The sequence below is a fragment of the Chrysemys picta genome, chromosome 3 (assembly GCF_011386835.1).
Source record: "Chrysemys picta bellii isolate R12L10 chromosome 3, ASM1138683v2, whole genome shotgun sequence".
Lineage (NCBI taxonomy): Eukaryota > Metazoa > Chordata > Testudines > Emydidae > Chrysemys > Chrysemys picta.
In genome coordinates, this window is record NC_088793.1 from 192,101,837 (window position 1) to 192,173,925 (window position 72,089).

Below are 72,089 nucleotides of genomic sequence, written 5' to 3' on the forward strand. Positions count from 1 at the left end.
ACTAGGGGTATGTGGTTAGTGCAGGTCTTTTTTTCTGTATTGAAACAGTTTCTTTCAGGGGAATTAGCATGGCTCATTCCATGATGCAATCCACTTCTCTGCTGGAGTGTCCTTGTCTGGTGAAGGCAATTTTAAGCAGGTTCAGGTGTGCATCTCAGACTTGCTTCTCAGAGCATATTCTGTGGTGTTTGAGTGCCAGGTTGTTGATAACAGATTTCTTGGTATGTCTGGGGTGGGTGCTGGATCTGTGGAACTAAGTGTGGTGATCTATGGGTTTTTGGTATATAGTTATCTGTATGGTTCCATTGTTGAAACCAATAGTTGTGTCCAGGAAGTTGATGCTGGTGTGGGAGTATTCTATAGAGAATTTGACAGATGGGTGGTGGTTGTTGAAGTTGGGATGGAAATCTGTGAGAGAGTTTAGGTTGTCTGTCCAGAGGATGAAATTATCATTGATGTATCTCAGGTATATCATTGGTTTCATGTTGCATTTTTCCAGAAACTCTTCCTCAAGGTGACGGTGAAGAACAGGTGTAGAGAAGGGATACTAGGATGATCAGAGGAATGGAGAACCTAGAAATGGATGAGTTTGGTAATGTATTTGGGGTGGATAGCTGAGTGTTGTCCATTGTCTTGTAGATATTTGAGGCAAGCAGCAATGCTGTCATGGTAAGGGATGTTGATGTATAGGGAAGTGACATATATGGTGGCAAGTATGGTGTTCTGAGGTGGGTTGTTGATGTTTTGGAGTTTCTGGAGGAAGTCGGTTTTGTCCTGGAGGAAACTTGCCCTTTGTGTGGTGAGTGATCTGAGGATGTTTTTTATGAGTCCTTATATTCCTTCAGTCAGAGTGCTATGGTCAGATATGATGGGTCAGTGTGGGATCCTTTGATTTTGTATGTTGGGAAACATGTAGAAGGTCCCTGGTGTGGGTTTGTGGGGGATGAGGTTGTAGAGTTTTTCCTGGAGTTGTTTGGAGAAGGATTTGATGGTATCCTAAAATTCCTGTGTGACTTGTGGTATGGGGTCTTTTTTGAGTTTTTTATAGTAGGTGGTGTTGGAGAGTTGTCAGTTGGCTTCGTTAACAAAGTCATCACAGTTGAGGACTCTGATGGCACCCCCTTTGTCTGCTGTTTTGAACATTGTTTCACAAAGACAGGGATTTATGCAATATAGGTGCTTTTTGACAAAAAAAGGTAGAAGAAATATAAACTTTATTCTCGTTTTAAAATGAACGCATGATTTGTATATGAGATGTTTCCCAAGCAATGTATGTTTATGCGCACTGAATAGATATATGCATACAACTGATATGCCATTTCCCTATTTTTACCATTGTACATTGAATATATTAAGAACTTGTTCTTGAACATAGTTTAGACAACACATATGTCACAAGCAATGATGAATGAAAGAAAGAAAGCACCAGAAAGGCAAACTAACTAGACAGGTAGACCCTCATCAGCATCACATTCTGTTCCATAGCTGCAATAACAATAATTGAGCCAGACACATGGATTTTAAGTGCCTCCTAAGGAGGGCAGTTAGGGAGACACAGTGCTGAAAGAAAATTACATACTGAAACTTGGTGTCTCAGTTTTACAGCTGCCAACCTTATTCTGTCAAAAGCCTCAGCTGTTGTCTTTTCTTCTAGAATTAGAAGGGTATGGGGGGAAATAAAGAGATGCCAGTATGCATTTCTATCTACAAGGAGGTGCAGGTCCAAATTCTTAATTCATTTGTATATTTTTAAAGAAACGTTTAATTAGTTTTAGGTCCAACTAGAACAAAGTTTTATTGTGTGGAATGAAGTTTACATTGGGGGTATATGTAGGTCCTAGCTGGGTGAATGAATATTGAGTGAGCTCCTCAACAGCCATTACTGTGTTCTTTTTCATTTCTGTTTTAACCATTTTGCCTTTTGGGTTTTCTAATTCTTCATTAGTCTTCTAATTGCTGAGAGAGACTCTTGCATTCAAAGAGAGGGGAAATCAACAGCTTCTGGTTCTGCTGCTGACTGAATATCCTTCATTGGTACATCTACCTCAACCTAGAAAACAGACCTTGTGGGTTTCAAGTTTGTAGTGATGAGAAGTCTAGTACTCAATGTTGACAACTTTTATCATGAGTCTTGCAATATTCAGTGTTTTTCTCGAAGCCCCAACACTTAGACACTTGTGATTAAGTGAGAATCTTGGTGCTCATTTTAAAAAGCTAGTTTCTAGAACTCCTGTTGCAGAGAAAATCTTAAAAACATGACCCGAGTGGACCTTAAAGACTCAAAATCCAGAAGGCAAATAAAAGAGTACCCCACATTTATTGTTTTTTTTTTTTAATAATTTCATTCTTTTTAAGACAATTTCATGATTTTTGAAGCCCTGACTCATGATTTTTGAATGCTTAGGCTTAGCAATGCTGTGATCCGGTTAGGTGGTGAATACCTATGACTGTTTTTAGCTTCAAGAAGATACTCAGCACTTTAAAGGGATAGTCCCAATGATGGTGCATTGTCCCCAGTATCCTTTGTCAACTACTGATTGCAAGGTAGAGAGAATCCTGGGAAGAGTATGAAGTTAGGAGGTTGCTATGATGAACTTAGAAAATTCTGTATGGCCTGGATGCAACATAATAGAAATCCGACTAATAAAATTGATGATGTTGAGAACAAAGATAGAAATTGAAAGGCACCTTAGACTGGTTGGAGCTATGGAGAAAATGTAGTCAGATAAAACAGAACATTAATTGAAATAATGATTGATAAATATTATAGCCCCTAATTGCTTGGGCAGTTTTGTAACTTGGTCTTCAGCCTGGAGATTGCAGCCAACCTGCATTCATCTGAATCATTCTGATAGAATACAAACCCTCAAAATGAGAAACAGACTGGCTAGGACACTGGAATTTCAAGGAATTTCAAAGATTACGGTATGTACTGATTTTTAAGATTAAAAGTTCCTATTTATTTTGCATTATAAATACACTGGATTTTATAGTCCCTCTGTTTAAGAAAAGGCTAGGCTGTACTATGGTTTAAAGAGAAGGATAGCACCTAAAAATTGTTTTTTCCCTGCCTGGCTTCCTGTGAACTACCTAGGAGAAATATATTTCAATGTGCCTTGAAGATATTGTGTTCCTAATGCAAGAAGAGTCAGTAAATGTCTCAACACAGATGGAATGCAACTTTGGAGGAAACAGAAATAAACTGATTCTTAAATTTTAGAACCTTTTGGATTCCATTTGATTGGTGTAAGGAACTGACATAATCCAGTACTTTACCTTTATTTTATTATAGGTAGATCTAGTAGAACCTCATATTGTTAAGGTTGCCTTACACTTTCCATTGTAAGACTTCATTCTCACTTGCTTTTATAGCTTTGCCAAACTTTAACAGTTCAAGCTGAAAATTGTGTATATATATATATATGAAAATAATTGGCCTGAGACTCTTTGGACAAAGTAATAGAGGCTTAGAGCACATTCTTTATATGTGTGTCTTTATTATTTTCTTCTTCGGGTATCAGTCCATTATGAAGCACGGTTTTTAATTTTCAATGGCCTGTTTTAAAGGTGAGAGAGACAAAGGGAATAGGGTTCTGTCTATTACCACCATTAATAGTATTATACTATAATGTTTACAAGGCATTTTTATGTTAAGAATGTTGTTAAATAAATGCACACTTTTTTAGACAGAAATTGCAGACAATTTGAATTCAGAGAATGTGAGGTCACTTTTAAGAAAATGCACCACTATATGTACGAAAATGTTAAGTATATTGTAAAGACACCGTTATTTTACCAGCCTAGGGTGACCAGATATCTGTATATTATCAGGTCCATCCTGATATTAGGTGTATTGTCTTATACAGGTAACTATAACACACACACACCCAAAAAAGTATCCTGATTTTTCACACTTGCTATCAGGTCACCTAACCTGCCCCCAGGAGATCTGGAGGAAGAAATCTGCTCATATTCCTTGAGACATAAGATGGTCTTTTGAATTGCTAATATTATGTCTGTACTTAATAGTTGTAGTATTTGTGAAATTCCATACCCGATTGTCATTCAGTTCGTTCTATTGAGAATACAATTTCCATGCTGATACAGAGAGATACTGTATATAAAGCAATAGTTAAGATAATATTGACAATGTGTTTAGTATTAATTTTCATACCTTCTTGTCACTTTTGAAAATTTCTCAGAGTTCTCGCTATGAATATGGATGAAGCATTCCAAAGAACTGAGAATAACAGCTCTTTTTATTCATTTTAAGGGATGATAGCAGTTACTTATTCCACTTCTGGAGCTGGATATATTCAGATTAGGTGGAAATGTATGCCTTTTAGGTTTGCAAACTTCAGCATAGCCCAATGCCTGAAATTATTCAAAGGCTTTGCTTTTGTTTCACATATTAATACCATGTAAAAAGTTTGTTCACTAGATCCTTAATAATGCAAAATATAGTGTTTCTGTTACAAATAGCTCTGACGTAAATCCCTGGTCACTGTAACCCTGTAATTCAAAGTAGGTTTGTTTCGTCTCTGAAATTTGTGATTGTGAATGTCTGATGGTTGGCAGTAACATATACTGTTGCTGCCAGGAAAAATTTAGGTCCAATACAGTCATGCTTAGCACTTCCTTCACTGAGGTCTTGCAATAACCTTGCCTTGTATGGCATCAAGACAATTGAATTCTCCTTCATATTATACACTCATATAATCTCATTACTGTCTCAAGCCTTTTTTCCCATAAATGCTTAAAACTGTTGGTATGCAAATTTGGACTTGGGAGACATATCTAAGCCATCCATACATATGAACTTAACTTATACAATGGCTTGATGGCTGAAAGAGGGGGGGTGGCAGTTGTTTCATGATTTTTCTGATGGATTGTCATGTTTTAAAGAGCAGTCCGTGTTCTACAAATAGCACAGATCACATGTTCTGTCATTTGTATAACTTAGAAAATTACCGGTGTAATGAAAATAGCTCCGTCTAAATATCTCCACTAGCCAACACTTAATAAAACAATAAGAGACCTGGAATTTCTCTGTAAATGCTTGTAGTTAAACAAGGTATTTTGTGTACCTACAGTAGTGTGATATTTACTTTTCATTATTCATAAAACAACTTTAATATGCCTACTGCTTCTTCTGGTACAATGTTCAGTTCCAACATACTGGGGCTCATGCTGAGTTGTATCTGAAGATGTCATCCGCAATAAACATGAGCTGCTGTGACAATAGGATGGCAGAAGGTGAAGAATTGCTTTTCTTGTGCAAGGGTGCATGTGTGTGTGAGAGAGAGATTTTGATTGTGTTTACAGGATTCATTCACAGCACAGCAGGCAGTATTCACACTGTAATATTCACACTAACACAGATAATTTGATTTTCAACCTGGTTAGCATGCATTCAGACATAGCGATACATGAAAATATATGCTTTAACAGTGCATTTTAAACAAGGTTGCACACTTTAAGTCGGAATATATTAGAGGTGAGTATTGATGTTAGCAATTGTAGGAATCCTGGAAAGCCCCATTCAGCATGTGTTACAAAATTAGTAAAAGAAAAACAAATTCTCATTTATAAGTCTCACAGGCTGCCAACATTTCTAGTATGAACTGAAAGGGATGGACTTCACTGAATTTGAACTCAAGGGTTTGTAAATAGATGGCATCTTTAGGGCTTGTCTTCACTACAGGGAGATCGACACTGCTGCAATCAATGCAGCAGGGGTCAATTTAGCGGGTCTAGTGAAGACCCGCTAAATCGATGGCGGAGCGCTCTCCGGCTGACCCCAGTATTCCAGCTGTCTGAGAAGAGTAAGGGAAGTCAACCGGAGAGCATCTCCCGTTTACACAGCACAGTGAAGACACCAGGGTAAGTCAACCTAAGCTACATCGACTCCAGATACATTTTTCACGTAGCTGGAGTAGCGTAACTTAGGTCCGATTTACTCCAGTAGTGAAGATAAGCCCTCAGTCTCAACTACTAGCGAAAATCTATTTATGGAGCCTGACTTTGAGCTTACTTACACTGGGCAATATTACAACTTGCCCTTGCATGCCTGCTCAAGAAAGTGAAGGGGCTTATGGCTCAACCTATATTGCTACTCTTTGTACTGGAAGGAAAGCTGGCTTCCTCCCCTATGTGGCTGGGCAGAAAACAGCATGGAGCGGATGGAGCCTGGGTGTTGGCCTGCACAGCTGAGCTGGCCCAGGCAGAGAAGTAAGCTAGTGCTGGTCCAGAGCCAGTAATGCATTTTTGCCCTTTGGCGCAAGGGAGGAGCCAGCAGAACCATTGGTGACACGATTGTATTAATAATAAAATATACGTTGCTCAAACAACTTCTTGTGGTTTCAAGACAGAACATTATATGCAAGACGCATGGGTAAATTTGTGTAAGCTTTTGCTAAATGTCCAGGGGGCACATTCGCAGCTTGCATAGGAAGGCGTAGTTCTGTCTGCTTACCCCAGTGGTGCATTTGGCCGTAAACCACTTGGAGCCTTTTCAGTGTCATACTTCTGACTCTTCTGATGTTTTCTTATGTATCATTAGTATTGAGACTGTCTGGTCCCCCAAGTAATTATCCTTCCTGCTTGGGTTTGGACCAGGAATTGTCTCTGCAGTGTGTTGCCTCATTGATACAATGTAAAGAAAAAAAACCAAAATAGTAACTGGGAAAAAATGGAGGTGAAAGGAGAAGAGTGAGAATAAAAAACATACTGGGCAGGATCCTCACCTCGAGTAATTCAGTGTAGCATCTTGACTTCAGTGATGTTATATCAATTTACACCATCTGAGGATCTGGCCTTTCTTATTATTAAAACATGTTGAGGATTCCCCGACCACCCCATGCTAAGAAAAGCAGCTGGTGAAAGTTATGTTTATGCACTACAGATGGATCAGCAACTGCAGCCATATAGCTCTATGTATCTGGTAAACAGGTGTTTGACTTTGTATTTGCCAACTAGCCAGCAGAAGCAAATTATTTTTGTAGAATATAGGGGAAGGATGTCACTGAAGTTTTTGAAAAGGAAGATACAATTATTATTGGCTCCATTTTTTTTTGAGAGAGAGAGAAGTATATCTTGCACCAATCCTCCTTTATAACAGATCAGGGCATTGAAAAAGTATGCAGAGGGGAAAAGCACTATAAAATGTTCTCAAAAAAGGATTATATTCAAATTACATATTTGCATGTTTTCAGTGGAAGCAGCAAGCAGTGGATGTGTTTTCAGAGCAACGGTGTGTTCCATATAAGGAAGAGGAAATTGCCTAAATTCTGGAGAAACACCTTTCTAAGGACTTCTGGAGATTCAACACAGAGCAGGAATGCTTGAAACCACAGTATCCCTCTCAGGTGTGAGAGCTGAAGCCAATCTATTCCTTAGGAATAGTAGTAGTGATTAATATAGTCCTCTTTCTGATTAACAAATATCTGCACACCAATCGTGATATCTGTGAATCTATTCATTATTTGTAGCTATCCAATCAATAGTTAGAACAATTAATTTACAACCTATTTATAAACTGTTCACGTTGACAGTACTGGTTTTATTTATGTTATGTTATTGCTCAAATAAGGGACATGGTATTTTTTTCTGCTCTCTGATTCAATGACAAACAATTTTAAACAGGAGAATGATTAATGATGAACTTTTGGATGAGTAATCATTCATGCTAACATTCATTAAACTCTCAGGATTTGTGAGCATTTTCACAAATACCCATCAGTGGTCTAAATATTCACTAATAACTAATATTAGGACCCTGTGAATCATGGCGATCCAAAATCAGCACTTTTATTTGCAAACTGGGTTATTATTTTAGTCTTTGACCAGCTCTAGGGACAACTCTTTATTATAGAATGCAAAGAAGTATCATAAGGCAATGTAATAGGCTGTCAGTGTTTGCCTGAAAGACTCCACCCTGTTACCTGCGATTGATCCTGTTGGGAAAAGTTTAAGTGGACTCTGCTGACGTCTTGAGACAGATGGACAGACATAAGGGAGGTGGGAGTGTCTCTCTAGAGAGAGATGATCTAGCATGTGCTAGGAGCAGTCTAGAATGAGGAACCCTAGAGGAAACAAACCTTTGTTGTTGTTAATTTTTTTTAATGACACCAAACCTTTGGAAGGGGTGAGTCTGGAATTTACATACTGTGTTGGAAAAGGCTCCTGCTCATGTGTGTTGTTAGCAAAGGATTTTTTTAACTACCCCTTTCTGTTGTGGATGGGATAAATGATGGAAGAGCAATAATAGCCACAACCGCAGGTTGAATTGGAATTTGTGGGGAGCAGCAAGCCCAGGCTGTAACCCCACAGAAGGAGCATGGACAGTCCCAGGAGCAGATGTGTTAATCCATGGACACAGCCCAAGATGGGACCAGAAGATGACTCCAAGGGCTACCTGCTCAACTTTGATCAGGTAGTTGCTGCTGCTCAGAAGGAAGTGTGGGTCCCTTTTTTTAAAATGAGGTCCAAGCTGCATGTTAGTCCCTGAGCAAGGATCCTGTTGCTGACTACGAGGCTGTCAAAGCTGCCATCCTGGACTGGTTGGGAATCCCAGAAGAGAAGTACTGGCAAAAACTCATGGAGAAATTTAACTACCCAGACATCTGTGGGGTAACAAATATAGCTGGATATGCATCACCACATAGATTCCTAAATTACATAGAAGAAAACCTTATGATCCAGAATGTAGAGACTCCAAAGAAGAAGCCATCCTAGATCTACATGAGCATATTAATGAAATTTGTAGGTGCCTGTACAAGGGCTGTACCACAGTATTGACATTGCCACAATGATTCCTGTGTTTAGAATGTACCATATACCACAGCAAAATATTTGTTTTTACCTCATCACAGTGAATGATATTCAGATGGGACTCCCATCCTTGGACCTGTTTGCACCATCCACAAATGCCAAACTCCTGAGTTTTTGCAGCCATCAAAATGATACATGCAAATATCAGTGAGGACAGAGCTATATTAAAAGGGACATGAAGAGATTAGAAAAATGGGCAGAAAACTACAAAATGAGAATTGGGTTGGAAAAAATGCAAACAAATACCTTTGGGGAAAAAAATCATTTGAAACAGATATTGAATAGGAAGGAGAGTCCTGGAAAGCAGAAATGTTGAAAGGATAACAATGATCAGCAAATTAGGCGTGAGTTTGCAATGAGACATAGCAAAAAAGGGCGTATACAATTGTGGATTGCAAACAAAGAAATAGCTCATCATGAAGTAACGTGGTAACTGTCCCTTCTGCTTGAAATTGGCAATGGAAACATTTTCCCTGAATATCAGGAGAATCTTCTGGTGGTGAGACCTATTAGTTTGTGGGGGAAATCCCCCAAAGAAAATGGTGGAAGCCCTGTTTGTCAACAAAACTCAACATTTTTTACACAGAGAAAATGTTTCAATTTCAGATTTTTGTTGTAAAAACAAAAAATATCATGTACAATTTAGAAAAAAAAACAATCATTTTTCAAATTTTCTTCTTAAAAATTACTAGCATTTTATGACCTGAGTGATTGCTCTTCTGAATCCTTGATATTCCCCAAGAAATGTACACCAAAGTCTCATTGTCAGCACTTTCTGAATCCTGGCTTCGTCTTTCAATCCCAACAGAGGGAAAATGCCAGGTCACTCTTGTCACAGTTTCCTTCTTTATATGTGGTGAACATATCTTCTCTGAAAATTCAATAAAAGGAAACAAAGGAGTTTTTTTTCTCCCTTGTTGAGTTTTAATTTGATGCATTCATTTCTCCATTACCATTATGTTCTAACACTTATTGTCCCAAATACTAGAAGACAGACATTCCATTTTATGAAGGATTTAGAGATTTCAAAATCTGGCTTTGCTCCAAATAGGAGTAGAACCTGAAAATGTTTAAATTCTATATGAAGAAAAATTCTGGAAAAAAAATTACTTCCGGTTAATCAAAACAATTTATTTCAACAAAATTTTATTTCAATTTTGACTTTTTTATTTTTTGTTATTATAATAATGTAGAATATAATGCAAAATTTAAAAATTTGAAACTGAAAAGTCATTTGAAAATGAAAAATCAAAATGCTTTATTAGAACATTTTTTTTCTTTTTTTCCCTAAGTGAAAGTCTAGTGAAATTTACCTCAATTTGTGAAGGTTTTTGATTTTGAAGAAACTGCATAGTCCAACAGAATATGGTTCTGTTAAAGTTTCTCTGACCAGCTCTACCTTTCACATCTTTTCCCCTCTTGTCACATAGATAACATGTTCATTTACTTCCTCATTGATATTATATGGCTCTACAATAACAAGGTATATTTTCTATTAATTTTTTCATTCATTTTATGAAAAATATGACATCTAAACTGTAAATATTGCCAGAATAGAACAAAACTCCTGCTTTGTAAGCACATCTGTCATCATCATCATGTTCCCATTACGCCTCTGGCGTTTAGGGCAGCAACGAAGCTCCTCCACTCCTGTCTGTTTCTGACAAGTCTTTCAATGGTTCCCCAGCCATGCCACAGGTTTTTCAGCTCAGCTTCCACAGCTCTTTGCCATGTTGTTTTTGGGTGGCCTCATTTTCGCTTGCCTTCAGATGTCCATCTTATTGCTACTCTGATGATGGAATCAGTTTCCATCCGAAGCACATGGCCAATCCATCTCCAGCGCCTCCTGGTAATGATAGTGCTCATATCCTCTTGGCTGCATTGTGTCAATAGATCTTGGTTTGAGATTGTTCTGGGCCAAAAGATATGGAGGATTTTTCTGAGGCAGGTTCTATGGAATTAAGACAGTTTGGACATGTCATACTTTCTCATTCCCCGGCATTCTACGCTATAAAGTAATGGAGTAGGTTGTGAATATAGTGCAGCCATCTACGAAAGCTCTGTTCAGTTCAATATTGTTCCAAGACTACCATCAAATAAAGCCACCCAACTGCTCAAAGGCTTTCTCAGCATTTAATGTTAATAAAGTACATGGCTTCATATTTCCCTGTTTCTAAGTTTTGGACCCTCTGCGACACCTATAGGCCTGCTTGAGGGCCCTGCTCCACTGAGTGAGCTCCAACCAGAGATACCTGAGGGGCCAGAAAATGTTTAGTTCTTCAATAAGCAAGAGCTCCCCTTAACATTTGAGTCCACAACATGGATACAAAAATAGTTAGCCCTGAGGAGACTACCATTTCAGATCAGGAATGGCCAGTGAATATAGTATGAACAAAGGGCACCTTCCCTCATGAGCAAAGAATCTGAGAGGGGGAGGAGGATTAATGTGACTCCTGCATGAAGGTTTTTTCAGAGAAGCAGAAAGGTAGGAAATTTACCTTTCTCTAAAGAGACCATCCCTGCAATATTCTCACATTTGGAGAGTAGGTAGCAGGCAGGATATCCCAATGGTAAATATATAATAACTGCATACATGATGGTCATGAGCAAAGGCCAAGTGCCCACGCCTGGCAAGTTCATTTGTTCTTCTTCGAGTGCTGGTCCCTATCATTATTTAGTATGGTTGTGCACTATGCGCCCAAGACAGGAAACTATTCAATAGCAGTAGAGAAGCACAGTAAGGAAAGTAACTGAAATACTTCCTTGATTGATTGTATTTTCTAAATGGACAACCTACCCTAATTCTCGATTACTGAGGGACAATCTTCACTCATTGATATATTTTCCTTTCCACAACCAAATCTCTATACAACTTTTCATGAATGATGTACCCAAATACTTGGATACTAATATCTAAACTGTATTCTTAAATTTATTCACCTAAATTTGGGTTATTGCTGATTATGTACTATATGTATCATATGACTTTTAAAAACAAACTTTGTATTTGAAGTGTGATATCTGCCACACCTTCCACCCTCGTACTAGGCAATCTCAGGACTTCAGACTTCACAGGCATCTAATAGAGCTGTCCATGAGGCCCTTTTTAGATCTGGGACCCTCCCACTTTCCGTCTCATTGAGCTGAGCTTCTGGGTAGTGCCCCTGCAGCACCAACACTTTCAGAATCCTCCAGTAAACCCAAGGACTCCTTTAAACTCTTTTTATGAGAAGGGAAAGGAGAAACACCCTTATAAAAAGAGAGACAAATTGCTACATGAGTCCTCTAAGAAGAGGTCTGCCACTCCTCTCCGCTCCGCACCAGATGAGGCTCTTCACCCTGTAACAGGTGCATCTGGAGCTCACAGGGCCAGCACTGACAACACCAGGAGCGCTACAGAACTCAGAAACCATCCACAAAGGAGGTGGGATTGATCACCGCATCACAAAAGGATCGGAAGGAGCGTTCACCCTCTGCACAAGTGGTACCATACTGCACCAGGCCCACTGTGCTGAAGCCTGCACTGACAGATCAGCCTATACCAAAGACTCCAGCCAGCATTCCTCCCACTAGGTCTTGTTACGCTCTTCTTGAGGACCTGGTAATGTACACCAATCCTGAGTTGCCAATTCTCTCTGAACCAGTTCTAGCTAGAAACATCATCGCACCATCAGAATGCCATTCGTTAGTTCCAAGTCCTAGCTGCAACATGGATGCTCCAACATCACTGAGGTGCTGTTCACTAGTGTGTGCCAGCAGCCATGCTGCTACAAAACAGAGTACCATTGGCTCAAACTCCTTTGACAAACAGGAGATAGTACCAGTGATTCCCCCAGCAGCCCAAACATGAGATATCAGCCTGAACAGGGCTTCCAGAGCCTCCTTGAGGCCTCTAAATCCCTGTGACTTGTACTATGGGGCTAGGGATCAATGGTATCCCCCATGGGGCCTGGCTCCATGCCCTTATGAACCTACCCACTGGCCATACTGGGGTCCATGGGATCCATACTTTCAGGTCCCAGGCTACAAGGACCATGTTCACTGCTTTCCAAAGAGATTGCCTCCAAGAGAGGAGCCTCAGCTCTCTCAGAGAACATGGCTGAGCAGGAACAGATGGTACCGCTCGATCTGCCAGCAGTGTCTTCTTCATCTCCAGAAGAGGTGGTAGCACAACCTCTCTCTCTCCACTGGATGACTATAGACAATACCAGGACTACCTGAATGGGATCAGAGACACCATCCAGATGCCACTGGAAGAGATTCAGGACCCCAACCTTAAACTTCTGGGCATTCTCCATTTTACAGCACGTTCCAAGGTGACACCCCCCCTATCAGTGAAGCCATGTTGGAGGTATTTGGCACATAGCAGCCACCTGTGCTCCAATTCTGATTTTGTGCCCTCCAAAGTAGAAGAATACTTGTTCTCCCACCCTAGCATAAACTATTTTGTGATCCAGGCAGTCACAGAGCAGAACATGCTACCCCAGCCCAGGTTCATTCCCTTTTATGAGGATGCCAAAACATTAGATCTCTTCAGCAGAAAGAACATCTCATCAGCCATCCTTCTATTCTGTATTATGACCTACCAGGCACTCATATCAAAATATGACTTTATTCATTACAACAAGCTGTTGGAGTTTTCCAATAAACTACCACAGTAACACAGGCACCAATTCCAGGCCATCCTGGGTGAAGGTAAACTTCTTGCCAAATTGTTCCTCCAGGCATCACTTGATACAGCTGACAAGACTTCCTGCTCCATGTTTACCTGGGTGGTCATGAGGTGGGCCTCTTGACTGTAGGCACTGGGATTCCCCAAGGAGATCCAGGTGACAGTTGCAGATCTCCCTTTCAAGGGTAACAACCTGTTTAGTGAAAAGACTGATGAGTCACTTCATTCATTCAAGAATTTTCATGTCATCCTCTCCTGCTCGGGCATATGGACCCCAGCACCTTGTGGGAAATTTTCTAAACCGCTGCCTCAGAGGTACCAACCAGCCCCTCAGCCCTTCTGTCTTCAGAGGGCCTATGAGCCTCTGAGGAAATGCCAGAGGTGTAGGATGCCAGACACACTGCATCATCACCATCCCATTTTGAGTCCCAGCTGCCTACCAAGAAGGAATTTTGATGAGATGCTCAAGAGCTGGCAACTAGGCCACGTACAACCAGTCTCCCCAAACTCCCTTAGGGGCCACTTGGCCTGTTTTCTTCCAAAAACATATAACTTTGGACAAAAGCATTTAAATTTCAATTGGATACAGGATTATATTCCTGTCTATCCCTTCTCCAACCTCCACCTCCCCATCCCTCTTCAGGGACCCCACTAGCTACAGGATTTTCAAGCCAGAGGTGGACTCCTTATTCCAGTTACTGGCAATAGAGCCCATATCTCCTAAACACAGTAGGAGGGGCATTTACTCCAAATACTTCCAAATCCCCAAAAAGAATATGTGCTGGAGACCCATCCTGGACCTAAAACAGCTGAATGTCTTCATCCGCCATTCAAGATTCAGGATGACTACCAGAATACCTTCCTTGAATAAAGGTGACTGGTTTGATATGATTTGAAGAATGCCTGTTTCCATGCAGATATTCACCCAGTGCACAGGAGATTCCAGCATGGTATGATGGGCCAAGAGCACTTCCAATACAGAGTCTTCAGGCTATTGAACATTCCATCTGTCTTTACAAAGGTTTTGGCTGTGGTAGCAGCACACTTAAACCAACAAGGCAACTCAATATTTCTGTACCTAGATGACTGGTGCTCACAGGATGGCTCATACGAGGAGATAAAAGCAACAGTCACCTCCTTACTTGACATGTTTCATTCCTTGGAAATTCAGGTAAATCCAGGAGACTCCACTTTAATCCACAGAAGAGTTATAGCATTTATTGGAGTGAATCTACATGGGATTGCAGGCAGGGCATACTTACCTCAGGACAGATTCCTCATGATGAGAGACTGCAGCATGACTCCACAGGGGATGCCTTCCTAGTACAGTGGTCAGACCATTAAGGTATGTCTTCTCTCCCATCCCCCTGCTACCGCACGTCCTTCATAAAATCAAGTAGGGCAAGGCAGCAGTAATCCTGATAGCACCATGGTGGCCAATGTAGTTCTAGTTCACTACAATCCTGCAGACAGCCTCTCACCCATGCATACATCTACAATTGTTCCTGGGCCTACTGTCACAGAATTGAGGCAGGACCAACCACCCCAACCTGGCATTCTTCTATCTGGTGGTCTGAGTTTTGCCTGGGCAATGGACTTAGAGAGGTCTTGCTCAGGGAAGGTTCAATCCATCTTTCCCAATAGCAGGAAACTGTACAAGGAAGTGCTATACCACCAAGTGGAAGAGGTTCTCCCTGTGGTGTCAGCAGCATCCCTTACCTCTTGAAAAGTCCAAGATCTCTCTTATCCTGGAACATCTTTTCTCTTTGAAGTCATCATGCCTATCCATCCATTCACTGTGGATACATGTATCATCTATTAATGCCTTTCATCCTCCGGTGGAGAACTGCTTGGTTTTCAGCCATCTCACAACAGTAAAGTTCCTAAAAGGCATTGTCAGCACACTGCCACCTGTACTGAGACCAGCACCTGCCTGGGACCTGAACTCTGTGCTATCAGCACTGGTGAACCCACCATTTGAGCCCTTGACCTCTTGCTCCCTAAAGGGTATTCACACACCCTCTCTCCTCCGCCTCTGCTTTGGATCCTTAGACTAGGACTATTTGTGGTAGAGTAGGCACTGGAGAGGTGGTTGATCTGTGCTCCCTCATAAACCCAGTGCTTGGAAGCATGAGGAGGAAAAGGGCACAGGCACAGTCCAATGGACACTGCTATTGAGGAGTTTCTGGTCCTGGGTGGATGGAGCACATCCGCTCCCAGTGAATACCCACAGGGACCACACATCTCGAAGAACTCCAGTTATTATAAGGTACACCACGGCCTGTCAGATGTGACCCAAAACCAAACTGTTTCAACAATGACCAACTGAATAGGGTGTATACCAAAGAAAGAGAACCTCCAGCAGGAAGGAGAATCTGCATTCCATCTCAAGTGCATTCCTCTGACATGGAAGCTAACCATGGTAAGGATCACACTCCAGCTGAAGTGCATAGTGCATGCAGAGTGCAACCCATGTAGATACTATGGTTACAGCCTTGAGGCAAATTGTTTGGCTGCTGTGCCTGAAACTAAATGAGTCCTGACATTGATCCCTTGCTCTGTACTATGGAGGGTAAAATGTAATCAGACAGCCCTGGCCTAATAACATCAACATATTTAAAACATGAGTGTCAATAGGAACCAAAGCATCATTGTTCACCACATGTGGTATTTCCAGATACCTGCTCACATAGAACAAAGTAAGGAAATCCCCATGTGAATGAGCATGTGGACACAGGAGGAAAACTGTTTTGTTGATATGCTCCCAAACGCCACTTATGACCCCTGGAAGTGATCTTAGAAAATTCCTTCTATCATCTTATGCCAACAGTATAGGGTTAAGGTGAAATAAGAAACCAACCCTAAAATAGAACCATCTGATAAAGTGAATATTCTGCTGACAAAGAAATGGGCCTCTGAAAGAAACAGCTGGACTGGCAGTGCAGAGTTGTTAGGAATGGTTTTTCATTCAAAACTCCACAGAGACCCTAAGATACCATGGGCTCTCATGGAGGACTTTAAACAACATCATAACCAGAAATCAACAACAAAGGGCCTGCAGGGACACTGACCTGCCTTTGGTCCTTGATAGACCAAAAAAGTTGGAGATATTCCTGTCCTGTTTGGGGGAGGGGGGTTGCAGAGCCTGGGGAAAAATCTGGGGGTCGGTCCGACCCGGCCCTGGATGCTGTGCAGGGGAAGAGGAAGTCCCGTCCTCCTCAGCCCAGCTGGGACTAGCAGCTTAGCCTGGCTCAGGGTAGGAACCACAAGCCAGGTCTTCCCCAGTCCCGTCCCCTGCCCCACAGTGATTTACCTCTCTGCCGGCTGCCCTGGGCACCCAAAACATACTGCTGGGGAGGGTTTCATGACGGTTCTTGTGGCATCCCTTGGCTTCCCTGTCAGAAAATCATTTTTTTTTTTTTGCAGGGAAGGAAAGAAATCTGTGGGGGACATGAATTCTGTGCATGCGCAGTGGTGCAGAATTCCCCCAGGAGTAACCTGCTTGAAGGCTATGCTCCCAGAGTTAGATCTAGCCTGAAGATACTGTTTGCTGTTTCAGCTCAAAGTAAACTCCTTGCAATCTACTGCTTTGGATCCTTAAACTCCAAGCAAGGAAAAGCAGGACCAGAAATAAAAAACAATGGAGGAATGTGCCTCAGCCTAAATCAGTATCCTTGGCAGTCAACTCCCTTTGTTACACTCATGCAACCATGCTGAAATTACTGATGGCCGACATGGGCCTCAAGTGTTCAAGCTTCACAGTAGGTATAAAGGACAGTATGAGCTGTATCTCATGGCTCCCACTTTGGCTGAAAGAGCCAAAAACCCCTGGATTGGGCCAATCAGCAAGATTACTTACTCAAAGTATCCTGAAGTAAAAAAATATTCCTGTTGCCTGGCCCCTATATCACCAAAGACTGATTACAGTGAGTCACCAATGATTTTACTGCCATAATATGCAGAAAGCCATTTTAATAACACGTACCCCTGTGATCAGCTTGACAGTCTGATTTGGCGGGTGAATGTTTAATTAACTAGTTTGTAACAATAACAAAGATTGTTACGTCATTCCCCTCCCCATCACCTGGCCCGAGATGTTCAGCTGGAAACAGAATTTGTGTGATGGGTTTTTTCAATGGAAAGTGAAAACTACAAATGGACAATACTGAAAGGTCATGGATTTAACTTGGATACAATCTCCCAATCTTTGCACAATTTACTGTGAGCAATATTTTATGAGTTCTGTACAAAAATGAAAAACAGGTCGGATCCTCAGCTAGTGGAAATTGGCATCACTCCATTGATTTCACTGATTTACACCAGCTGAGGGTCTGTCTCACAATGCTTAAAAATAACCACATTAAATTATCTATGAAACAGCTGTTTACTAATCAGTTGCGTGGGTCCGGATTCTGTTTCCTTCACTCACATTGAATAGCATCTCACTCTGGAGTAGCCTCATTGACTTCATTGGGACTCTTTGTGGAGCAAAGTGCTGCTCATTGTGGTTAAAAGGACTAGAATCTGACGCTTAGCATTCACCAAAGTCAGAACAGAAAATATATGTATTGGAGCAATGGAAATTCATTTGAACAATTTGTGGGGGCAGGGAGGGCTTTGATTTTGTTTTTGTGGGAGGTGGGGAGGTTTGGTTGGTTGGGGGCCCTTTGGTTAGATTGGATCGAGCTTCTCTCATGTTAATCCACCACAGGCTCCCGGCCGTTAAACCCAAACAAGCATAAAACAGATAGCACGAGAGGGAGGTGTTTGTAAATAACTCTGGAACCTGGGATTTGCACTCTGTGTGGTTATGGTTTTGTGCAAACACAATTACAGCATAAAACGAAAGCAGACTGCACAATGAAAACAAGAAGAATGCCATCACCCAGGTTGGCTTGTACTGCAAACCGCCCTGGTCAATAATCTGAGATGAATGGAGGTATCCGCTGAATAACCTCACTTTGCAACTTTTATGTGAAGGCTTGATAAATGAAGTCAGGGAGAGGTACAAGAAAGTGATTAAAACCAGCCTGCACAAAAGGGAGTGATAACCTCCCTGAGCTTGAAACTTTTTCCTCTGCTTGAGTTTGTTGAATAATTAACCCTTTCGACCGTCAGCCTCTGTGCATAAATGTCTGTGTATGTGCACGTTAGCAAAAAAAAAAAAAAAAAATTGCCCCTTACAAACACTTTGTCATTGGTTACAAATTCAATCTTTGGATACAATACATATAGGGCAATTTTTTCAAACTTGAAAGTTAGGCACTTGAGTTCCTAATCAAGCATCTGAAATAGGTGACCTGATTTTCAGAAGTTCCCAGTACCATAGTTTCCATTAACATCAGTGGGCTCAGCTCAACTGAACACGATACTATGTAATTAGGTGCCCAACTTTAGGCACCAAAGTTTGAAAATATTCCCCATACTGTACTGCATGTATGTCCAAAATTCTAACGAGGTGCCAGTTTGCTGTAACTATAGGGCCTGAGTTTGAAAATTCCAGGTGTAATCTTGGCCCCACAGAAATTCCCACTGGAATTTGCACCCATAAATATTAGTGGTACAATTACTGGCAGGCTCAAGTGAAATATACCCGACTAACAGATTGCACCAGCATATTAGGCAGTTAGATGTCAACATATCCTTATTTTCACCTGCAGATAATTGTGCTTGCAATTATTTTTAGGGGCTAAAAGAGAGGCAAGGTTAAGACTCCTTTAAAAATCAGGCTCACAATCTTTTAGGCCAGTGTTTTCAATAGTGGTCACTGATTTTGGATGACTCCGTTTCTGGGGGCCCAACTTTAAGGTATCTACAATTGTGAGACCAGATCTGTCACTTTTGAAAATTTGGCTGCATGAAACTAGAACTGACGTGTAAAACATAAGGTTGCTGGAGCCTATTTAAATGGAAGATTGGATAAAGGAATAGAACTGTTATATAAAACGGAACTCTCACTGCATCAAAGAGGAAAATACAATAGAAACTGCATTGTGTTTTCTTAGCTTTCTCAGTCAAAGAGATGGCAGCAGCACCACTGTATGTTATTGAACAAAGCTGTTTAAAGGTTTGCAGAGGCTCAAAATCCTTGCTAAGAAATGTCAGGAGGCCTTTATGGCAGCCTGAAAATTAATTATCCTCAGAAATGGCAATCCTCAATTTAGGCTTAATCTCGCTTGCATTACTCAGGTAGCTCTTGTGAAGTATCACTGTGCTTGCTGGTATAGATGACAGTTTCTATATCACTTTACCACACCCACTGGATGGAAAATAATCACATAAATCCCCGTTTCAAGGCATGCCCGAACTAGTCTCTTATTGAGGGGCAAATTTATGGTAGTATTTAGTATGTAATCTTGAAAGGGAACTGCTGGGTGGTTGAAGGTCTAAAATTACAGATGACCTGGGTGTAAGAGAAAGTGGGTTTCTTAAAAATGTATGATTAGAAGAAAAACAGCTTGATGTTCCTTGTGTAGTTTATGACCTTTTCTAAAAAAACGCCCTTCCAAAAAGGTTGAAAAGCAATTTTCATTCTACAGCTCTAAATATCTGTTTATCCCACTGCCATGATTCTGAGCATGCCCAGTCGGAATGATTTAACACTCTATTGATGACTACCAACAGAAGGACTTCATGTGAAAAGGTAGTCTGCCACAGCTAATGGGCTCTTGTTTCAAAGGGATGCTGTGTGTACATTACTAGTGTATGGAGAAGGTGAAGAAAGGCCTCAGCAGACATTAGGAATGGAGTGTTGTTGATGATGAAAAGGCACTTTGCTGTTGAGGGAATGGTGGGAGAGAAAAGGCTTATCTGTCTTTTTGATTAGAAATGCATGCTTCCTTTCATCATCTGAGCTGAAAAATTGGCTTCTGCTCTTGGTTTATGAAACCATTTTTCTTTCCCCTTTCTTCCCAGGTTTGCAAACTCTTTAATAAATTAGTTACTCTGAGGTGTATGGGTGCCACAATAACCTTAGAGGCTTTTCCCAAATGCATATTTAATATTTTATAAGTATTTAAATAGATTTATTCAATTTGAGCAGCCTGATTTATGAACGCTGGCACTTTGGCATGGAAGAGGGGTTCAATACAAATTACATTGTGTCAGACATTTTTAACAACTGGATCTCAATTTACCAGTGGTTTCTCGGAAGTCAGGAAATAACAGGCCCGCCCCGTGTTAATATTTAATCAGGCATTGGTGCCAGATAGGAAAGCTGCTGAAAGGACCAGACACTAGAATGGGGGGAATCCTATATTAAATTAAAACGTGCATCATTATGTGTTCAGTTGTTATGGCAAGTTGGATTCAGTTGCTATGTCAGGTAATGGGTTCAAGTCCGACATTGAATAAAGACGCTTTGTCAGCCTCTCATAGCTGTCCAGATGGAAGTTAAAGGTCTCATAGTATTGTTTGAAAGGCATTGGGGATGGTTTAGTACTCAGGTCAAGCTTTCATCCCTCTTGCTGTAACAGGTTCTAATGTCAAATGCTGACTACGAAGTACTCTTTCGTTGCACATATAATGACTATGCCATATGACTACACAGGCACTGAACTATAGCATTCTGAAATGTTGTAGATACAAAGGCTGCTATAGAACATTAAATTATATTCTGTAACTTAGAAAAATTGGCTTTAATATCCCTCTACAGCTGTCACTTTTCTGAGTTAGTCAAAAGTTATTTGTGCATTGAAATGCCAGACAGGATTATTTTCATTTAAGCAGGGAAGATGGGCTCAGAATCTCAAACCATTTTTATTAGTATATGAAATGCAAAAAAACTTTTCTCGTTGCAAATGTTTGGTTATAAATTTAAATGCACAAAAGCTGGGAAATGAAATGGTTAAGACTTTCACCATAACATAATTCACCTGCATTGTACTGGTAAAATATTTTTTGGTTTCTGGACTGTAAAGGGCAAGATTATAACTAGCTCTGCACATCCACATGGGCTGCCTGTATCAGCAAACTGTGTGCAGGGCTGTACAGATGGGCTGGGAATGAGAGAGGCTGATCCTTGATTCTACCACCCCGCCCCCAACAAACCAGCCCGCTTAGCTGAATCAGAGCAGAGGGGAAAGTTAGCTGCTATTGGTATAGGCCAAGTACAATGAAATACTTTTAGAGCAAGAGAATGACTTGTGAATCTCCAAGTCACATTGTTTTCCCTGGACAATTCCTAAAATGGCACACCCTTGTTTTCATGCCATCTCTTACTACAGGCCAAGAGCAGTGTCACAATCTAGCCATATTCTTATTGTTTTATTTCTTATTTGGATTGTGGTAACCAGCTAGGAGACCTAGTCATGGACCAGAGTACCATCATGTTAGGTGCTGTACAAACACACAACACAAATGTATACCTGTGTATACAGGGTCAGATCCTCAGAAGGTTCAAACTGGTGTACGTTGTATGGAAGTCAGAGGAGTTAACTGACTTACACCAGCTGAGGATCTGGCCCACAGTGCGTACAATGTCAGTGAGTTATTCTTCTGATGAGACCATTACTATTTTCATTTGCTCACTTGAGAGTGTTTCCATTCAGAATCTTAGTGCTGGAGTTTGTTGCATTCAGTTTCCTGTGTGTGTTTGTTTTTTAAAGAAAGAAAAAAATGACAGAAGAAAGGAGCTACCAGTGCTTAATACTGTTAGTATTTAAATGGCCCGTGCTGGCTTTGAAGTTCACGCATCAGTCAGGAGAATGGGTTGTTGTAGACAAGGGGTGGTGTCAAGCATTGGCTGCTACCAGATTTGACTGGTGACAGTGGACTGTAAAGCTGAATTAATAGCTCAGAATATCAGTTTGGTTGTATTGCAATAGCTGTGTGCTCCAGATGGTACACGGATTTCATTGTTAAATTCAGTATTTGCAGAAATTCAGAAATGTAGCACACTCAGGCTTTTGTTACTATCTCACATGGCCTTATCAGAAACAAACTAGGGAAATACAGCATAGATGGAGCTACTATAAGGTGGGTGCATAACTGGTTGGAAAACCGTTCCCAGAGAGTAGTTATCAGTGGTTCACAGTCATGCTGGAAATATATTTCGAGTGGGGTCCCACAGGGGTCAAGTTCTGGGTCTGGTTCTGTTCAATATCTTCATCAGCGATTTAAATAATGGCATAGAGAGCACACTTATAACGTTTGCAGACGATACAAAGCTGGGACGGGTTGAAAGTGCTTGGGAGGATAGGATCAAAATTCAAAACGATCTGGACAAACTGGAGAAATGGTCTGAAGTAAATAGGATGAAATTCAAGGACAAATACAAAGAACTTCACTTAGGAAGGAACAATCAGTTGCATGCATACAAAATGGGAAATGACTGGCTAGGAAGGAGTACTGCAGAAAAGGATCTGGGGGTCATAGTGGATCACAAGCTAATATGAGTCAACAGTGTAACACTGTTGCAAAAAAAGGAAACACCATTCTGGGATGTATTAGCAGGAGTGTTGTAAGCAAGACGCAAGTATTTTTTCCAGTATACTCTGCGCTGATTAGGCCTCAATTGGAGTATTGTGTCCTGTTCTGGGTGCTACATTTCAGGAAAGATGTGACAAATTGGAGAGAGTACAGAGAAGAACAACAAAAATGATTAAAGGTCTAGAAAACATGACCTATGGGGAAAGATTGAAAAAGTTCGGTTTGTTTAGTCTGGAGAAGGGGAGACTGAGAGGGGACGTGATAACGGTTTTCAAGTACATAAAAGGTTGTTACAAAGAGGAGAGAGAAAAATTGTTCTCCTTATCGTCTGGGTATAGGACAAGAAGCAATGGGCTTAAATTGCAGCAAGGGTGGTTTAGGTTGGACATTAGGAAAAACTTCCTAACTGTCAGGATGGTTAAGCACTGGAACAAATTGCCCAGGGAGGTTGTGGAATCTACGTCATTGGAGATTTTTAAAAGCAGGTTAGAGAAATCCCTGTCAGGGGTGGTCTAGAGCAGTGGTCCCCAAACTTTTTACCTCTGGAGCCAGGCCAGGAGCGAGGTCACGGCTCTGCAAGGGGGGGACATGGACAGGGGTAAGGGGGCCGTGGCCAGGAATGGAGCTGTGTGGCACTCCCTCCCTGCCTCCCCCACCCCCGTGGGGGCTGGCCCAGGCCCCAGCCGCACCCCTCCCCTGAACAGTCCTCTTTGCCCCTCCGGGGGGGCCCCCCACAGTTTGGTGACCTCTGGTCTACATAATACTGAGTCCTGCCATAAGTGCAGGGGACTGGATTAGATGACCTCTTGAGGTCCCTTCCAGTCCTACAATTCCATGATTCTATGATTATTTTCATCTGCCCCAGAGGGTAAGGCACATTTCTTGGGAGAATATTGCTGAGTGTGTTTCAATGATACCCGGGTAAATGCAGATCATTCTAGCACCCCCAGAAAGCAGTAGCACAATGGCCTGTCAGTGTGAGACTCTAGTTCTCCCTTTCCCCCGCTGATGGCATGAAATACTATTAATATTATTGATTCACTTACTTAACTAGATTGTAACATTTTGATCTGGCCCGTAATAAAAAGCAGTGTATAGTGTTGCCCCTGGAACAGCCTGGGAGGGAGATCGTGACTTGGGGAATGATAATCTCCATCCCATTCCAGGAAGGGGGTATGCTGTTTGACACACCAGCATAGCTAGGCTGTTCAGTGCATTGGGAGGTGGCAGAATCAAGGGTCCTCCAGGGCCTCTGTCATAGTTTCCTGCCTGCCACTATGAGGGGCATATACAGCAGCTCTGCAAAGCCCACTACCCTCATCCTGTGGGTGTAGGGAGCAAGGGGGTTCTTTTGCTCCTTTCCTCCCTTGAACTGGTGCACTGGCTGAACCAAGATCTGATCCTTACATAGCAGCAGAAAGGGGCATGACAGTTTACAAAGCCCACTGAGTCTGTGCAGAAATATTTTTTAATTCACTGTCAATTTTTAATGCTTATTCCCCCCCCCCCGCCCCCATAGCACATTATCCACATGTCAGGTGATTTCTTTGCTAGACATTTTTGACTTTGCAGTGATCAAAGAAGTTATCATTATTTTTCAATGGATTTTTCCCCTATTTATCCTAAACTCAAATACAGATTAATGGATTTTCCTTTAAATTAGAACTGGGCATAAAAAAGGAGGTGTGTGTGTGGGGGGATTTAAATATTTTTTTTTTTACAAAATTTCCCTTTTTTTCAAAATTAAAAAAGAGGAAAATTTAAGATGTCATCATTATTTTTCCTGCTCTATTTTTTATTCCAAATTCCAAAATTGCATCAAACTTTGGAATTAAAAAAATTCTACCAGCTGTACTAAAGATATTCACCTCTGGGATGAGACCAAGCGTGAACAGTTTTAGCCCTAAAAAAAGGGAGTTATGAACATAAGAAAACAAAGGGCCAGATTCTGCCAACCTTACAGTGAGTGGTATCTTACTTGCACAAGTAACTTGTTGAAGCCAGTGGGACCACTTGCACAGTCAACTACTACTCAGTATGAGAGTGGCAGAATGTGGCTCCAAAATGATTATAATGGAAGTCTGAATATGATCTTAACTATAGGTTTCATTACTGGGAAAAGTTGCAACCAAGCTTATAATAGTCAATTAAATATCAAGCTTTCCTGACAGAGGTTGTTTTATAACAAAAACTATTTGTTAAGCTTGATCACACACGTTATAATAAATGAACTTTGCTAAACTGAAGATTAACATGAGATAAAGATTCAATTTAGCTGTATGGTTTATAGCAATACCACATAGTGGAGGGGGATATCTTGAACCTGTTTTAGTTGGAAATAGAAAATGTGGAGTGTTGTTAGACTATCTATTTGAGAGCGTAGAAAAAATGTTCGGTGACTTGTACTGGTAGAGAGACCCACTTTTGCTAAAGCTGCAGTAACTGAATGTTTTCATGAGGATTTGAATTGTCAAAGCATCTAATGATGGTTTTAAATAAAGCAGAAGGAGATTGAGTGGCTCTTTGGTGTACCAGTTCGATAATCAGATCCAATACTACTGCCACTGAAATCAGTGGAGAAACTACTGTTAACGTCAGTGGTGCATGATCAGGCACTCACCAGTAACCCCAGAACACAGTGGAAACATTCTCCTAATTCTCTGTTGCTCTGCACCTTGTTTAGTAAATTACACCAAAGCAGTATTGCCAATCCCAAGTGTTCAAAAATCATGAGCTTGGCTTAAAAGTTATGACATTTTTGGAGGAAAAATTTGAAGGGTTGTTTGATTTAATTTGCTTTCTGGTTGTTGTGCATTTTTGTGTTGTGAAAAAAGGTAAATAACACGTCTCTATTTACTTTTCTACACTACTCATGATTTTATAGACCTCTATTATTTCCCCCTTTAGTTGTCTCTTTTCTAAGCTGAACAGCCCTTATCTTTTTAGTCTCTCCTCATATGGAATGTTTTCTAGTTCCATTATATCTTTTTTTGAGATGGGGCGACCAGAACTGGACACAATATTCAAGGTGTAGGCCCACCAGAGATTTATATAGTGACATTATGATATTTTCTGTCTTATTTTCTATCCCTTCCATAATAGTTCCTTAGATTCTGTTAGCCTTTTTGACCGCTACTGTGTATTGAGCTGAAATTTTCAGAGAGCTGTTCACAGTGACTCCAAGGTATCTTTCTTTAGTGGTAACAGCTAACTTAGAATCCATCATTATATATGTGTAGTTGGGATTATTTTTTCCAACATGCATTACTTTGTACGTATCAGTGTTGAATTTCATCTGCCATTTTGTTAGCCAGTCACCCAGTCTTCTGATATCCACCATAACTCTTTGCAGCCAACTTTAGACTTAACTATCTTGAATAATTTTCTATCATCTGAAGACTTTGCCACTTCACTGTTCATTCTGTTTTTCAGATCATTAGTGAATATGTTGAACAGCACAGGTCTCAGTACAGATTCTTCATGGACCCTGCTGTTTATAAGAACGGCCATACTGGGTCAGACCAAAGGTCCATCCAGCCCAGTATCCTGTCTACCGACAGTGGCCAATGCCAGGTGCCCCAGAGGAAGTGAACCTAACAGGTAATGATCAAGTGATCTCTCTCCTGCCATCCATCTCCATCCTCTGACAAACAGAGGCTAGGGACACCATTCCTTACCCATCCCGGCTAATAGCCATTAATGGACTTAACCTCCATGAATTTATCTAGTTCTCTTTTAAACCCTGTTATAGTCCTAGCCTTCACAACCTCCTCAGGTAAGGAGTTCCACAGGTAGACTGTGCGCTGTGTGAATTATCTCTCTCCAGTTTGAAAACTGACCTTTGATTCCCATAGGCATGCACAGCCCATTTCATTAGGGTGTGCACCCAGGGAGCCCCACCCTAGCCCTGCCCCCACCCTGCCCTAGCCCCACCCCCATCTACTCCCTCCTACTTCCCGCCCCCTGACTTCCCCCCTCAGAACCTCCAACCCCCCCTGCTCTTTGTCCCCTGACTACCCCTTCCTGGGACCCCACCCCCTATCTAAGCCTCCCTGCTCCTTGTCCCCTGACTACCCCTCTAGGACCTTACTCCCTACCTGTCCCCTGACTGTCTGGACCCTTATCCACCCACCCCCACCCCCAGACAGACCCCCGAGACTCCCACGCCTATCCAACCACTCCCTGTCCCCTGACAGGACCCCAGAACTCCCGACCCATACAACCCTCCCCCCCGCTCCCTGCCTGCCCCAACCCCTCTCCACACCCCTGCCTCCTGACAGGCCCCCCCCAGAACTCCTAAGTCATCCACCCCCCAGCTCCTTGTCCCCTGACCACCCCCTCCAGAGAACCCCCCACCCTAACTGCCCCCCCAGGACCCTCCTTGCTCCCTGTCCCCTGAGTGCCCTGACCCCATCCACCCCCCACCCCCTGACAGAGCCCGGGACTCCCATGCCCCATCCAACCTCCCCTGCTCCCTGACTGCCCCCTCCAGAGACCCTCCCACCCCCCTGGATCCCTCCCTGTTCCCTGACTGCCCCCACCCCTTAGGCAACCCCTCTGGCCCCAGACCCCTTACCATGAGATGAGGCTCCTAGCCTCCCCATGGAGCCAAACACTGCCCCGCGGGAGCGCACAGCCCCGACCCCCAGAGCGCTGTGCATGCGGCGGCATGGCTCCAGGGGAGGGGGGAACATGTCTGCCTCCCCGCGCAGCCCCAGCCCCCAGAGTGCTGCGCGTGCGGCGGCATAGCTCCAGGGGAGGGGGAAGCATGTCTGCCTCCCCACGGAGCCAAACACTGCCCTGTGGGAGCGCGCAGACCTGGCCCCCAGAGCGCTGCACACGTGGCGGCATAGCTCCAGGGGAATGGGGGGGTGGGGGAGGGACCAGCGGCTTGCTGCGCTCAGCCGGGTGCTCCTGCCCGGGAGCGCAGACCCTGCGACTTGCCGCACTGGGAGAGGGGGGCCATTTGCCCATCCCTGCATTAGGGTGTGCTTGGGCACACCCGGCACACCCCATGCACACGCCTATGTTGATTCCTACCCTTTGTTTCCTATCTTTTAGCCTGGTACTGATCCATGAGAGGACCTTCCCTGTTATCCCATGACTACCTAGATTCCTTAAGAGCCTTCTGAAAATCCAAGTACCCTGTATCAACTGGATCACCCTTACCCACATACTGATTGACACCCTCAAAGAATTCTAATAGCTTGATGAGGCATGATTTCCCTTTACAAAAGCCGTGTTGACTCTTACCCAACAAATCATGTTTTTCTATGTATCTGATAATTTTGTTCTTTGCTATAGTTTCTACCAATTTACCTAGTACTGAAGTTAGGCTCTCTGGCCAGTAATAGCCAAGATCGCCTCTGGAGCCCTTTTTAAAAATTGGCGTTACATTAGCTACCTTCCAGCATCTGGTGGAGAGACTTGTTTCAGCAATAGATTACATACCACAGTTAATAGTTCTGCAATTTCATATTTGAGTTCCTTCAGAATTCTTGGGTAAATACCATCTGGTCCTGCCGATTTACTACTGCTTATCAGTTTGTTCTAAAACCTTTTCTATTGACACATCAATGTAGGACAGAACTTCAGATTTGTTTCCCAAAAAAGGATAGCTCTGATGTGGGTATGTCCCTCACATCCTCTGTAGTGAAGACTGATGCAAAGAATTAATTTAGCTTGTCTGAAATGGCCTTGTCTTCCTTGAGTTCTCCATTAACACCTTGGTTGTTTAGTAGCCCTACTGCCTGTATTTCAGGCTTCCTGTAAATGTACTTTAAAAACATTAAAGCTGAAATTCTCCCATATTTTCATGACTCTGGAAGCTGGTGCTTTAAGAGAAATACCAAATATTATGAGACTCACTGTAAAATTGTGACATATCAGCACTGGCAGAGTGAGTGCAAAATGGCTCTGGAATGCCACCATTCTGATTCAGCAGCATTTTTACATTCACTTTGCGTGTATAAATGGCTATACAGGGTGGTTGGCACAAAGAATGAGGCACTGCATATCTAACATGCTGTGGAGGCAGGTGGTGCAGATATGATGTAGGGACCCTAGGCAATGAAATTCAGAGAGGAGAGTGGGCATGTTGCTTTTGGTACGGCAAAGGCCTGGTCAGTAGATCTTTACATGTGCAGACCAATAAGGCCAAAGCTTCACAGAGGAGAAAACAATAAGCCGCATCTGCTGATCCTTACCATATCCCAGCAATAGAGCCCATGAACATCAGCTAAAGAATGGTGGGACTGAAGATTCTGTATCTTTGTCCCTTCCCTACTATGCAAGTGTTCATGAATGCACAGCCCATTTACTTTCAAACTTCTTGGATCTTGCGTCTCGAAATTTCTAAAGTCTAAACTGTGCCAGATCTTAAGTAATGTAAATCAACGTAGCTCCATCTAAGGTTTAAAGCACTTGGGGATCTGGCACATGACATAATATTACATTCGTTTTCAGTGACAAAATAACTTGATTGATTAAGAAGTACTGTAGCACGTGTTACAATAAACTAACCATGTTCCTAGGCTATCGATAGGCCCAACTAAGAACTCCAGATTCAAACACCTCTGAATTTTTCAGTAGATGTTTGAAATGTGAACACCCATATGAACCTGACTTTTACAAATGGACCTTGTCTTCAGAGCAAACTGAAGCAAAATATCCCAAAGTGAACACCCAAACTTTTTGTTGCTTGAAATCCAGATCCAGATCATAATTCTGAGGCTTGAACACATGTCTAATCTAGACATTAGCATGTATACACACAGTGGATGTACAAAAGCTGTTTATGCCTAGTATTTTTGTATCATAGAGTAAACATGTTCAACTGAAAACTAAAATATCATGAAATTATTATGTGAACTGGGGAAATACAAAAGGAACTTTTAGCCAAAATGTAATTATGTACATTAGATAAAAATCCATCTCATAACTGGAACAATTCAACCAAAAGACAGCTATATCTAGAATAAACGTCGATGTATTTTCCTTTTGGAATTTTGTGTCATATGGTAGTATAAATGCCCTTCTAACTAATTTCTAAAGTATCCAGTAATGGATTCTGATGTTGAAAAAATGTGCTTGTGAATACAGTTTCCATCTATTACTAGATTTTTGTGTATCTTCTATGATCAGATTGCTAGTTGCAAAAAGCAAAATCCATATGTAGTGAAAATGAGAGAACATGGTACAAAAAACTGGGATATCAGTTTAAAAACAAACCCAGAAATGCAATCCCTAAGCGAGCATAACTCGCCTTTGAAGTCAATGGAAGTTTGATCCGTATCAGGACAGAGGATAGCACCCTACAGAGGAAAGCAAATCTGTCAAAAATAAATGTTTCATTTATGGTATGCTTTTTGTCTGAAATAACATTTTACCTTCTATTTATAGTAAAGCAGACTAAACATTTCTATACATCTGTATTTAAAATTTTCAGACAGAGAGTAAGGAATACATTTTACCTGGAAATACTAGAGCCTGAGCTCCAAATTGTTAACAATGATCTAAACTAATACAATGGCATAACATGCATTAATAACCTGCACTTTTACTGGCATATAAATCTAAGGCTTCTGCTTACATAGCCCAGCTCTGTGTGAAGTATTGGCTAGTCCTGAAAATCATTGTTGGAAGACTGCTAGGAAACAAATGAACTTGCAATGCATAGTATCTTAAAGGAAACTATAAATGGGATAGGTCAAGGACTAGGCATGTAAGCGACAGGAAAAATCTTCCTTTTAGTTTATACAACTTCAGCTTCCATGTCTGTGCAGATTCCAAATAAGGAAGAGTAACTTTTCAAAGCACTAGGTCTGTACATATTTCCTGACCTTATAATTCTCACAGTTCTAGACATTCCAAGGTAGCGGGTCATTCAGACAGAGTTGTAATTTCTTGTACATATTTATTTCCAGAGTATCTTTTACATAGTTTCCCAGTGAAATCATGTGCTGAAGCTGGAGAATGCTAAATAGGTTATTTTTCAAGCTTGCATATAAAGGGGCTGTCAAACTGGACTGTTTTGGGCTTATCAAGTAAAAGTACCAGAGCCACACCAGAATGGCTGTAGCCTGTAGCTAATCCTTCCCAATGCTGCTATTAGCTGAACTTGCAATATTCAAACTGGGATGATGTAAGACGTTTAAAGAGCTCGCTCTTTACATGTTTTATTATCTGTGATGATTTCAATGATATTAAAAGTAGTAGAGGGGTAAATAGGTTATAAGAGTGACCTGAACTTTTACCCAAAATTCAAATCAAATGCAATAGTGGGTGTGGGGTGGGAGGGGGGTGATTGGAAACCATTTGTTAACACTTTTTAACAAATGGTTTCCAACCACCAAATACAGCTGTGTTTTTGCTCCTTTTATCTTTACTTTCCACAAATACTGTAGTGAGCTGCTGGCAAAGATGTTTGCTGAAACAATACCTTTCTGTGAAAAACCTCAACCATTTGTGAAAGCAGATTTAGAATTCACTATCATGATTCTTCAGAACAAATACCTAATTTTAACAGTTACATTTATTCAATCAAGAAACATAATGACACTCAGGCCATCTTGCATTTCAAACTGCAAATACTGAATGCTCAAAGCATATCACACAGCGAGAAGCTGGTAAGCTACCCGTAGGCTGAAATCCTCTTTAGGTAAATCATTTGTCCAACTATTTTAAAAAATGAACAAATTGCTAAAAATCATGATCTGTTTGCAGATAATCCACAACCAAAAAAAGGACTAAAATTGAGAAGAACATTGTTCACTGTTAACAGTTTGCCAAGCTCAAAGCAACAGTAAAGAAGGATGCTGGCTTCTATCCAGAGAGCACCATATATAAATCCGAATGTACTGTGCTTTGACTGTGACCACAAAAAATATGCCTTATGTCAATTCCATCTTTTGGCACAGATTTAGGATGTTTCCTTGGAATTTTGGATGTTTTCTGAAGATTTTAAACTTTCATTAAAAAGTAAATCTAACCCTTCTGCTTGCAAAGATTACCTTTAAAATGTAAATTAATATTCCAAAATTTTTCACTGAATAAAAGAGGGAAAATTCTATAGAATTTCGCAATATTTCTACAAATTTCCAGTGGCACTTTATAAAAAACTGTTCAGACTGCATTTGGAATACAGGGCTAATTTCTGCCCTCAGGTACATGTACATTTCCCCTTGCCCTCATGATGAACATCACGACAGAATTTGGCCCCTAGTCTTCTGTTCTGGTTGACCTATTGAAAGAAGTTTAAGACAGCTAAGCTGATAGATGGAATTGTAAGCAGGAGGAGAGAGTGATGAAATTCAGGTTATTTAGTCTCTTAGGTGAGAAGCTAATTAAGAGGTGATATGAATTAAAGTCAGTGGTTGCCCTGAGAAAGTTTCCTTTTGCTTTTTTATATCATTAATTAAAGTGTTAGAGGTATTAATAGATATTCTTTATTCTTAGAAGGGGGAATATTGCTGGTACAGTATGAGTACCTTACTTTATGGATATACCTATCTCATAGAACTGGAAGGGACCCTGAAAGATCATCGAGACCAGCCCTCTGCCTTCACTAGCAGGACCAAGTACTGATTTTTGCCCCAGATCCCTAGGTGGCCTCCTCAAGGATTGAACTCACAATCCTAGGTTTAGTAGGCCAATGACCAAACCACTGAGCTAAAATTTCCACTACCTAAGGGGCATCATTCAAATTAGTTTAATGATCTGCTTGTGGTCATTGCACTAGCCAGAACTAGAAGATGTAAATTAAAGATTAAGAGGGGACACGTATAAATAGAATTTAAGGAGATATTATTGGACAGAAGTTAGTGAACAGGTGGAACAGGATTCCAGCTGAGATGATAAAGTCAAATGGTACTTATATATTTAGGCAGTAATTGGATGAATTGGTGGGATTTAAAAATATATCGAAGAGGCAGGATGGATTTTTCCCTTGGAGGCTAAAGCTGGTAATGAGATTGGGGGCTGTGTGTGTGAAATTGTTTGTGTACATGGAATTGTTTTGCCTTCTTCTGCCACATAAAAGCGTTAAAGTTTTCAAACTGTAAAAAAATATTCTTTTAACTATTTTAAAGTAATGTAAGGTAGAGACAAGAGTTATCAACAAACCATTCCAGATATGAAAGTCCGATTGCCTGCATCTGCTCCTATGCTACTGTGTAACAATAGCACTGTACAGCAATCCATTGAGTTGTTGTAATTTCATTGTGTTAAATTAGACTCATTTTGACTGTCTACGGTATTGCAGTTTTCTTCTACTCTTCTTAAAAGTGTAAACTCTACAATTATTTGCACAACATTATAGGTCATTTATCTTGTCAATCTAATATTCTTCCCTTATGCATCTTAATACCGCTATTAACTGTTATGGGTCATTTGTTATCTGTATACCAGAAAACTGCTTTCAGTGTTATTACTTATTGGTCATAATCAATTAGGGAAGTTTTTAGACTATGGCAGTCTTATATAAATACACTGGCAAAGTTCACCTCCTATGATTTCTGACAATTAAATTGTTCTGTCACTTTGGGACTCTCATTAATCTCAACTTGTCATCCTTGTTTATGCAGGTTATAATGGGCTATGTGTGTAAGTGAAATGAGATGCTAAAAGCCCTTGGCTGTTTAACTCTTTGATGAAAGTAAAATTGAAACACTTTTTTGAAGGGGTCAGTTGGATTTTTATGCATAAAGAAATAGCCCTTTGGAAATTATCACACCTTCTAAAGACCAGCTATTAAATAGTACAAAGAGAAGTTTTACAAATGGATAAAGAAAATAGGGAGAGTTGAATTTAATATTACCACAAAATGTTGTGGGCATGCAGCTAAAAAGAAGAATGTGGCAACTTTCTCCTTCTCCCCTTCAGGGAAGAGAAGTAGTAGGAAGACATTTTGTTCCAACCACTGGGGAATATAATGTACACAGATTTTAGCTAATATTAAGAAATTAGTGTAACTCTGGGTAACAATTTGACACAATGCCTTACAAAACCGTACATGAAAAATGTATTTAAACTTCCTTGGACTTGGGTCCTCATCCATGGACTGAGTGCAGGCTTTAGGATCCTAAACAAAGGCAGTGACTAGAGGTATGTGTGTTCAGGGTTCAGTTCTTCAGGGCTTTATAAACGGAACCCTTCAAGGTGGCTTGTATTGAACCCACACTTATGGGTCCTCTTTGAGGTTTGAATGTTAAATTAAACCTCCCAGGGGACTATACTATTTTCTTCCTGCCCAAGTGTCTCCCACCCCTCTGGGATCTCCTCTGCTTATCTCTTAGGAGATGCCACATGGTGACTCCACCACCACCACCATTTGAAGCCATTTGCTGCAAGCCACTGCCTCGTCATCCCTGGGTGCTCTCTCATGTGGACCCCTGTGAGGTTGCAGTCTGCCACCTCTACAGTTTGGTACATATGTACAGCTACTGGAGGAGGTTGTGAAACATAATGGGCTACTGTATGAGTAATGCATACATAATCGTCAGCTCAGCATAATCCTTTCTTTGAGCATGGATGCCACGGTCTCTGTTTTTGCCATGCCTGAAGCTGGTAGGAACATGAATAAGAGTGAATCACTGGAGCTTAACTCAGTGGAAATGGAAGTTGTACTGGTTGGGCAAGGGAACCAGCAGGAAGATTAGGTGGCACATGGGCAGCTATAATGCATATACGACTCAAAATTACCACTCCTTGGGTTATGTTCTAGGGTTACTGGCCAAGTCCATTCCCTGGCTGTGTCCGCCTACTTTGGGCACTATTCTAGCTTGCTGCTGGCTCTTTGTACAGTGTGGGTTGTGACATTTCTCTGCAGGTAGGACTTTATGCTGTGAACCAAGAACCTCTTGATGCCAACAGGCAGATGGCACAGATGTACATAGGGGTATAAGGATCCCCTGGGTTCACCCAAAAGGGGTCACGTAAGGTCTCTTGTGTCACACTGATCATCGTAATCATTGTGAGGTGTATGTATGGAAAACATGTGAAGGGTTGATGTGTATATATACTAAAAATTATGTTCTCTAGGTCTGTGAGTTACGACTGGTCACCAAAAGGTGGTCCACATACTTGTGTGAGGCAGGGAAGCTTAGCTCACTCTGGCTAGTCATGTGTAGTTTGACTATTGCATGGTTCACAATGAATGCCTATTTACAGTTTGAGCAAATTTCTATGCAATAGATTGTGGGGGCTGCAGGAAAAAACAAAAACAGCAGGGGTTATCCTGCTTAGGAGTAAGAGAATAAACTTCTGAAACTATATCTGGAGTGCAGATGAACCTCCCAGGTATTCCCATCTGTGAGGACAACCTGCCAGCAGCCTTGGTCTTATGAGAAAGGATCTCAGCCAAATTGGTTGAAAACACTGGGAAAAGGACTTGGAATAAGCTGTCTTATAGGAGATAGGGGAATGCCTTGTTAGGTGACTTTAGATTCTAGAAAGCATGTTATGATTTTGTTTTATGTGTAGCCATTTGTTTCCAATATTCTTACTTTCTATCACTTGAATCTCTGGTCTTTGATAATAAATTTATTCTTGTTTTCACTATATATCTATAGCTATATCTATCAAGCTACCTCTATAGACATCTAAGTTTTGTGTGTTAAGTAGAGTGTTGAACCTCGCAAGCTGGTGTGTACTATTGCTTTGGGAGTAGCAAATCTGAGTTTTGTGAGTGTTTGGAACAGGCGCTGAGCACTCCAGAGAGACACTTGGAGGACCCATGGGTTGGTGTGTGCCTACCGCTACCTGTACAGAGAGAGCAAAGCCTATGGAGACCTGGAAGATAGCGCTTTTGTTGCCAGAGGCTGATGGAGTCACTCTAAGGACAGATGGCAGCAAGGTGCCTCACAACTCTGGGTACCCCTGGCAGCATCACAAGGACCTGGAACTAGAAGCTGGCATTTTCTAAGCCATATCCTGGTCCATGAGCCACAGATGAAGTACTCAGGAACCATGATAATGAGCACAGTGTAGATCGATAAATACAGAGATAGTTTATCCAGGCATTGACTCTCCTTTCTATTAGGTTCAGTGGCTCGGAGTGCATTTTTTCATCTGAAATTGGATATGACATAATAGCCTTTCCTCTTGCATCTGAATCTCGCCTGCAGAATCCATGCAAATGCTCTTCTGGGCTGGATTGCATCAATATGATACCCTGGAAGGGTATTTGAATGTATTAGAGAGTGTAGAAGGCAGCCGATCACTGCCTGAGTGGGTTAGCGGCTGTGAGCCCTAACCCCAGTGTTCCTTGTTTGGCCTTTTCACTTCTGGATGCAAATCCAGGTGTTGGATGCAAATTATCTTTATTTTTTTCCTAGGTGTTTTAGTGCCTATGAACTGCCCAGCAGCCACAGCAATGGATTCCCATGTAAAAATCATTTAATTGTTAAATTATTTCATCTCCTAATCTGTAGCTCAGCCTCTATCATCGTTAATATCATGTTTACACACCTCTGTTAACAAGGCTCCATTTCTGGTGTGCTCATGTTGGCCTAAACTATAGGCAGCTACATTCTCATACATTTGAGCCTGTACATTGTCTTCCCATTCAGCTTCAGATAGGAGAATCACAGTAATCCTGCCTGTAGGTGACAGATGCATAGATCCCTGTGGATAGGTCCTTGTCCTATCCACAGTGATGAAGTTACCTAGCAAGCTGGAGGAAACTGCGATTGCTCACTTACAGAGGTTCAGCTCCTTCAGTGGAGTTACTTCTGATTCTCAGCAGCATGAGAACAGAATCAGGCCCTTTGTGTGTATGGGGTAATCACTATCTCACATCCTAACAAGCTGCACCACACAACTGATACATCTAGCTCCCTGCCTATCTATCCATCCTAATGTGGCCCCCTTGCTGTAGCATCTGAGTGCCTGATTATTGAACTAGAGGATATATAAAATCAGCTTTACAGATTTAGCTCTTTTCTACTTCATAATCCTAACACCCTATAGCTTCAAGTCACAGGGTGAATCTAGTACTTCTCTGTTGAGTTGCATTGAAATTGCATTGAAGTTGCATTGAAATTGCAATGCATTGCATTGAGTTGCCCTACATTAAGGGCCAGCATCATTTACTTCTCCCCAAAATTGAAATAGACAAAACTAGGAAAAGCTCACTGAGTTAACAGGAAAACTAAAAGAGCTAGAGGAACACCACCTTTATATGAGTGATCCAAGTCCAATTGTGCTGCCAAAGACAATAGAAACATATGAAATTAAGGAAATCCATAAAGCTAAATACATTGTGTCAAGACTATTGGGAGCTCATGGTGTATCACTTATAAAGATACACTACAATATTTTGTAGCAATGCATCAAAGTAACATCATTAGAGCTGGTTGAAATTTGTCAACAGATTTTTTTTCCGTGAAAAATGGAGTTTTGTTGAAAATTAATTTTTGATGGGAAAATGTCATTTTTTCATACATTTTTGAATGGTAAACAAAAAAATTCCTTTCAAACTGATATGTTTCATTTTGGTTTGCAAAAACTGAAAAAAATTGAAATTTTGACATTTTGAAATTTTATATATTTCCCTCCATTTTTCTTTGTTTGTTTGTTTTGTTTTAATCACTGAGGGCAATGTAATGAATGATGCCCAGGGTTATGGGTGGGAATGTATTTTTATTCATTTTTTCTTCTTTCCGCTTTAACTTTCCAAATCTTTTCCAATTTTAGAAAAGTTACAGAGCAGCAAAAGGAAAATGGAAAGAAACTGCAAAACTTGAACACCCTGAAATTTTGAAATGTTGTAACTAGCTGAAACCATTCTTCTGTGTTGTAGTAATTGGAGGAACAATTACTTTAAAATACTTTTTAAAAAACTATATAAGGAACAGTCTTCGGAGGAAAAATGCCAATAATATTACAAGCATTGTAACCACAACAATACTTTATTGCAAAATGATGGATCTAAGTCATTCTATTCAAACATATGTTCTGATTGCAACCACCCTGAGGATAGGTAATATACAGATGTCTTTAACTCCATGGAGCCATTGCAGATAAAACTATATAAAGGAAGGGGAAATAATAATTAGAGAAATAATTACTTCTTATATAGCCCTTTTCAGCTATAGCTCTGAAAGCACTAAAGGTTTATCTATACTGCAATTAGACACCGCGGTTGGCCCATGCCAGCTGACTTGGGCTCATGGAGCTCTGGCTTAGGAACTATTTAATTGTGATGTATGTAACGCCAGAAGTTGACCAAACTAAACCACCGCCATTTTGGGTATATTTAGCTACCATTAATTAAAAGCAGAACATCACATAGCTAGGAATAATTATTAGGGCTTTTATAAGCAAGGCCAAATTGCTGCAGCTTGCAGTTGTTGCTAATTACAATAAAGAAACCATAAAAAAGTAAATAAATAGCAACCTTGGTTTTAAAAGCCCCTAGAATCATAGAATATCAGGGTTGGAAGGGACCTCAGGAGGTCATCTAGTCCAACCCCCTGCTCAAAGCAGGACCAATCCCCAACTAAATCATCCCAGCCAGGGCTTTGTCAAGCCGGATCTTAAAAACCTCTAAGGAAGGAGATTCCACCACCTCCTTAGGTAACCCATTCCAGTGCTTCACCACCCTCCTAGTGAAATATCCAACGTAAACCTCCCCCACTGCAACTTGTGACCATTATTCCTTGTTCTGTCATCTGCTACCACTGAGAACAGTCTAGATCCATCCTCTTTGGAACCTCCTTTCAGGTAGTTGAAAGCAGCTATCAAATCCCCCCTCATTCTTCAATTCTGCAGACTAAAAATGCCCCTAACATATAAGTTTTATTGTTGTTATAACTAAAAATACTAAAAATGCTTTGCTAATAAAAAATAATAAGCAATTTATTAAAGCTAAAAATATTTAGATGTTCCCATTGATTTATTCCTAACACCACCTAAAAAACAAATAGTTAAGTTACCACTGCTTTGTGTTCAAAAAACCCTGAGTAACAGATTTGGTGAGCCAGTAGTGAGGAGTGGTGGAGAGGAGGGGATGATTGGTACAAACAGTTTGTTGTGCAATACGGGGGAGACGGTGGAACAGGGTTGCAATCTATAAATGTGCATGTTCTAGTCCGCGAGTTGATTTACAGATACATTCCATTACCGAGACTCCGGGGTCAGGCTGATAGCCTGGTCAAGTGAGAGGATATGTCTGAAGGAAAGGAAATATCTGGAAAAATAAAAGTGGTTTTGGGTAACAGCTTGAGAGATTTTGTAGAGGAATATCGTAATGGACCCTGAAAGCCTGGAACTTCACTGGTCCTTGGACATTCCTGCAGTTCTCTAAGCAGAGGGTAGCAATGGTAGTAAGTAGAGATAGATCAGCTAAAGGCGAAAGGGAAGGTCTGAGAGAAGGCTAGGGTAAAAAAAGAAAAGGAAATAGTCTGAAAGCAGAATCAGGCACCCTTCGGGCTATCACCCTGATTCAGGCAGCACAAAGAGTGGAAACCGTAGAAACAAGTGTGTGATATATTCCTGACACTGCCTAAAAAACCCCAATTAAATTACCACCGCTTTAAAGTGAAAAAAAACCCTAAATAACAGTGTCGATGTCCCGGTTCATGCTGGAGCCTGAGCTCTGGGACTCTCCAACCTCTCAAAAGTCGACATCGCAATTAAACAGCCCCTTGAGCCTACGTCAGCCAGCCCCAACCAGCCATGGGTTTTAATTTCAGTGTAGCCATACCCCAAGTATCATTATCCTCATTTCACAGATCGGGGAATTGCAGTACAGATAGATGAAGTGGGTGCCCAAGGTCACAGCAGGTCAGTGGCAGAGCCATGAATAGACTGCAGGTCTCCTGAATCCCAGCCCAGTACCTTGCCCACTAGACCGCTCTGCCTTACATTTAAAGGGAATCCAATCTGTGAAAAATAGTAATAGCTCTAAATAGTTTGTCTCAGTATTAAAAATAATGTAAAGCGATACTGGTATCTGTCCCTGGAGGAACACATGAGCATGTAGAATGACATCCTATCGGTGAGTTTAAGAACAGCACTAATTATCATAATTCTTAAACCAGGAGGGGATCTAGACACTGCACTAATTATCACCAATATCTTTAATAAATGTGGACTGTAAGTTACTTGCAAAGGTACTGGCTAATAGTCTGGAACATATATTCCCAGACCTAATTCATTTCACTTGGCTTGGGATTAATTAAGAATTAGACTGTCATGCAATAAGGAGAACCAACTATTGAATATGATAAACCTGTATAGAAGTGGAGGAGAACTCATGACAGTCAATCACTAGATGCTGTACATGGTTTAGACCATGAAGATGAGAAATGTCTGTTTTTCACTTTCCAAAAATGTGCGCTGGGAGCAACATTCTGCAGATGGATTGAACCTTCTGTACAGTAAGGAAGGGGCTTGTATATAAGAACATAAGAATGGCCGTACTGGGTCAGACCAAAGGTCCATCTAGCCCAGTATCCTGTCTTCCAACAGTGGCCAGTGCCAAGTGCTTCAGAGGGAATGAACAGAACAGGTAATCATCAAGTGATCCATCCTCTGTCGCCCATTCCAAGCTTCTGGGAAAATAACTAATGTTCAAATGGATTAATTTCCAGGTTTCCTAAATTAGAAAAGAGATAATCCTAGAGATACCTCTCCTCTTGATCCAACTATGAACCAACAGCTGCTGCAATTAGGTGCAATCCACAATTTTTAGAGATGAATAAGTACAAAGGAATTCCAAGAACATTTTTACACAGATTAAAGTGTAATGAGTAATTTATATTGTGATGGGATATTCAAGTCATTTACACTTCTCTGTTGGGTAGATCTCAATGCTTGAAGTACGTCCAGCTGAGCCACATAATACACCAAAACCACAGTGTAAGGTGAATGATATTCTGGAAGAGCTACCACCTCTAAACCATATGAAAACAAAGAGGTTGGCATTATGCACAGCTGCATTTAGTTCCCTGGGCAACACAAAGGGGCTGGAATCTGGCCACAGCTTCCAATCTGAGAGTGGTACTCTCCAATAGCACAAACTTGGCAAACCCAGCTCCTACATCATCTGCCCACGCCACTACTCCAGCTTCGGATGTGTGTAGGAGGCAGGAGGGGACATATTGGAAAGGATGGGTGAGGCCAGGTCTGAGCACAGCTTTGCTCCACCAATTCAATTCACAAATGGAGTTTGGTCCCTTGGTCATTAGCTAGATCTGCCCCATGGCTGCTCTAACGTACTCAGGGCTAAGGCCAGGGCCAGGGCTAGGATAGCTTGATAATCAGAGAGCCCTCCCCACCCCATCCCACCTACACAGGTGGATCTCTGAAACTGACTTATGGATGGAGAATCAAAGAACAGCATGCAAAAGGGAGATGAGAATATCGTAGGTTCTGATGCTGAAATGTGAGACCTACTAGTGCTGGTATAGATGGAATTCCGCCCTAGAATTTGAAGTTAAAAACTACTTTAAGAAAAAATGCTTTTCTAGATATACTAGCCCCCAGTGAGAGGTGAAAAGGAAGTTTAAATATCAGTGCTTGCTGCTGGAAATGCTGGGACAGCAAATGGTGCGTTACTACTCAGATATTCAGGAACAGCCACTCAGATACTTTGGGGATGAGGTAATAGGCTTAGCATAGCCTGAAATAGACTTAAAAAAACCCCACCACACACATACACCCCTAGATTTTATTCCAGAACTTGGCGTTAGCCAATTCACATGAAAAAATAAATATCAAACAAACAAACAAAAACCTTTTGCTCCAGATAATTAGTTAATTGTAAAGTAAATGAGTCAGAGTACATAAGCTTTTCCAACGGAACATAGCACACTGGTGCAACAACCTTCTTGAACAAACTACATTTGAAAGGAAATTACTGCAAATAAATTATAACGCAAATCTTTTTATAGTCATTTTTCTTAGGGGTTCTGCTTATCTTTATATCATTTGTGTTTCCCAAACTACCATCAATGAACAGACAATTTATTTGGACTGTAACTTCTTTGGGGCTGGGGCTGTTTTTTAATATATGTTTGTACATTGCCTAGGATGCAGGATCATGATCTGGCTGCTAATCTAATATAAAGAACAGAAGTTTGCTGAATGCTTTTATGTGATCTGCTGGATTTTACCCAGAAGTGGATTGACAACCAGTGTAGAATGCAGAACACATGTATAATATGTTCCATCCAGTCTTCCCCATCTTGAACGCAAGCAGCCACCTTTTGTACTAGCTGAAATTAGTGTCAGATACAGTGTAATGCAGTAGAATAGTCTTGAGGCAAAGGTGTGGAAAAGCTTGGTGAAGACCAAATCCAGGAGGAAAGGGTGTGATCTTGTGGCAGGCCACCGATGGGAACAAAATGTTTCTGGCCACTATTCTAATTTAGGAATCTAGATGCAGTGATCAGGGCCTAGAAAGATCCAAAGATCATGAACCACTTTGACAATAAGAAGGCAAAGACCCTTGCTTAAAAGAGCAGTTCTAGGCTATTCCAGACCCTCAGAAAGCTTTCCCCTGCCAATCTGCATTATTTTTGTCTTCTCAGGGCTGATTTTACACCAGATGGTTTTAATCCAGATCTCAATCTCTTCCAGATTTTGGGAGAGCGTAGAGCTGCTATGCCTGGGTCAGAAGAAAGGGAGATACAGCTGAAAATCATCAGCATATTTATGACAATATAATCCATATTATCTCAAAATGTCTCTCACATGACTGAGTACTGTAGGATTTTCCATGTGAGGAGAAGGACATCACCCAGCACCAATCTCTGGGAATGAGTGGAACCATGTACACAGATTGTCTCCACCCCTGCTAGCATTCACAGTTGTGTCAACAGCACCTCAAGTTCATATGTTTCAAAAACAACCAAAAGAACAAGCAGTATCAGCAAGGATTACGGAGTCTTTGCTCATAGGCCCAAGAACAACAGTCTCTGTGACAAAACACCCATTCCTGTCCCATGCCTTGGTCTGAAGCATGATTGACGGAGAACCCAGAAAACTGAGGATTGCAGATGCTGCTAGAGTTGACCTCTACCATCTTCTCAGTACACTTCTCAAGGAAGGAGGAGGTTAGGGGCTGTGGGTTGGTGGCAATACAGCTGGTTGGAAAATGAGTTGTCTTTCCACACAAAAAATTGATAAAATGCAATTTTTTTGCTTTTTGTCAAAACTTTTGTTCCTTGGAGGGTTGGCGGGGGAGGGGGGGTTCGATGAAAAAAATATTTTCAGCAACTGAAAATCTTTAGGGTTTGGAGTTGGCTTTTTCAAATGAAAACAAAAAAAAATCAATGAAAAGAAAAATTTTCCATGAAAACTTCCGTTTTGTCCTCAAAAAAAGTTGTTGTTTTTTTCCTTGAAAAAGAGGTTTAGAAAACAAACTTTCAAACAGCTCTGACAGTTTGTCCTCCTTCAGGGGACCTTCTGTCGTACTGATCTGGGTTTATATAAAAATTTTCTACCACAATAAAAATGTCAAAGCTCAGAGGACTGCAAGTGATTTATTTCTCTACTACAAATATCTGTCTGAGGGCCAGCTCCTCAGGTGGTGCAAGTGAAATCAATGGAGTGCTGCTGATTTACACCAGCTGAAGAACTGACCCTAAAATCTCTTAATATGCCCTATGTGAAATGGAACGTTTAACATTTTTAATTTAACAATCCCTCATTAAAACTAATCTATAAATAATCTTCTGTATCTATAGTGAATCACATTAAAACGAAAAAGGTCATATTTAGAGTTTTCTATAACAGACTATATACACACAGATGAAAGTACCAGCTGACTACCTTTCTAGTCAAATCAGGCTCATAAATTGACACATTTTGGTTAATCTGTATGTTGAGCATGTTACACATCACTGTTATAATGCAGACATCTTAACTTCAAATGAGACGAAAACAAACATAAAATTAGCACTGTAGGGAACCCCCGCCACTCAATTTGTGTTGGGTTTAACACCTTATTTTATGTATCCTTCTACATAAACAGTTTTATATTAGTCCTTGATATGGTGCTTTCAAAGAATTAAATGTTGAGCTGTTTAAAAGCACTCATTAGCAGCTTTAATGCTGAGGGGAGCACATTTGTTAGTAAAATCTTGTAAATCTAGAATACCCCTTGAGCTAGCTGTTTGCGTGCGAAAAAACTGAATACAAATATGATATTTTTAATCACAAAATCTTCCAGAAATATAATCAATCTAGGAAGAACTATAAACTGTACTTTTCTGAACAAAGGAAGAAAAGTGACTGACTGTCCATATGAAAGCAAAGCAATAAAATCTCCAAGACGTGTAACTTCATTTATAAAACAGAGCACATTTCATAGTAAAGGGTTTAGAAATCTACAACTTTCTACACATACAACAATAAACATATGTTAATTGGGTTTAGTTTAAACACAGCCAACAACAGATTTATTAAATTAACACTTAATTCCTTTCAATCGTGTATAACAATGTCTAGGCTTTTAAAAAGTAACTTCATTGGAGGTATATACATAACATTCATATCTATCCATTTTGTTATGTTTTATGTTACAAATGCATTTTAATTTATAAAGCACAGAAGTGTATGTATTATACACACTGAGATATTTTCCACCTAAAATATTTTAGGGGGAGGAGATCATTTACATCTAGCTTGATCACACTAATTGTGTTGTCGACAGTTGTAACTGCTGTGTTTTTTCAGTGTGTTACATATGTTTTATGTTACTGTTTAAAATTTCTGGAGCATGTAAATACTTATATTCTTGAGTGTTTAAAAATTACACTAATTCAAAAAAACTTACACTAATTCCTACACTATTAAGGAGGCAAAATATTTCTAATGTGTTCAATGCATTATAATCAGGAGACAAGAGACTAGCTGAAATATGTAGAAGCATAGAGAAAATCTGGGTTCCTACAAAGTAATGTTTAAACATAAAATGCTAAGCATCTCAGGATTTACAGATAATTAAAAGCAAATAGGACAACACTATCATATTCTGTTTGGATTATAGCACTCTAGTCCCTTCCATGTGATATTATAGTCCCAGAACCACACAACATTTCCCTGTTGAAAACCTTTCTCAGTATGTTTCAAGGAAAGATGCTTTGTACTATAAATTCCAGGAAGAAGGTTTCTGGAAGTAGGTTTACATTGCCATATTTAAATGAAGGGCAGTAGCTTTTATTTATTTATTTATTTTACTCTGAAGGAATTTTTTCATGCCCTGCTTTAGAGCAATTATTTTCCCCAACGTCCTAATTTTCCTAATCTTTCCTAGAAGAAAAAAAGAGAAGTACAGTGACAAACCATGCATATTTTAGCTAATGTCATGATAATAATCAGACTTTGCCATTACTCATGCTAGTTTATAAAATTGTCTTCAGATACTGAAAATTGTTCTTATTTTCTCTTGGCTTTGTTTGTTTCAGGTTTTTGTTTGTTTCTTTGTTTTCTTTGGGATTTAAGTAGAAATTACTACACAAAAAGCTATGCCAATTCTTTCCAGCTTTGAGCCACTATTAGAAACAGACTTATTCAAAGCCCTCCTATATTGGCTATGAATATATTTTTAAAGTATTTCTCTAACATAAAAAAGCTGGCCAGAGCTTAAACTATTTTTTTAATGTTATGCCTTTGCTTTTTATGGTGTTTTATGGTACAATCTAATTAGTATCTTACAGTGTCCTTACATGTAGTTAGAGTGTAGAGTTTCATTAAATACACTGAACATTTTATTTTTGGGGACCTCTGTGACACTCTCTAAGCCGTTTTAAGCAGGCTAAAAATGTGTTTTCAGTCAATCAAGCCTCTCAAAGATAGGTTATCCACCTCTGGCTAATGCAGGGCTATAAAACCTGCACCATTTCTGACGGCACGATACACTCTGTTATTATACCCGTAACTGCCCACAGCTATAGAATTCAGAAAAAAAGACAATTATTTCTGGTACTTCATAAAGCCTACTATAACAAATTATTTGAAGATTAACTAATAGCAGTTGCAGCATTGGATGGTTAGCCAAATTAGGCTTGACTGATTAGGCTGATGCTTCCTCTACTTACTTTTTACCCTGTCTTCTTGGAGCAGTTCCTGGCCAGCAGAGGATACAACGGAATTAGTAACCAGGCCTAGCTTTCAATCTGCACCAGGGCAAGACAGAAGTGAAAAAGTCAGTGATGCCTCAAGCTTATCTAACAACTGCTTCATAAACCCCATAAAGCCTCCAGTGCCTAAAATCCTATTGCACAAATTCATATTTCCCAGGACCCAATATGCTGTATAAGCCCAGCATATTCCACAAATTAAATCTCATATACATAATTGTGAGACCAATGGTAATCTTGATCCAAAATGTCATGATGGATTAGAAAGAATACATTGTGCTTTCTCCTTTTACTTAGGGGAGACAATTCATCAATCGAAACAGAGAAGTCCTGTCAGAGCATGCTGCACAGTGATCGGCAATATCCTGTTGATTTTGTTTTTGTCCTGTGGAGGGCACCAGTATTCAGTGCCATGTCACTGAAGTGGGCATTTGGTTGAAATTTGGGAAGAAAAGGGGTTTGCTTTTTGTTTGTATTTAAGAACGGAGTTGTCATTTACCTTTGTCCTCAGGTCCTTTGTGCAAAGTTATTACATTTTCTTTCACCTTTGGAGAGTTGGGAGAAGACATCATTGGAAGCTTTGAAAAGTCTGAGAGTGCTCTAGTCCTCAATAAAATGCAAGAAAAATGTTCATATGTTAGACATCTCAAGACACAAACAGGCCAAACTTTCTCTAGGACCATCAGAAAAGCCATTGATGTGAGTGAGGCCTTTCATGGGCTAAGAAGGCTTCACTTCTGGTTGCAGTGGAAGAAATCTCAGGAAAAATCGAGGCTTAAATAGAGTTTATATTTAGCCATAAGATGATCATCCTGAACTCTCTACAAAGACCTTTCATTTCCATCTGGAATGGGTATACGATAACCTAGTCAGGCCAGCCTCTCAGTCACCAATCAAAACACTGACTCTTGACATTTGCCTAATTATCTTTTCTCATCATCACTCATCTCTTGAAGTCTTTGCTTCATTCAGATGCCAGGTATTTCCTAAATTAATCATGTCATTGAAAGCGGCATCTTTTCATGTAAATGGACTTTATTATGTGGATCGAAAAGCCCCCCTTTTGAGCTGCAAAAGCCCATTTGTAGAGAAAGTGTCTGAAATCTGACATGCTGCCTTCTCAAGAAAGATTCTTAGTGGTGACCTCCCAGCAAGAGCTAAGCATCCGTCACTAGGAGTGCGTGTGTGTGCTGCTTACACCCTAGGGCTGGATGCATGCTAATTTGCCCCATTGTTTCAGGGTGAGTGGCTTTCCAGTACTTATGAACAAAGCCTTTTTGCATAAGCCTCTGTGTACAATTATTTTATGTTCACATCATCCTATGATCCAATCTTTATTCCTGATATAGCAGGGGATGGAGGACCCCTTTGTTTTCTTGTTATACTGGGGATTACAGGCAGGATTTAGCATGTTAGCAAGGACACTCCTCTTTCATTAAATCTCACTTGACAAATGTTCAGGATCATAAGATTGATCAGTGTATTGCATTGTTCATCTTACCTCTAAGTTACAAAGAGACACCATCTTCAAACTATGTTGATCCAACAAAAAAACAATTTGCAGTACTTGATTCTGTGTGGTCAGTGTTATGTGGATAAATAAGGAATTAAAAATGAGAGATTTGTCCTCCAGAATGTTGTCTGAACTTTAGCCCTATTAGAGGAATGTTCTAATTTTGCTCATATATTTAGTTCCAATGTGTTATATAACTAGCTGGATGGTGTGTCTGATTATTTATCAGCTCCAATAATACCATCCTGTACTTAGGTAGTTCCCTTTGGTGTGTCTGCTAACATATTTACAAAGTTCTTACAACATCTCAAACTCGTTTTCTACTCTTTGGAGCTTTAAAAACCCCATGCTAATGAATGGCTTAGTTTCCTTTGGTGGCACTACAGAAGAATAATATTAATTGCATGCAGAAATCTATCCTTAAATTCAAAATAAAAGTTGTGGTATTAACTGACCAAAGGCACAGAAATGAAACTTAATGTTAACACTCCATTATTGCTTTAGAATAATTGTACATATTAGGATCATTCTTTTCAGTCCAAAAACTGTATGACTGAGTTGATCAAGAAGGAAGCAAAACAAGAAAAAATTTACAGCTATCCTATGCATTTGTATCATACAAAAATCATTCTTTCATGGATGCCAGATTTAGCTAGTGAAGAAGATATATCTAATACTGTGTGTGTATATCTGTGTGTGTCTCTCTCTCTTTGAATGGGGGAAAAGAGGATATGTAGTGTTGGTAGCCTTAACTTTTCATTTCCTCACTTTCTATTCTTTTTGTTACTAAATAATGGTGATACAACAACCTTAACTGATGCACACTGCGGTATGCAGTATTGTTGTAGCTGTTTCGGTCCCAGGATATTAGAGAGACAAGATGGGTGAGGTGATACCTTTTACTGGACCAACTTCTGTTGGTGAGAGACACAAACTTTTGAGCTTACACACAGGTCTTCTTCAGGTCTCTCTCACCAACAGAAATTGATCCAATAAAAGATAATACCTCACCCACCTTGTCTCTCTAATACACTGCAGTGTATTTATTATTGGTTTTATTTATTTATTATTTGTATTGTAGTATTGCTGAAGAGCCCCGGTCATGGATCAGGGCCCAATTGCGCTGGGGGCCAAACAGACACAGAACAAAGAGACAGTCCCTGCCCCAAAGAACTTTTGTGTATTAATTCAGGAAGGGGGACTAAAACAACCCTTACCAGTATGGATCATAAAAAATCAGCAGTGCAAGGTCTTTCTGGGTCCATCTTAAGAATAGCCTTTTCTAGCCAAAGATGCTGACAATGATAAGATGCTGCCTAAAAAAAAATATTAAATATTCACTATGAATACATTTGAATTAGATTTTGTGTATCATGCACTGATATTTTTGTATTTTTTTCAAAGTTATTCAGTAGCTCTGGGAAACCTGTTTTCTCAGGAGCATCTAATTATTATCATTAGCAATGTTATTGGTATGTATGTCTTTGCTTGAGCAAGAGAGTTAGGGCTTTCCATATCAGTGAGGTGCTGTGTGTTACATTTCCGGGTAGAGCTGGTTGGTATAAAAAAAATTAAAATAGTTTATTTGTTTCCATTTCACAAGGTTCATAATGGATCATTTTTAATTTTTTTGAAATTCTGTTCAGAACATTTTTTTAACATTTTTGAGGTTTTGACATTTTATATATTCAAAAACTTAAAATGTTTCCCCCCATTCTTCCCTTTTCTCCCTCCCCCTATTTTTGCACTGAGTGCAATAAAATGAACCACGTCCTAAGATTTTTTTTAGTTTTTCTTTTCCATTTTGATTATCTGATAATTGTTCAAAACCAACTTTTGAAAAGTTAACAAATAGCAGAGTTATGGAATTTCATGTATTTCTTTTTCTATACTGTAACTTTTTCAAAGAGGAGGATTTGGAAGAGTTACAAAGAAAGAAAGAAAGAAAGAAAGAAAGAAAGAAAGAAAAAGATGAAAAAGTGAAAACCAAACAGAATTCTAGACATCATTCATTAAATTGGTTCAGTCGCTAAAAGGAGAAAGTGAGAAAAATGATCATTCAAAATTTCAAAAGTTTCAGTTTTGACAAAAAACTAGAAAATTTTGAAACAACAAAAACAAAAGCTTTGTACAAAAGTTTTCAGTTTGGGGGAAAATAGCCATTTGTTGGTTGAACTAGGTTTTGAATGAAAATTTTCATGTGCTTCCAGCTATGCCCCGGTCCTCCCTCTGTTAGTAGAGCAAACAAAGGGTTAAAGGTCCAGGAAGGGAGCTAGGAAAGAAAAATCCCTCTGTTAATTGATCTGCCTGTCTGGTGAGGAGGGCCAGCTGAAGCTTGTCAGAAAGGGCATGAGCTGAATCAAGCTTGGGGCCCTAAGTAAAGTACAGACACCTGGAGAGGGGAGGGGCTTGATCCCTATATATGCAGCTATTCGGCTGCTCTTTTAAAGTGGGTAGACAAGGGTGATGTTTAAATGGTGCTGAGACTAGGTTTAAGGGAGAATAGCATTGCTGCCATTGAAAAGCAATAAGGTTAAACGTCTATAAACTGCATGTAATGCTATTATTTTGCTAGCTAGTATGTATTTGTGGATCATGCTGGCATGTTTTGGAGGTAACTTTCTGATGATTCAGAAGACAGGGTCATTGGGGATCCTAGTCACAGGCATTTCTCTTCACAAGAAGAAACAGCATTCTTATCAAAGCTTGTAGCAGCCCAATTTGACTTCAGATTAAACAGCTCTAGGCCAAGTCCTCCAATGATATCAGCCTGTGCCTTTTACTCTAATTATGAAATGATAGAAGAGATTTCAAAATCACCAAACATTTCCCCTTTTCCTTCCTGCCCCTGTCCTGCTGCTGCCCCCACACCTACCCACACAGGCAATCTGGCTATGACTCTGCATGCCACTTTGCGTGACCCTGAGTTTACGGCATTAGCGTAGGTGTGTACTTTTGAACCTTTCTAAGAATGAATAATATCCAGGCAATAAAATGAATTCCATTGTTTTTAACAGAAAACCCTCTGATTTCTAACTGCAGGGCATATCACAAATTGGTGGTTTGCAGGATGAATGACTGGAACTATGTGGATAGATTACACCCCAAAGTAAATAAAAAAAAAAGAAAATGGGGACCTACAGCTTCACTTGCTCAGTTGCCATTTGTACTTTTGGAAAGTGGGTGTAAAACACTGACAACCTGCACTCACTTTGCTCAGGGGTAAATGGCTACGCAATGCACCAGGCAGCAGAGAGTCAGGTGTTTAGACTTTAGAGTAAGTGGAGGAGGGAGTAGTAGAGTAATTCAAAGGCTCTAAACCCGTCTATGTTCTAGAGTATTTTTTTTTTTAGTGATGGCTGAGTTAAATTGTATACAGGTTTTGGGTTTTCACCCTCAAAACTACATTTTAATTAAAGATGGGCCTAAGCCTGATGTTTGCAACCAAACTTCCTCCAAATCTGAGCGGGTCAACGCTGGTGCTTTGGTTTGGGTTTTTCTCTCTTTTTAAATGTGCTGTATACAGTGTCTTGCACACTAGGGTCCCAGGCCTGGGGCTCCTTGGCACTAACCCAATACAAATTAATAATAATAATATTTGCACACAATGCCTGGATCCTCAAATTGAAATGAATAGGAGTTAGGTACTTAAATACCTTTCTGGATGTAGGCCACAAGAGTTTATGTAGCTTTCAGTACTCCATCTAGAATTCACATATGCCATCAAGGGGAGTGACAAGCTAGTCTGTTCAATGCCAAGGTGTCTGAACACATCAGTCCAGAGGTCATAACATTTATGATTGTACACTTCGTTCATTTGCAAGCTATTGAAAACTGCTTCTTTGAATTGTGCTTTAGATAGCTGAACAAATACCAGCAATTATGCAAAACTGGACTAGACCCAATTCAGCAACCATTACGAATGTGCTTAACTTCAATGAGAGTTAAGCACATGCTTAAAGTGAAGCAGGTGCTTAAGTTTTTTGCTTAATCTGTGCCAGAGTTTAGTGAAAAATAACTGAAAATTAAAGTTTTCATTTAGGACAAATTTTACGGTCAGCTGCCAACCTGATGCCAAGCCTCCTCCTTTTTCAACCTGGCTTGGGACTGGCTATAGCAGAATCCTGACAACTATGTAAGAGCCCACCAGATCAAAAGTGAAGGAAAAAGACAGAGGGGTCAACCCAAGAAGTAGTAGTGGGATGTCATAAAGACAAACATGTTGATATATGGTGTGACAGAATATGGCATTGAACAGAACACTTTGGGAGGAGAGGAGTTGTAGAGTAGATCCCATTTGATGGAATTAACACAAAGAAGAACTGAAAAATAACACTCAAATGTTAGTTCTTTATTTATTATATGTTATTTGTTAGGCAGCAACCAGTTAGCGTTACAGAACAGTATGTTATGTGTGCTAAATGTGCTAATGCTGAAGCCTACTTAATTCTACACATATTAAATTGAAAATCACGGGTACAAATAAATCCATGTGTGAGAGGCACAGACAATTTGATCCATCACTATCATAGTAGCAAACACTAAGGATTCACTTTTAAAAATAAAAAAAAAAACTACCGTGAAGCCATTTTTCAGCTTCATTTTTTTTTAAAAAAAGAAGCACTGAAAACATGATTTCAGTTATTTTGAAATTTCATATTTTTCTCCTCTCTGTTGGACACTGGATTTGAAAGTGTTCTTGAAAAGGTAAAATAATACATCTAGCGATGAGGGAGCGGTGGAATGCAGTTTTACAGCTTTTAGCTTTTCATTGTGCCTCCCAGACAACGTGCTTAAGTATTAATAGGCTTGATTCACTTAACAGAGAGCCTTTGGTTACCAAAAGTTAGCCACAGGGGGGAATTGCAGGAGTGCCTGCATCTCCATTCCAGTGTAGCAATGCTGGCTGGGAAAGGGTGTGGCCAGGTCACTGAGGGATGTACTGATTCAACATGCTGCACCAATGCTCTGGCCACACTTAAAAGCTATCCTGCCCTGATGTAACCGTTTGTTGAAGGTACAAGCACCGCCTATCCTCTGGGGGCAAATGCACACACTAGTGCAGGCACAGGCCTATGCCAACTGAGATGTCCTGCCTAGCTGGGGTGAATCAAGTGGACAGTCTCCATTTTACAAATTGGGAAACTGAGGCAGAGAAATTAAGTAACTTGCCCAGGGTGCCACAGTCAGTCAGGTCAGTGACACAAACAGGAGTCATTTCATTTGAATAGTTTAGGATGAGAAGGTGAGGGGAAAATTTCAAAGGACAGCAAATTCTTGAGCAGAATATTTTAGCTTAATAAAAAACTCTAAATCTACAGTCTCCTGTACTAGGGAGATGAAATTTATAAGAGAAGGAGAGACATAACGGAAGAAATTGTTTATTTGTTTGTTTGCCTTTATAAAGCCCATTTGGGAGGAACATCAGTATATATACCATACATCAGTTATCTGGCTTATCCCAGTTACTTCGAAGCTGTAGACGTCCTTTGTTAGAAATTAATGTGTGTAATAAAGTTTTACATTTTTCATATGTTTTGAAGTATGCAGGCTATAATTCTTCTGACTGCATAATTACTTTTTGTACACAAGAAAAATGAGGTGCTTAGTCCTAAGTAAATAACCACAAAACAAACCAAGAATAACAGTTGCATCCTTTTTATCTTCTGGGTCTTACACAATAAATATGTTTTTAGAAACTAAAAAAAAAAAAAAAGTTATATATCCTCAATATAATTTGGCTTAAAAAAATCCAAACCCCTCTAGGATCGTATTGAGAGAGATGCTGAAGTGAGGCAGAAATACAGTAGGCATTCTGAGTATTATATTGTGATAACTTTTATAGAGATAGGCAAAAAGGAGTGGCCAAAGGGTTTTTACCTGCTTAATCATTTTAGACGGGTTTTCGCTTCTGGACCATTTTGCTCATCAGAAAGATTTGAAAACTAAGCTGTACAGTACAATCAAGATAATCATGTTTTTCCATCTCAGCACCCTTTAAATGAGCACTAAAACCATGATGGAGGAGAACATTACTGACGTAGGGCTTATCTACACGAGAAAGTTGCACCAGTTTAACTAAAGAGCTGGTTGTAAACTGATTTAGTTAAACCAGTGCAACAGGCTGCGGGGAAGCTGTTATTTCACTTTAAACCATGTTTATTTTGATTTCAGTACTGCCTACTTCCAGCGTTCAAAAATTGTGAGGCAGGTGCCAAAAATCATGAGATTTTTTTTTTGTTTAAATAATACATTTGGGTTATTTTTTTTTTGTCTTCTGTTTTCTGGGCCTTCAGGGTGCACTCACTTCTAGTTTCCAAGTTTTTCTCTACACCTATGAGAGTTAAAAACTTACTTTTTAAACAATGACTGCTAAGATTGACCCGCAGCCTCTTGATTCCAGCAGCTGGGGCTTTAAGAAAAGCACCCAATATTACCAGACTAATGATAAAATCATGAGTGTTGGTAACTTTCTGGTTTAGCTTAAGATGAATAGAAACCCCAAATAAGACACTCTCAGACCAAAATAAGGATATCCACACAGGGGTTTGCAGTGGTTTAACTAAATCTGTTTAAAGATCGATTTAAAGTAATACTGAGCAACTTTCTCATGTTGATAAGGCCTTAGGCCCTGATTTTTCAAAGGGTCATGCATGTGCTTAATTTTACACACCGTGAGTAGAGGAATGCCAGGGAGGCCACGTAAAGTTAAGCACACGTGTAACTCTTGGTAGGAATGTGGCCTTAAATGCAAAGCCCTGGCCCTGCAATATACTACATGCAGGCAGATTCCTCACTGATGCCTTCTTACGTTCCAGACTGTGATCGCTCGCTTTTCGAATGAAATATGCCTCTTGTATTTGTGAAGAGCCATGCGACTCCTAAAGAGCTAGGCCATTTTAAGAAAATATATGTAAATAAAATTTACCTCTCCTGCTGACCCTTCAAAGGGCCATTTTTGGCCTGCAGCAAATATTTATGTCCAAGATGTAAACCTCTGAAACTAAGGGGTTATAGTGGAAATGCTGACAGAGTATTAAGAGACCCTTAACCCTTGGTTTAGCTGGCCCTGCTATAATTACAGGTCTGTCTGTTATTTTCAATAGCACTCATCATGACCTTGACTCAATTTTTTTAATTATAGAAGAACTTGTGAAGGGAATTATTACTAAATTGGGGTTTTGTCTCTCTCTCGCTCTCTCTGATTTCAATCTTTATTAAACATATAAACTGCTGAAGAGGCAGGATTGGTCTAATAGCTTTGCTTTCTGTCCCCCACCCCACCCCCGGCTTTGTGGACTGCAGTTCAAGTTCTACCTAAAGCCCTAAGTAAAATGAATACGGTGATTTGATTCTGCCACGTCCCCAGTGAGCAGTGAAATTGACTGTACAATAAGCATCAAAGGTTAATGAACAAGGAAAAATTTGACATTTTATTTGGTCGGGCTTCTGGTGGTTCAAATACAAATTTAAAAGATTGGTTCCAAAAGGAGATTTTTCTGTTTTCCTTTTTAAAACAGCCCGGTACAATGACAAGGCTGGTTAATGGGACCCAAGAAATGGATGTTTAAAATATTTCTCGCAAACAATTGTGCACGCATCCGCCGCTTGCAGGTTGACTATAGTGGCTGTACGTTCTCAGGCCACTCGGTTATTCCTCGCTCAGGCTTTTGAGAATGCTCACCCACTTCGGGAAGGAAGCTAGCTCACTGGCGCAATGACACGGGGCCCTATCCAAGAAATAATGAGCTTCTTCGGCTGCTGATTCATGGAAGCCTGCAAGCGGCCTGTGTTCTGTTCAGTGAAAATGCCTCATCCTTATTGGCCATAGAATGCCTCATTGGGCTTTCCCAGCTGCCCCCTGCAGAGACGGCTTCTGCCCCAATTACCCTAGCTTAATGACACTGAAGTCACCCACTGAGCATATTGTACACAAGGATTTCCCCAGACATTGGTTTCTTTTACAGCTTTGCGTATACATCTTAAAGGGGCAACGCTCTGATGTACTCTTCCCTGGCTGACCAGCCTCTTTCTGCAATCAGCCAGTGACAGCTGTGTTTGCCAGCCATTGACCCCTACCTCTCCTAGTATTGATGGCGGGGAGACCAGTGGATGTCTCCCAGCCTGACCTCCTGAATGGACTTGTCAGCCAGGGTTAGAGCAGTGAAGTGGGCCATGCATGGCCTGAAGATTTTCAGCCTGGCAATCTTGAAGAAGGAGACCCTCTCCCGTGCTATATTTTGCAGCTAAGGGTTGTGGACACTCTCCCAGACCCAGCAGTCCATGTTAATTTATTTGTTCTATAAAATAAATTAAAACTAGGTTCTACAGGGACAGGCCACCAATCCCACCAGTCCGCCAACTCCTGCTGGGGCCATCCAGAAAATCTAATCCAGCATAGAAACCTCGCTTTGCAGCTTTGATTGGGGACTTTAAGAGAACAGGTCAGCAAAGAAGGAATGTATCTGGGGTGAAATTTGCCCCTGTGCTGCACAAGTCCTCTGCACCACTTACATCCACTTAAGACCTCAAAATAGGATGTAAGTGCTGCATAGACCTTTTGCTGGCTCTCTGCACTGGGGTGCATTGGAAAGCTCAGCTTTGCTGATCTTCACCATCGCCCTATCAGATTCACAAACTGCAGCCTTGGAGCTGAGTTCTGATACGTGTTTTTTTTCAGTGGGAGTGATGGATTGGGCTTTAGTGGCTGAATGACCTTTCTGCTCTATAGTCTAGAGCTTGGGCAGCATGACTGGAGCAGGCCCTTAGGAGGTGCTTTCATTTAATGCACTTTATATACATACCGAGGGCTCATGAAACACTGTTTTAGCTGATAATTTTCTCTTTAAAATATGGTAGATTATATTCATTTTAATATTTACCTATATTGAATGCAAACAACATGGCCATGAGATGCAGCACAGAGTTTTAAATTATGGCTTGTCAGTATTGTTTATAGATGGGTAATTAGAGTTACTGCACTGAAGCTGTGGGATGGGAACTCACTGGCCTGATATTTATTTACACGACTCAGTGAATGAAACTGTGTTTGAAGCATAACTTATAAGTGTTTTTAGAAAATACAATTTCAAAGTATCTGCAGCTCCTCTACATTGTATCAGACTGTTTATCTTGAATACCAGCTTCATTTATTAAGATGTAAGGAAAAGGTATTGGCACAGGCCCAATCTATGTAATTAATATGGTGTGGGCGAGGGAGGGAGAGGACTTTTAAATGACTTGCAGTTTCATTTACAAATCTCTCCTACAATGCTCATCCCTTGTAGTTATAACCAAGGGCACTTCGCTTCACCTTGATGTACAGTCTCATACCCCCTGATTAACTTTTCCCATTCTATGGCAACATCGCAGTAGATTTTTACCTGCTTAAATATCTGTAGAGCTAAACTAGAACACGTAACAGAGATTTAAAAAAAATTAAGATGCTGATATAATATTAGTAATGGAATTGTGACAAAAAAAAAATTTCAGCGTTGTCAGCAATGTGAATAATGATCAAAACTATTATTGAAAACATTATCAGATTTTTTTTCATTTACTAAAAAGTGGGGTGTTGGCATAAAAAACATTTTCAATAATGATTTTGATTTAAAAAAAAAAAGGAGAAAAAGATCCCCCTTTGAACACTTTCCATGAAAATAACACCTGTGCTCCTCATTTTTTTATGAAAATAGGTTTTCATTTTTCAACCAGTGTCAATTAATTAGCACTTCTATAATCACTTTCATTCATAGAACTCCAAGCACTTTAGAATAGGGCAGGTGTATCATTAGCCTCACTTTATGGAAGGGAAAAGTGCAGTGCAGAAAAGTTAAGTCACAGGCCCAAGGTCAGACAGCAAGACCAGGACAGGTCTTCTGATTCCTTACCCTGTAGCAGAAGCCAGTGTAATAATATAGGATGCTATATGGGACCATTTTTAGATTTCATTATGAATTACACATGAGGATGTTTCTTCCCACATATAAGGATACAGGTGAGATAAAGGAGATGCTTGTGGGATGTCTGGGACATTTCAGCTTCCCTAATCCCAATACTTGATCTTCATCTTTTAAGGATGGGAATTTCAAAGAAGCCTAATAGTTCGGTACCTAACTCTCTTCGGCTCCTTGAAAATCCTAGCACACATCCTGTGACTGTCCCACTTGGTTGAATATCTACCACCTAAAATGACTAGTCTGTGTCTAAGCATCATTTATTTATTTTAGTTTGTATTATCATATATGAATATAGCATAATTAAGAACGGTATTATTCATTCATTAATGAATTAATGGGTGCTAGGTTTCATAAACATGCCGTAAGCACGTGGGCATATTAGATCCTTTGAGCTAATATACAAGTATTGTTAGTCTATTTTTTAGCTTTATTCTATTGTTTTCTAGTATTGTTATTAATATATTTGAAAAATATATTAATAACAGTATCACATAAAAATAAGTACAGGGATTTTGTTATTGTATATATGGTGCTTAGAGAAAATATTGTCAACCTATTTCTTTTGCATATACATTTAAAAATTGTACACTGCAGACAACTTACTGTCTTTATCTTAAATTGCCACACAAAGCAGAAGAGCATAGTAGTGGACGATAGCATTGTATGAGCCAGCTGGCAGAGGGTGATCGACATTCACCCTATCCAGCCGTCTCTTGTGGTGGAGGAACACTGGCAGGCGAGATATCCAGTTCATTTTCTTGCAATAAAAAATCCTGCCCTGATATTTTTTTCCCTAGCAACTCTTCCTTCCTCCCCTCCCCTTCTCCCATAGTGCGCCAATGTGGAAGAAGGCAAGATAGTGACTTAACTAATGGATATTTGCATACAAGAATTTCTCCATGCCATGACACCAGTTTCACATTGGTGCAAATTCATTGAATTTGGAAATGAAATCAATGGAGCTGGGGTAAAGGACTGCAAAATTAGACCCTTTACATTTTTCTTTTCCTTTGTAAATTGTTATTTATAAAGAAAATTAAAACATTTTTAAAGGATTCTCTTTTTTTCTTTAATAAAACACTCAAAGGGAGATATTTCAATTCTGGGGGCTATTCCCTGTTCCATTATAACAATTTTAATGCAGACCTTTATTCCCTAAACACCAGTTATGGATTCTCCATGCCATCTCTGGATGGAATAGGGTATGACAGTGGGAAGCACTGGTGGTGGGTTAATAATAGGGCAGGAAAGGGACAACTGGATTCATGCTTACATGACCTGGAACCTCTGCATTCTGACCCCAGTCCAGTGAAGCACTTAAAGGCATGTTTTTAAAGCACAGGGGTAGTCTCATCAAAACCAATTGGCACACTCACATGCTTAAATATTTTGCTGGACTGGCACTAGCATGCACAATATAGCAGCAGCCACTGCTCCAGTCCTGAGATTGGAGTACCAGCCATTCACTTTATGCCTGCTTAGTTCCTTCCACAAAACCTAACAGTCAATGGGATTCATGGTCTTAAGTCACTTAGGTGCTTCTGAACTCCCCCCCCCACCCAGTTACCAAGTGCCAAAATAAATGGACAAATTACATTTTTAATGTTTGCTCATTTTGTTTGATAATTTGCCATGCTGAGAATTCCAGTGGGTCTCCCAGACATTCGGGCGAAAGAGCAAGTTTCCACTCTATTTCTAATAGAAATAAAATGCTGGTTGATAAAGGATTAAGAGACATTTTTAGGTTTGAATTTTAGCATTATTTAAGCCTAGATTTTTGAATCTTCAAAAGAAAATAGTCATTTCATGGCAAGTTATGAAACATGAATTATTTATTTCTCCAGTAAATATGTAATTAGACATATTTTGAAAATCTGTAATTAATCCCTCACCCTCTAAGCCCATAAGAAATGCTAATATGCCTCTGAGGTAAGGCAGGTTTTTATAAAGGGCATTATGTGAGCTGTTCTGATCTGTTGTGTAATTATGTTTGCTGTCTGTATTGAAAAAAATAAATTCACGTGAGAGTTAATGGGGAAAAAAACAACAAACTTTGCTACTCCTCAGCAGAAGGTGATTATTAAATGGCAATATCTAGATCTTTTACATTTGTTTTTGTGGGTTCCAAAAGGCTCTCGTATATGCAGCAAGCAAGAGAATCAAAGGTGGTTTTTGAGCTTGCCTGGATGAAGTAGAGAATGAACAAGTCTCAATCATTTGGAGCCTGATCCCAAAGCCCACTGAAGTCAGTGGAAAGCCTGCCAATGGGCTTTGTTCCAGGCTCTTGGAGGAAGAAGCCCTCATTTTGGAATAATTTCTAGTCAGCTTTGAAAGCCTCTCATTTCTGTGGCGAAGGATTTTGAAATATATCACAGTGAGAGGTATGAACAATCTCCTCATTCAAATGATCACAGCTTGACAGCCCTGGAATGTATTTGGATAAAATGGGTGGAATTCAACATTCTTTGACATCCTGAGCCCAAAATGCATGAGTAATTGGTCTTTCTGCAGGAATTGTGTGGGAAGACATTTACCCCACAATTTGTGGGTGGGCCACAACAGTGACTGCTGGAATTACCATGGAATGGAGGTGATTGACACTTTACACTCCATGCTGCATAGAGTGGATCTATCTAATTACCTATCTAGTAGCCCTGCCTTGATACCTTCATAACTGATGACCTATTCCGGCCTGGCATGGAGACACCCAGTTGTGGCCTCTTTGGCACCACCATCCCTCCAGCCATGCCCCATTGGATGTCTCCCAAAAAAGGTGAAATAAATCTTTGTACAAGATTTGAACCAAGCCGTGCATTTTGAACTGCTTAAAGTTTATTTTTGCACACTGCTGCCTGCTGAAATACTACAAGTAATGCTGGCCTGAGTGAAACTACATCACACAAGAGAGCTGGTTCTCATGAGATTCACAGCCCGGTTTCTAGTGCAGAGTGACCAACTGATAACAAAGAATTTATCAACAGAATTCGCAGAAAGCCCCAGAGCAGAATACTAGTTTCCAAATGTATTTGGTGTTCAAAATGATCAGATGTATTTTAAATGCATTTCACTAGCAGCCTGCTGCTCCAGCTGTCTTACTTAGCTCTGACATAGGCTACCTGTCTTCATTTAACTTTCCTGATGGGGCAAGCACACCTTATAAGTAGAGCTGGTCAAAAAAAATTGAAGGAAAATTCAAATGATGTTGAGGGGCTTTATGGTTGTAATTTCAAATGTGGGCATTTGGGAACTGGGCGCAAAGGCCCTTTCACACTGATCTTTTTCCTCTATGGGAAACAAAGAAGAGGCCTGCTGTGGGAGCCTCAGTCACCAGGAATGGTTGATAAGGCAATATTGATTTTTGTTGTGGAGGAGCTATTCTTAGAACATTACTTCCCCTTCTCCCCAGAGGTGGACTCTACATTCCATTTCACAGCTGGGGTTCCCTGCTTCTCCAGCACAGACTGGCTTTCACTTGTCCCTGGGGAAGAAGCCCTGGCTGACCCACTCTTGGACTGAGCTAAGGTGTTTAGTGGGGGATTTTCCCTTGGTCACAACATTGGCAGGAGAAACAAGTGTTCCCTTTAGGCTTCTCCTCTGCTTGTTTGCCCACCACGCTCAGATCAACCAGGACATGTGCTCATATAGGACCTCGGGAAGAAAAGGAAGGCAAGAATCAAGTAGCTCAGTCCCAAAAGTTAGTTTCAGGAGGTTGGACACCAATCAGGTCAATTTATAGCCTATTTGTCCCTGAAATGTAACTTTTAGATTTTGTTTCAGTTTGGAAAAGTGTTTGATCCAAAGTTCCTAAAGCCCTGCGGCAAGGAGAAACTGCCTGTAGAACGGGAAGCATAACAAACCCAGACTGTTCAGCAGGAGGAGCACGTACCCAAGACCATGAGTTCTGAGTTCTAACCCCAAAGCTGTAAGCAGGCGGAAGCCCCGTTGTATACAATGTGGGCCTTATTACGCTGACTGATTATAAGGCATTCTAAAACTTACAGCATTGTCAACTCTCATGATTTTTTATTGAGTCTTTAATATTTGGTGTTTTTCTTCAAGACCCATTCCTGGAGTCATGTGATTAGGTGAAACGCTCCGCTTTCATTTAAAACAAAACAACAAAGGAAGAAGTTGTTTCTAGTTACCGAGAAAAGAAACCGTGAACAGTAAAGGCACACACACACAAAACAGAATGCAAAAAAATATCCCCCACATTTATCATCTTTTAAATCTCATGATTTTTAAACCCATCTTGTGATTTTGGGGAAGTTGACTCATGAATATTGGACACTTGACAATGATGAAACTAGGTGTTTTTTAAAAAAATTATACATATCTCAAAAATAATTAAATGTACATTTTGAAATGAAGTAAAAAGGGAAAATGAAAAATCCTTCCCAGAGTGAGACTTTAGATGAGGTCACATTTTGGTTTGGAGTTAATTTTTAAAAGTGAATTTGCAATAGAAACTAAAAACTAAAAACACTGAAAACAGCAGTGGGAAATATGCTGTTTTAATCCAAAACTACTTGAAGTGATAAATGATGGTGACGCAAACTGGTTAATTCCGTGCATTTTCAGTGCAGAGACATGTTTTCCATCAGCACAATGTTGGAGAAAGGGGAGTTCTGATGCATGGAACAATGGGAATGATGTTTCTTATTAGCTGTCTTTTGTTCTCCTGGTACCTTGCTGTTAATGCGGGGAAAGAGCTAACAATAATGCTAGTGAGTTATCATTGAATTCACTGTAACGCTGGACAAATTTGCTTGGGGAAAATAAGAATTAATAATCTCAAAGCTTAGTCCATGTTCTCATATGTGAAATCAACCTGAAATGTAGCATAGATAGTTTCAGAAAAGTTAAGTTGGTCAAATTTCTGCACTAAATTATCCCAGAATAACTCCACCCCACATTTACATTGATGAGCTGAAAGCAGAATTTGGCCCAATATGTTTTAAAAGCTCCAGTATGTTTGCTGATAAAGCTGCAGGGTACAACAACTACAGAACTGTCTGTTGGGTCACAGGTGCTTCTGGAAAGCTGGGCAGCTAAGGGGGTGTTTCATTCAACATGTTTGGGTAGATCAGCGAGCAGAAGGTTGCTGACAGGCTGCCAAAGGTGTCATAGAAAGGCGCTGAAGAAGTAGTTGGTGAGAAGGGATGAAGGAGAATGAAATACTAGGCCTGGAAATAAGACTCAGTGGTGGACAGGGGGCTGGTCAAGTATGTCAGAGATTGAGGAGGAAGAGAAGTCTAAAGATTGGTTTCAGATAAAGATGACAGGCCTCTAAAGTGAACCAAACTTCCATGCCTGCTTGCACATGACTAGTTACTGATGATGAACATGTGATCTGTCCACGTGCAGTGGGGTATCAAGGTTGTCTCCCAATAACCCTATTTGAATGTGATGTATATAACAAATATGCTTCTGCTTGGCCCTGTCCCAGAGGCTGGCGTAAGGATGGGGTTATGGTCTTCTGAACTGCAGATAGAACCATCCACTGTTTTCTGTAAAAGTCTAAAACCTAACAAATAACACCCCTCCCCACCATCCAAACTTGTAAATTGCATTCTCTGTTTAAAAAAAAAATAATTGAAGAATCACACTGTGAGTCCCAACATTTCTGTAGGGGTTTTTAATGTATACCGGTAGCCTGAATTTGATCAGTGTAGTCTACATGGTTCAGAAATAGTTAACAAGCTGGAATAATATGGAAATGTAGTATAAGAACATACCACTGGACAATGGCTGAGAATGGGTGAATGGTTACTCTCCCCACAAGCCCTATCACACTACACTGGCCTTTAGGGGGTGATTGCAAGTGATGCAATGCATCCACACTTTCTCTCCTCCTCCAGGCTAAGAGTGTCACAGTAATAAACCTTCCCCGAGGCTGAGTCTCACCTCCAGAATCCCTGCAGCGCCTGTCAGCCCAATATGTGTGAGGTTAACACCAGCCTGGAAACTAGATCTGGCCTATTTACTTGCTGTTGTACCAGTAGGCTGGTCAGCAAATGTTTTGTGAGCGTTACCTTGGTGAAAAACTCACCTTTAGCACAGCACTTCAGTCTCATGGAACTAGATCTAGCACTACCTTACATGTTACCTAAAGGTCATGGCAAATCAGTTACTGAATCTTAGCTTTTTCTGCTTCAAATATATGGAGTTGTGCTATCAGCTGATATCACACAGCTTGCGTAATTGCCAATTACTGGATTATTGCTCTAGTGTTATCTGTCTTTAAAATATTACTGGATGCAAAATCTTGCTTTGTCAATAGAATTTTTTAAATTGTTATTCAATACAGTATTTGTAATATTGTGACTGGATTACACCCCAGGTGAAGGCAGGGTGGGATTATTTTGTCCCATTTAGTATGGTTGCTGTACACTGTAGATACTGATTAACATAGATCAATACAGTATAACCCCATAAACGTTTAACCCTACCAATCAGTCCCCCTTAGGTGGTTTAAGCTAAAAACCAGTCAACAAGTAAGCGGACAAATATCAAACCAAGTGGAGTTCTCTGTAGTTGCTTTGTTATCCTTTCCCTGAGTCTGTACTGATTCTTGTGCATTTGATATAATTACTACATTACATTTTTATTATGTTTGTTTTCATATTTGCATTGCCCATTTCTTACATTTCTCCTTCACCGTATAGTACCCCAGCAGCATCCACATTTAAAATTACAGAAGATAAAGTTATAATATTCCTGAGGCAAAACTGTGCATTTTAACAACTGTGCTAATGTGGAAAACAACTTGTGCAGAATGAATATGCCCTACAATTAGTGGTATGCCGACATTTTTCATGGTTACCTTACATATAAATAAACTCAAGCCACTGACATTTTTCCTCGGGGCTTTTATCTCTGTAGCCCAAAATCTGCAGACAGATTTGTTGTAAGTAACACTATCATCATAAGAAGTTTGAAAACCCATTATTTTTTAAATTCATCTGCTTTTGCATCTGTATAGCTCCAGGCTGGGCCTATGGTTCTGATATTGTCTGTATGATTAACAATTGCCAAGTCACTGCTACGGCTCCCAAAAGCCTATCATTTGACTGAAACTAACAGGAGGTGACTGGGCAAAGCAGTTTCACCTGAGGGTGGCCTGGGTCAAAGGTCACTTGTAATAGCTTCTACATGCATCTCCAGACCTGTAAATGAGACCAGAGCCTGATTCACTCCACTACACTTTCTTTGTCTTAGATGGATGCTCTAATCAAACAAATTACCTAGCCCGTGATCACAGTCACTGATCCAGAGATGTTTTTGCAGACGCTTGTCTGGAATGTTCCAAGCCTTCTCAACCATACAATGTTTTTAAAAGAAAGGGCTAATGTGTTCAACCAAAGGTAATAAAAGATGTGCGTTTACTTGGTTAAACCAGCCTCAAAGAAATCCCTTGGGACAGTGCATGACACATTTGACACTCACAGTACAGCTTGTTTAACTGAAGGGCATGTATATAAAATAACTGAGGAATGCTGTCTTATAGTAAGTGTGCATGTACACATGCATTACAGCTCTGCTAGAGTTAAAGGGAAACTACAAAACTCAATACCCCAAATATTGTTTTAGCCAGAGAGTGGCTGTATCTTGAATGTAGTACTTTAACTAGTGATAAATGCTATTTGGATTTTTAAAAACACACTGGAAAAATGAGATGGGGAGGAGCGAGGGAAGGTGAGTGCTACCATAAACAAACTGCTTCGCAGAAGCACATGCAGATGTGGTGTTTTTATTTGTAAAATTCACCCTTAAACTGAGGAATTAAAAGAGTTCAGCCTCCTAGAAACATATTACACTAGTTTGGTATTTATTTATTGCATAGTTCTTTAGTCTTATTTATGGGTTGTCTTTCTGTATTGTACTGCAAGCTGTGTTGTCATTGTACTTCCATAAAACTTTCATAATAAATTTGTAACCATCACAAAAAATCCGCCCATGGGATTATTTTTTTCATATTTTTCCCTCAATTTTCCTACATTTTGGCTTTCCTAGACGTGATGTTGGTTGTTTACTTGTTTCTAACTTATGACTATAAAATAAATCCTAGATACTTTCCAGTTTCAGATGCTTCTGGCAACTGTAAAACCAAATAAAAAAAAACAGTTATGAGTTAGAAAATGAGCTAATTTAAACAATGTGTTGCTAATATAGTCTAATTGCTAGTGGTATGGTGGGAAAACAATTACATTGGAAGCTGAAGTTTTTTTGATGTTTGTTTATTGTCTCAACTTTCACATAGTTCTCTGACAGCTTCTTGCAAACTGATATTATTTAAAAAATGCAGACCTAAAATGAAAAAAGTGCAAATAATACCCCAGTGTAAATATACAACATTTAATGTCTGTTCTAAGACCTTTGCTATACTTAGGCTATGCCTACACTAGCACTTTTATTGGTAAAACTTTTGTCAGTCAGGGGTGTGAAAAAAACACACCCCTGACCGACATAAGTTTCAGCGACAAAAGTGCCAGTGTAGACACTGCTGTGTCGGTGCGAGATGTTCTCCTGCCAACATAGCTACTGCCGCTCGTTGGGGGCGGTTTAATTACATCTATGGGAGAGCTCTCTCCCGTCGGAATAGAGCGGCTACACAGGTGACCTTACAGTGGTGCAGCTGCAGTGGTTCTGCTGTGCCACTGTTAAGTCTGTAGTGTAGAAATAGCCAAAGTATGGCAGATTGGAAGGAATAAATATTCATTAGTAGGGTTACCAGATAGCAACTGTGAAAAAATGAGATGGGGTTCGGGGGTTATAGGCACCTATATAAGAAAAAGTCCCCAAAAATGGGACTGTCTCTTTAAAAATGGGACAGCTGGTCACCCTATTTAGAGCTGGGCAAAATTTTTCAGCCAAACCATTTTTTTCACTGAAAAATGTGGATTTGGAGACACTGAAACATTTAACCAATTTGAGTCAATTTCACCAAATTGTTTCAGCATTTTAAAAGTGAAACACTTATTTGAAATAATGTTTTGTTTTGACATTTCCTTTAATTTTATTTTTAAAAGGTTAAAAAGCACTCAAAAATCTAAATGAACTGTTTTGTTTCAGGTCAAACACAATGTTTTGTTTGACCTGAAACATTTTTTCCCCACCTTTCAATTCACTGAAAATGTTGAAAACTTTTGTTTCAGTTTTACTTGTTTGTTTGTTTGTTTTTAATGGTCAACTAACCAGAAAATCTGTAATTTTCTCAGATCTACTACTCATACACATTGCTGGGTTCTAAACTAAGCATAACCACTCTAGGAAAAGGCCTGGGGTGAAATTCTGGTCCCAATGAAATTGATGGCAAAACTCTCATTGACTTCACGGGGTCCAGGATTGTGGATAGTTCAGTGGAGATCTCCGTTTGATGTGCAGCAGTAGTCAAAAAAAGCAAAGATGATATATGAAGAATGGGATAAAAATACTAAAATATTTTACTGCAGTTATATGAGTCAGTGGTACATCCTTACCAGGAATACTTAGTTCAGATCTAATCACTCTGTTACACAAAAGATATAGCATAAATAGAAATAGGTGAGGAAAATTATCCTGGACCTTTGTAGATGCATATACCTCCTGCTAGTCCTGCATTCTTTACAAAGCTATGGGAGAGTGAGCTGGATTCTATTCCTTCTTGTACCTCATCTCATCAACAAAACAGTATGAGGAATGATTGAAAAGACTGAGGGCTGGTCTCCACTACCGGGGAGATCGACGCTGCTGCAATCAATGCAGCAGGGATCGATTTAGCGGGTATAATGAATACCCGCTAAATTGATGGCAGAGTGCTCTCCGGTCAACCCCAGTACTCCAGCTCTCTGAGAAGAGTAAGGGAAGTCGACTGGAAAGCATCTCCCATCAACACAGCGCAGTGAAGACACCGGGATAAGTCGACCTAAGCTACATCCACTACAGCTATGTATTCACGTAGCTACAGTAGCGTAACTTAGGTCAACTTACGCCGGTAGTGAAGACAAGCCCTTATTCCCTCTTCAACCAAGACTGCTTTGGTTGAAGAAGCAATAAGAAGGGATTTAATAGAGGTATAAAAAATGATAACATATAAAGAAGTCCACCATTTGAAAGTGTCTAATACATGTGTCCCCTACATCAGTGGTTCTCAAAGCCAGTCGGCCGCTTATTCAGGGAAAGCCCCTTGTGGGCCGGGCCGGTTTGGTTACCTGCCACGTCCGCAGGTTCAGCCGATCACAGCTCCCACTGGTCGCGGTTCGCCGCTCCAGGCCAATGGGGGCTGCGGGAAGCGGCGCGGGCTGAGGGGCTCCAGTGGGAGCCGTGATTGGCTGAACCTGCGGATGCAGCAGGTAAACAAACCGGCCCGGCCTGCCAGGGGCTTTCCCCAAACAAGCGGCAGACTTGGCTTTGAGAACTAGTGCCCTACATGAGCCAGCTTTATTGTCTGGTGGGAACGGCTGGATGTGGCCATAATCTCATTTATCACACTTCACCGCTTTGCCACAGGCCTGCTCCAGTTCTAGCCTTAAGCTATTCTTACACTCAGTTAGTGCGAGAACTATGGCTGCATCTGAGCCCTGCATGCTGATACTAGTAGCAGTAGTGCCATATTCAAAAATCATGTGTTTGGCTTAAAAATGATAAGACCTTTAGCGATAATAAATGTTGGGTGCTTTGTATTTGCCTTCTGGTGTTTGAGCCTTCAGGGGTCACACTTCCAAACTTTTCTCTGCAACCAGGAGGGCTAGAAACATGTTTTTATTACTAAATGAAAGCTGAGATTCTCACATTATCACAGGACTCCCAAGGGTGGGGACTTTACAAAAGACACCAAATATTGAAGACTAATGATACAATCATGAAAATTGAAACACTGAGAAGGCTCCTTGAACCCTCTCTTCTCCTTTGCACACCTATGCAGAGCTGTTCACATCAAGCTCTTAAAAACGTTTTGGAAAAGCTATTTGCATGTGGGTAGAAGATATATCTATGTCTTTTGGAACTGAGCTGCTATTGAACACTGGATATCAGGTTTTATAATGAAAATGCCAAGTCAGCCTTCACTGCTCTGCTGTAATTCTACCAGGACCACTATAATGCACACACATAATATATGATGTATATTTATTATGGCACTATGCATATTATTTATTATATATGCTACATTTTATGGAGATGAAAAATGATACCTTATCTAAGACGAACAAAACCGGGAAAAATATGGTATAAAAACCATGTGATTCATATTTGACACCTGCTCTCTAAAGATTGGTGCAGAATCTAAATTTTCAAACTAAGTTTGAAACACTTTTCTATTTGTTGCACAGTTTTCTGTCCTAAGCATAGTAGTGCCACCTTTCTTTCTGGCAGATTCATTGCTCTTCACTATTTCTATAATTCTGTGGGCACATAGGGAAATCATGACTGCACAGTCTGAAAATATTTCAAGAAGTTAGAAAAACCACTGACATTTCTCAGCTTCCAGAAAGAAGACAGGAAACACTTTTCTATCCAAACGCTAATGAAGACCAGCCCATCTGTACCCCGGGGGTTTTAGTGGATTCATATTTTTTTATTTTATTTTTTACACAATTTGTTTGGAAAAAAATGAATTAATCCCATTTCAGTTCTGATTTCATCATTCTGTTTATATCCATTTTGCATTCTGGATGTTGTCAAACTGGAGTGGTCACAGCAGCCTCTCCCTCTCCAACAATTACATTGAAGTTCAGGTCCACTTTGAAAAGTGACTATATAGAAATGGCACATTTTATTCAACAGATTGGCTCTCTGGGTATAATCAGAGCAATAACTGCTCACATTAGTAACAAAAATCATATTTGTTGCTTTTCACTCCGGCTAGCTCTGCAGAGTTTGCAAAGCTATGGGAGAGTGAGCTGGATTCTATTCTTTTTCTACATTGTTTCATCAACACAATTATTTTACAAGTTCCAGTCAGCCACAGCCATTTAAGACAACGGGGTGATATCCGTGTCCCTGGGGGCCTAATCTGAAGATGTGCAGTTGCACAGGTGTAACCGAAGGTATAAATTAGGAGAGGCCTAATCTGGCCTGGAGAAATTTGTGATGATGTGTGAGAAAGAAAGCTTCATTTGACTCCTGGAGCTGAGGTGGAGTTTTGCAGGGCTGGCACTTAGAAAAAGAAATCAATATCTCTTTACTTGAAGCAGAACACGGTTGACATGGACTCACTGAAACACAGTTAATATGGCACCTCACAATGCCATTTGCACAGGGTAATGGCGTTCAGAGCAGAATCACTCTTCAAATTGTGCTGTTCATCTAGGTTTCTTACCCCACGGACACCCAACCAAAACTTGCCTAGCCTGAAGTCAAGGTTTTCAAAAGAAGGACTGTGCTGTCTTCCACAAGCTCAATGTAGCTGAGCTGTTATACACCAGCTGAGGATCTGGTCCTATATAGCTATATGTTTTCTTTTAACAACTATCAACCTCTGTGCTTCTGTATAAATTCTGAGTGCAATTTATTGGGTCACTGTTGAATTGCTTCTCAGTTGAACATTCACACTTCTCAAAAGGGAGCAATATTGGGGGGAAAAAAAAGACCAGGAGTCAGCTTCCAGATGGCTGGAACTGGTTAGACCCACAGAATCATAGAAATGTAAAGCTAGAAAGGACCTTGAGAAGTCATCAAATCCAGCCCCCTGTGCTGAGGCAGGATCAGATAAACTTAGACCATCCCTGACAACTATTTGTCTAATCCAGTGCCCACCACTGGTCTAATCTGTTCCTAAAAAACCTCCAATGATGGGGATTCCACAACCTCCTTTAGAAGCCTAGTCCAGAACTTAACTACCCTTAGTGTTAGAATTTTTTCCCTAAAATCCTAACTAAATCTCCTTTCCTGTAGATGAAGCACATTACTTCTTATCCTACCTTCAGTGAACATGGAGAACAATTGATCACAGTCCTCTTTATAACAGCCCTAAACACATTTGAAGACTGTTATCATGTACACCTCAGTCTTCTTTTCTCAAAACTAAACATGCAACGTTTTTATAATAGGTTAAGTTTCTAAACCTTTTATCATTTTTGTTGCTCTCCTCTAGATTCTCTCCAGTTTATCCACACCCTTCTTAAAATGTGGTGTCCAGAACTGTATGCAGTACTCAAGCTGAGGTCCCACTAATGCTAAGTATAGTGAAACAACTACCTCCTGGGTCTTCCATAAAACACTTTTGTTAATGCACCCAGAATGATATTAGCCTTCTTCACAATGGGATTACATTCTTGACTAATATTCAATGTGAGATCCACTATAACTTCCAGATCCTTTTCAGGAGTACGGTTAGTCTCCATTTTGTATTTGTACATTTGATTTTTCCATCCTAAGTGTTTGCACTTGTCTTTACTTAATTTCATTTTGTTAATTTCAGAACAATTCTTCAATTTGTCAAGGCCATTTTGAATTCTAATCCAGATGTCCAAAGGGCTTCCCAACCCCCCTTCACCTTCCAGCTTGGTGTCATCTGCAAATTTTACAAGCACATGCTTCACTTCATTATCCAAGTCACTAATGAACATATTGAATAGCACCAGACTCAGGACAGAGCCTGTGATGCTCATATTGGAAACGTCCTCCCAGTCTGACAGTTATTTACTGATAACTACTCTTCGAGTATGGGCTTTCAACCAGTTGTGCATCCTCCTCTTAGTAATTTAACCTAAACCACATTTAAATCCATGGGTGGTCTGAAACCACTGGAAAGATTTGATGTTTTTCTACATACCTTAAATAAAAATTAAAACATTAAACAGGGATAAAAGTATTCAAATTAAGTTTGATTAGTTAGGATTTTTGGCTTTGTGATCGTGCTCTGCGCTGGCTTGTCGAACATCTAAATTTGGTTCTGAGTCTGCTCATCTATTCCTGTCAAATGTAGCAGCAACTTGGACTATAGACACAAAATACTTAGCCCCTAAAGAAAGTGGGGGTGGGGTGGACTCCTTGCTATGCAGAAACCCTTTGTCCAATTAAGAAACAGAACCTACAGACTCAAAAAGGAATCTCAAGCTACTTTAGCAAGTAGGATACTGGCCCTGAGAGTATATGTGAAGAGGGAGTGAGGGGGAATATGGAGTAAAATAAGAACTAATGGGAAGTTATCAGTGTAAATAACAAAACTAAAGTGTCAACATATTCCTATAACTGCCTAAATCAGGTTATCAGCACTAACTAGAGATCAAACCACAACTTTATTTGTATTGCTTTCACTTTGGGAATACAGCCAAGTTTGTCTTCGTATCTGAGTGCGTCTTTTTTTGTCAGTGTTTTCAAGGACAGATAAGATCCTGTTTATAGACCATTGAAGCCCATTTAAAAGCAATATTTGAAGAGAACAGAGACTTAACCAGCTTGATATGCAAAAGACAATAAATTTTATGTTGGTATGGATCTAGTCCTGCTTCCACCAAAGTCAATTGCAAATTCCAAATGACTTTGGAGAGAGCTGACTTGGGTCCATGGTTTAATGGAAAATGACTCACCTTTTCCCACTTTGGAAAGCTGCTCTTAAATATAAAGAAATGTCATTTGATAGTAAATGTTCGAAAGGATTATAGTCTTTC

The 72,089-nt window shown here is 40.2% G+C and overlaps 1 long non-coding RNA gene across 1 annotated transcript; it reads right to left on the reverse strand.

Annotated features, from left to right (window-relative positions):
• Nucleotides 1–10,039: 10,039 nt before the first annotated feature.
• On the reverse strand, nt 10,040–46,877 carry LOC122174369 (uncharacterized). Its single transcript, XR_006176085.2, has 3 exons — nt 45,982–46,877; nt 13,601–13,697; nt 10,040–10,783 (listed from the first exon to the last, which is right to left on the reverse strand). It is a non-coding gene; the product is annotated as an uncharacterized LOC122174369 (long non-coding RNA).
• Nucleotides 46,878–72,089: the final 25,212 nt, after the last annotated feature.